Source organism: Cupressus sempervirens, chromosome 9 (assembly GCF_028749045.1).
Source record: "Cupressus sempervirens isolate cs-2001-9-10 chromosome 9, ASM2874904v1, whole genome shotgun sequence".
NCBI classification, from domain to species: Eukaryota; Viridiplantae; Streptophyta; class Pinopsida; order Cupressales; family Cupressaceae; genus Cupressus; species Cupressus sempervirens.
Genome location: NC_143126.1, coordinates 10,788,744 through 10,860,832, shown reverse-complemented (window position 1 = coordinate 10,860,832; position 72,089 = coordinate 10,788,744). Strand labels below are relative to the sequence as shown.

Genomic DNA, 72,089 nt, shown 5'->3' with positions numbered 1-72,089 from the left:
AGATAATGAGTAGAAAACTTTAGAAAATCTTAAACTTTGTTTAACTAGGTACATGTATGTTTCATTTTTGTAGTTTTTAATTGTTGTATTATATGAACTTTAGAATTTATTTAAAAACATTTAGGTGCATTTTTATTTCTCAAACACATGTACTCACTTTAACAGTACACTTTCCCCTTGTCTCTCTATTGAACACACATACACATGCAAGTTGACATGCACACACTATCTATCTCTTTCCCCATTAAGAAACTCTTCCCCCCACTCTATCACTCATACTCCTTTAATCAAGGCTCTCTCTCTATCTCTCTCTCCTACTTCCTTTCTCCTTAAGACTCTCTTTATGTACTTCTCAACCCCCTTCTTATTTTCTCAACTGCCCACCCCTATAAGAGTCTCTCTCTCTCTCAAAATTATATATATATATATATAACCTCTTCCCCTTTCTCATTCTCATTCTTATAGCCATCAAATAAAATTGTACATGTATTTTAGATTTAAATTTAGTTTATAGTTAATGGTATAGTTTTATATCAAATTTGTTTTTATTTTGCATCTACACATTATTTTTTAACATTTAACACATGTTACCCCTAGATTCCCACACACTATGAGAATGACATACCCAAGGGCCTATTAGGCAATTGTAATTAACAAATGCAACATTTGTCTAATACTAGAATCTGTTAGATGTTGGATTTGTTAATCTAGAATTTGGTTTTGGGAATATGATTCAGCCCATTTGGTTCACCTAAAATTTGACAGGGAAAATGTTTTTCCTATGTTTGGTTGTACAAAACTGGAATTGGAATAAGATTAATTTTTTATTTTGTTAATTTGTTTTGAAATAAAGTCCTCTTCACCTAGGATATGGAGGACTCTATCTAGGTCAAAATCTATAATTTTAGCCTCAAAATCTTTATCTGACAAGATGTTATTGGATTTCATATCCCTGTGCATTATTGGAGGTGTGGAATCATGATGCATATGGCTCAATCCACACATTGCACCCATTGCAATCATATAGAGTATTGGCCAAGGCAACCCCATTTATGATTGCCCTAAGAAACCCACTCAACAACCAAACCTTTCTCTTTTCCCTTTTCTATAAACCCTTCTGATAATGTGTATTTAATGCCAGAGGTAACAATATTAGGAAAAAACACCCAAATAAAAGGTTTCTTGCTATGTAGAAAACCCATGGCTATTTTATGAACTTTTTCTTTAGAGACACACGTGTAGCTTCCAAAGGAGACGTACATAATAGAGTGTTTAGGCTTGTTATCAATCCAACCCCTACAATATGACTCATCCCACATGCTTGTTCCTAAGTCATGGCTCTCATGTTGAAATAAAGGACCCATTATATAGAAAGGAACTCCCAACTACACTTGCAATTCTTTGACTATTCACATCTTCTCATCCACTATGTTTGAAATAATCCAATATAATATGTGGGAACACTGTAAGGCATTGTGTATAATTTGGTGCATTGATGTTGATATATTTTTCTCTTGCAAATAAGAAGGAAGGTTTGTTAATTTCAAATTTGAAGCTCTAGGAATGTACTTTATTAGCCCGCCCTCTACAACACAATGTCCACTATTAATGAGTTTTAAATTATTCAAATCTTTAAAAAGAATCATAGTACTCTAACCCATGTTCTTGTAAGAAAAGGATAATACATATATGTTACTCTTACTTGTTTGAAGAATACATCCCGAGCATCACATCAAATTCTAACCTCCACATAGTTTGTAGTGCCTCTCATGTTTACAGTATAAACCTTGTTATATTTTGATTCGAGAGATACTTGTTACTCTTATTATTTGTACTCTAAGATGACTTGAGGGTCGAATGTTATACCTGGATTTCAGTATCATAGATGCTATATTGCTATGTTGTTCAATTTATCATATTTGCATGCTGATGCCATTTTGAGATGACATTAGGTCTATGATGATGTCTGGTTATCTGGAATTTTGGACATATCTCTGATTCTATTATGTGATGGATTTTATGCTATAGTTATTTACTTCATTCTATCTCATTATGCTTTGTGCTAATGCGAGTGATGTAAATGGATTATTTAGGTATAGCTGAATAAATGTTTAAATTAATCATTTAATGTATTTATTGCTTTGACTATGATATTATCTGCAATTGCCCTTGATCGTGTGTGTTAGTTGTAGGAATTATATCCCTAGCAGTGACACATGGAGTTAGTGATTCAACTATTCATATTTTACCAATGTCGTCCCTGTATGGTTGACGTATCCTTATTTAATTCTTTAAATTAAACCTTCTGATGACTAGTAAATCCGAACTCATTTGCATTATGTGAGTAGACCAATGAGTGTGTCTGTGCATTTAGAGATTCACATTGTTGCGAAAGTTGTTAAGGAATTTTTTGTGATTTTGGGTTTTTAGGCTTTAAATTCTATTGAATTTAATTTTTTGCGACTTTGCATTACATGAATTCATATTTCTAGGAATTGTCTATTTTCGTTTGGGTAGATTCAGAGTCTAGCTAGTGTAACTGGCTATTTGCCCTCGATTATTCACTCAAAAAGTGAATAAGTATGAAAAGAGGAATTTAATTCCTCACTTCTCACTTTTGCAAAACATAAATTTGAGAGCTTTTTTTCTAGAATCCTCTTCTGGAGGATCACGTTTCTGTTCATTGTGAGAGTTGTGGGCGTAAGATCTTTGCGAGGTCAATCTCGTTGGATCTGACTCAGGTAGACCTTGTTTTGCCAAGATTCTCAATAGCTTCAGTGGGTGATTGATTTTACTATGTTGTTTACTATTTCAACCCCTTTTGTTGTCAGGTAGGGCTCTCTCGTTTTCTTACTTTAGCCCAGATTTTGTATCTGTTTTAAGTAGCCATTTGTCTGGAGGTTGAGAACTATTGTTCCCCTCCATTTTTATTTTTGTTGCTTTTGCTCTATTGGGTGGGTATGAAAATTTTCCTTGATTTTGGGATGAGGGTTTGGGGTTTCATGTCGTTATGTTGGTCGTTTCTGCATACAGTGTTTGAACCCAAATTTTATTGATTTTTGAGACTTTTGTTCCTTAAGACCAAATGGGTTTTAATTTCAATGTTTTTCAGTTTTTGGGGTTTACCTCATTTTGCGTGTCACCCTATTTTCTTCGATTTTCTTGGCATGATGTTGATCGTGGACCTAGATCATCTGTTCAGATGTCAGTCAGACCATTGTTGCACTTTTATGTTGTATTTGGATGCATGTTGTATCTGTCCTCTCGAGCTATTTTGGTTGAGTGACATTTTACTCATGTTCTCATCCAATCCTTATCTTATGATCTTCATGATGGTGGTGCACCACACATGAGTATGTGTGTGTACATTGTTGGGTGACTTACGAAGTTCGATCTCTTGTTTGTACTTTGGTGGAGTTATGATAATTTGGGGGTTGGGTTGGGAATATGCATGCCTATGGGCACTCATCATTGGATGAGCATGAGTAGGGTAGGATAGCACATGGAGGGGCTTCTATCTTGCAACTTGGTGTTTATGGCACCATAGGGTTGGTAGAGGAAGTTTTAAGTAAGTGGTAACTAAATAAAATACTGGGTGGTAATAAAACATGAGATAATAAAAATGCTTCAATGTGAGAGCCTTCCATTGGGAAGTTGAGTCTACATAGTTCCAAGCTTGGGCTTTTAGATGCCAAGTGACTCTCCATGATATCAGTTTGTATATAGTAGCCCATTGAGTGTCTGACCAAGACCTGTAGTTTATGCATTGTCTCTAATCTTGGTTTCAATCATCATATTGTCTAGCACGAGTGTTAGCCATGAGTGTTTTCTTTATGTGTGTTTGTGGTTGGATCATTATCTCCATTAGCACGACGAGAGTGGACCTACGAGTTCCATGTGGTTGGGAGGCATAGCTACCTTCACCACTATTGGGGACCGGTGTACAGAGACAATTCTTTATTCTAGTGCAACCATTGCTTTTGTTTCACTTGGTACTACAGGTTATGGAGTATGTTATCTTGTGATTTATGCTCTCATTGGAATGCTTGGACATCATGTTAGGTGATGCTAGTTTAATTGTCATATTATGATATTTAGCATATGTTAGATGATGAATTTGATTTGTAGGATTATCTTATGCTTTACTTCTAGCATGTTAGATTTCCTTATTCTTATGTTGTTGTACATTTTAGTAGTAACGTCCTCATAAGATAGCTCTGACAATCTGGTCGGTAGTTTGGGATGTTACGTGCAGGGGATGGCTAGGACCCTCGAGATCTCATGATGCTATTATGGTTGGGAGGAAACACACACTTAGTTTGGTTGTTCAGTTTATTACGATGTTGTTTCAATACATTGCGATGTTGCTTTCAGTTCTTTACCTTCACTGCTATGATAGATGGTTAGATGTAGTTTTCGTTGTGTAACTGTTGTTTCAAGTGTCTTTGCCTTGATTGTGGATCTGGTACTCCCAGTGTGGAGGTTTGATTTCCCGTTTTATCCCTTTTTTTGGTCCTTAGAGTAGTTCTTGCTTTCTTTGGGTGACCATGCATCAGCATTGGGCAATACATTAAAGTATCACACACTCGAAGGAGAAGAATCATGCGATATTGGAAAGTGTCGCACACCCTTGTAAACTCTATCGTGCAACACTCTATTGTTTTGCATGCCTCTTGAAGAGAGGTCATATTGTAAGAATTTTCCTAAGGGAAAAATTCACCCAGGAACTAAGAACTCAAACACAAGCACACAATAGACCAAAGAGATAGAGAGAGAATGATCAGAATGACAATGTATTCAATATGCCATGCAATGTAAAAGCACACTAGGAGTGCCTATATATAAAGGCCTCTGAGATACATCTAGAATGCCTCATAATTAGCACCATGATGTGTCATACAACCAAGCACATGTCCATCAGATATGGGTTATCCTCCATTAAGCACGAAAGTAAGTGTGGTGATGAGAGGATAAGCGTGCAAGGGTCTGACACGCAAAACAGCGTTGTAGACACCATGTGCTAAAGTACTCCTATGTTGTCAACATGACAACTCAAAAGGTGTACAAACTCCTAAGTGCCTCACAAAAAAAATAAAAATAATAATGCAAAATAATTAAATAATGCATTAAACCTAAGTAAACTTAAGTAAGTGTAAATAGTAAAGTACGTATTTACACCAACACCCCCCCTTAAGTGCAACTTAGGGGAATGCCCTTAAGCTTACGAACTAGGATGAAGATGAATAATGGGTGTTGGGTGATGCGACGCGCTCCCCTGCCCACAGGTGGTTAATTATGTGGTGTTCCATGTTCACTAACAGTCATGGCTTTTGGTGCAATGGTAAATGGGCCTAACAAGTGGTATCAGAGCGAGGTTGTCTTTCAGTTATCCTCTGCAGGAAAGTCTCATGGTTAAGTGGGAGTCTCACGGTTGAGTGGGAGCGATGGCAGATGAGGGTAAGCTGAGGGTTGATAGGTTTAATGGGCAAAACTTCTAGTTATGGAAGATGCAAATGGAAGACTATCTATATCAGAAGGATTTATGGAAGCCGTTGGAAGGCAAAGCTAAGAATCAGGGAACTATGTCAGAGGCTGAATGGGATCTTTTGGACAGAAAGGCACTCGGAAGCATTCGGTTATGCTTGGCACCATCAGTGGCATTTAATATTACAAAAGCAAAGACGACAGAAGATTTGATGAAAACCCTAGCAACACTGTATGAAAAGCCCTCCGCTTCAAACAAGGTATTTCTCATGAAGCGTTTATTTAATATGAAAATGGCAGTAGGTGGATCTATTGCATATCATTTAAATGAGTTTAATACTATTACTAGTCAGTTATCTTCTGTGGGTATCAATTTTGATGAAGAAATTAGGGCTCTCTTGATTTTGTGTTCTTTGCTTGAAAGCTGGAATGGCTTGGTAATGGCGGTGAGTAATTTTGTTCCTGGATCTAGTACCCTAAAATATGATGATGTGACTGATGTTATTTTAAGTGAGGAAACTCGTAGAAAATCCTTAGGTGGATCTACATCAGGAAGTGCTTTGAATGCACAAAGTAGGGGCTGAACAACTGAGAGAGGAAATAACTCTAGAAATCGTGGGAAATCAAGAGGAAAGTCAAAGGGGAGGAGTTCTCAATCGAGAGGACCAAATGATTGCTGGTACTATGGGAAACCAGGGCACAAAAAGAAAGATTTCTGGAATCGAAAGAAAAATGAAGGAGATAAATCAGATGGAGACAAGGAGGCAAATGTGGTAAGTAACAAATCCGAAGAGGATGCTTTGCTTCTGTCTTTAGAGAGTATTGATGATTCATGGGTTTTAGATTCTGGTGCTTCATTTCATGCTACACCTCATAGAGGTTATTTCATTGATTATGTCCAAGGGGATTTTGGGCTTGTTTATTTGGGGGATAATGAACCCTGTCAGATTGTTGGAAAGGGAAAAATTAAGATTAAGTTGCAGAATGAGAATCATTGGCTACTACACGAGGTAAGACATGTTCCAAGGCTGAGTAGAAATTTAATTTCAGTCGGGCAACTCGGTGATGAGGGTTGTGTAGTTACTTTTAATGATAAAAATTGGAAGGTTTCAAAAGGTTCCCTTGTAGTAGCAAAAGGTGTGAAAGTAGGCACCTTATATCTTTGTACAGGTCATATTGTTCCTTCTACTTTGATTGTTTCAGAGAAAAATGAATGTTCAAGAACAATTGTTGCAGTTGAGCTGGGAGAACAAATAGCTGCTGTAGATTCTGATACAGCGTTGTGGCACAATAGACTTGGGCACATGAGTGAGAAAGGTATGAAAGTATTTCATTCAAAGAAAGTTTTACTAGGTCTGAAATGTGTGAATATGGATTTTTGTGAAAGTTGTGTGTATGGAAAACAAAAGAGAGTGAATTTTGTAAAGACAGGGAAGGAAAACAAAAAGGAGAAATTAGAGCTTGTGCATACAGATGTATGGGGACTAGCTCAGGTATCTTCCCTTGGTGGCTCTCATTATTATGTTACATTTATTGATGATGCAACTAGAAAAGTATGGGTTTATTTCCTTAGACATAAATATGATGTATTTCAAACTTTTAAGAAATGGAAATGCTTGGTTGAAAATGAGACTGGTAAGAAATTAAGATGTCTCAGATCTGATAATGGTGGTGAGTATTGCAGTCATGAATTTGAAGATTATTGCTCCACTAATGGTATTCGTAGACAGAAAATTGTTCCAAGGACTCCATAGGAAAATGGAGTGGCTGAATGCATGAACAGGACTATAATGGAGCGCTCAAGGAGCATGAGGTTGCATGTTGGGTTGCCCTTACACATGTGGATGAAGGCTGTCAATACTGCAGTATATTTGATTAATAGAGGTCCCTCTACTCCTTTGGGTTGTGGTATTCCAGAGGAAGCATGGACTGGTAAGAAGGTGAGTTATTCTTTTCTCAAGACCTTCGGTTGTAAAGCTTTTGCTCATATAGACTCTGAAAATAGAACCAAGCTAGAAGCTAAATCAAAGAAATGTGTCTTTGTTGGATATGGCATTAATGAATTTGGTTATAGGCTTTGGGATTTTGAAAATCTTAAAATTGTTAGAAGTCGGGATGTCATATTCAATGAGAAAGTGTTGTACAAAGATCTATTGCAGCAACATGAGAAGAAAGAAGATGATTATGTAGTGCTAGATGATACTCCAAAATTTGATGTTCCAGCCATTCCTCATGATGTGCAACAACTGCAACAACAAATACCACACACACCAGTAAATGTTAGACGGTCAACGAGGCAAATTAGACCTCCACAAAGGTTTTCTCCCTCTTTGTATTCTATTTTACTTACTGATGCTGGTGAACCTAAAAGTAATGATGAAGCTGTGCAGGTGGATACTAAGATTCAGTGGGAGTCTACAATGAAAGATGAAATGGACTCTTTGCTAAAAAATAAGACATGGGATTTGTGCAAGTTGCCTGCAGGTAAAAAGGCTTTACAGAATAAGTGGGTTTACAGGTTGAAAGAAGAGGAAGGAGGTAAGAAAAGATTTAAGGCCAGGTTAGTTGTAAAAGGATTTGCACAGAAAAAGGGAATTGATTTTGATGAGATATTTTCTCCTATTGTTAAAATGACTTCTATCTGTACTGTTTTAAGTCTTGTGGCTATTGTAGATTTGCATTTAGAGTAGTTGGATGTTAAAACAACCTTTCTTCATGGTGATTTGGATGAAGAAATATATATGGCTCAACTACAGGGTTTTGAGGTCAAAGGTAAGGAGAACTTAGTGTGCAAATTGAAGAAAAGTTTATATGGCTTGAAGCAAGCACCTCGGAAATGGTATCTAAAATTTGACAGTTTTATGCATGAACATGGATATAACAGGTGTCATTCAGATTACTGTGTTTATTTTAAGAGGTTGGATGATGATAGCTACATTATTTTATGTTTATATGTTGATGATATGCTTGTAGTTGAGTCTAACATGGATCATATTAAGGGGCAAAAACGCTAGTTAGCACATACATTTGCTATGAAGGATTTGGGGGCAGAAAAAAAAATCCTTGGTATAAAGATTTGCAGAGATAGGAAGAACAAAACCTTGACGCTATCTCAGGCTGATTATGTTGAGAAGGTGTTGCAACGTTTCTCTATGGAGAATGCTAAAGTTGTCAACACACCTTTACCTGGTCATTTGAAATTGACTAAGGAGATGTGTCCCAAGACACAGGAAGAGGAGGATAAGATGTCCAAGGTACCCTATGCTTCAGCTGTAGGAAGCTTGATGTATGCTATGGTATGCACTAGGCCAGAGATTGCACATGCAGTGGGAGTCGTTAGCAGGTGTATGAGTCATCCAGGATTTGAGCATTGGAATGTTGTTAAGTGGATTCTTCGATATTTGAGAGGAACATCCAATAAGTGTTTACACTTTGGGGGCTCTACTACTGATTTATAGGGCTATGTTGACTCAGATTTGGCAGGGAATATTGATACTAGGCGGAGTACTACAAGTTATGTCTTTACTGTTGGTGGGGCAGCTGTGAGCTGGGTTTCTAGGTTACAAAAGATTAACGCTCTATCCACTACAGAGGCAGAGTATGTTGCTGCTACAGAGGCAGCCAAGGAGATGATATGGCTTCAGTTCTTCTTGGAAGAATTGGGACATCTTCAGAAGGATAATTATTTGTTCACAGATAGTCAGAGTGCCATTCATCTTGCTAAGAATTCAGCTTTGCATTCTAAGACCAAACACATACAGTTGTGGTACCATTTCATTCGGTCAATTTTGGAGGATGGGCAGTCAAAGCTGGAGAAGATACATACCAATGACAATCTAGTAGATATGTTAACAAAGGTTGTAACAAGGGAGAAGCTGAACTCCTCTTCAACTTCGGTTGGTCTTTTAGACTGACCATGAATAAAAGAACAGTAGAGTCTAGGGTGGTTTGATCCAGTGGGAGCCCCATGTGGTAGTGGTATTGGTACAAGATCAGTCTCCGAGTGGGAGATTGTTGTTTAGTGTGGAGCTTGATCAGTCCCCAAGTGGGAGATTGTTAGATTATGGTGACTGATCAGGAAAGTACTGTACATACTTCATAATTTTTTTTTGGGCCGTGGCCGACATGGTAGCCGACATATTATGGCTGACATATGGCCGACACGTTATAACCCTAAAGCGATTTAATATTTGTATAAAAGGGCTTAGGGTTAGGTATTTTCATTATGTTGTGATGCGAAATTGCTTCTTGCGGCGGTATTGAGCTATAAGGGATTACGGATTGTAATCAGGTTGTAATCATTGGATTGTAATAAGATCGAACTTGTTGTTTGGTGGATGTAGCCCAGGGATTGGGTGAACCATGTTAAATCTTGGTGCCTTGTGTTCATTTCTGTGTGATCTATTATTTTTTGTTATTGGTTATATTTGCATGTAGTTTTTTATTTTTGTCTGTGGTTTATCCCAACAATTGGTATCAGAGCCTGGTTTTGGCCTGGTCATGGGTTCAAATCTCCCCGGTGCCTTCCCGACCCACGTAAGCACCTGGTATGCGTGTCAAGGGGGAGATTTTTGGGTGATGCGACGTGCTCCCCTGCCCACAGGTGGTTAATTATGTGGTGTTCCATGTTCACTAACAGTCATGGCTTTTGGTGCAACGGTAAATGGGCCCAACAAGGGGTCCCAGCTACTAGGCCATATTAGGTACCCATGTACATAATGAAAATGCAATCTCCCATAAAGCGAGGAAAGAGGGAAAACCTCATGGGAAAAACCCTCCTCCAAAAAGAGAGATTAATATGGATGCATCGATGGATGGAGTAATCAAAACCCCCCCCTTTATGACATACATCTAGTATATACATAAGAGAATAAAAGAAGGAAGAGAGATAGAATAGGCTCCCCCCCCCCCCCCCCCCCCCACCCCCCAAAAGAAGAATGCCAACAAGTGAAAGCTGCTCCGATGAAGAAGCTGGTCTAAGAATGCAGAATGGTGTTCCTCCCCTTAAGAAAGAAACAATGGGAAAGGTACACTCCTGAAGATGTATAGTGGCCCTGAAACCTGCTCAAGTATCCCTATACTAATGTTGATGTTCACCCCTTCCAACTATGGTGAAAAGAACGAATGCAGATCAGTCGTCTATTAAACTTGTTCCACTGAACCATCTGTCTCCTCAACTGACAAAGAGACCTCCACTAATTGTTGTTCATAAGGATCCACAATCATGCCAACCTGTGAAGATTGATCATGTAGAGAATGGACATGAGGGTCAGAGTGAGCCCTCGCAACAACTGTAGAAGAATCATCATCAATGAGAAGATGTAAGTCCTCAAGTCTATCTCCCAAGTCAACTAAAGTTGGAGCTAGAAGACAAGATGTACCATGTTGTGTTGGACCTTTCACTGTGGCAATATAAGCATGTAGATTGGACTGATGTGACCTCTCACTACAACTTTCGATAGAACCCCACGTGTCTGAACTTGTTGAAGCACTATCACTAGTGTCACTATCAGTTTCCACTATGTATGATGTGCAGAGAGGAGTAGAGGATAAGCTCGGTGAACTTTCCTCAAAGTGAACATCCTTCTCCACAAAAATCTCATGTGTCTCTGGATCCATTAGTCTGTAAGCCTTCACATTGTCTTCATAACCGATAAAGGTACAAGGCCTAGGTGTCGGTGCCTTGCAACTCCTGGAAGAAAGGTTTGCCCATGCTGGACAATCGAAGACTCTAAGGTGACTCACAACTGGTTTTCTACTGCACCATGCCTCAAAAGGAGTCTTGCCATCTAAGGCTGGATGAGGAAACCTATTAAGTACATGAGTAGCACTACTAATGGCTTCAGCTTCAAGTGTAGGATCAAGAGACTTAGCCTTAATCATGCAACTTGCCATGGTCTTGAGAGTCCTAATCCTCATAGCTGCAACATCTGTCTTGTGCGGACTGAATGCTGGTGAGTTCTGAAGATCAATCCCCTCAATTCTGCAAAAGTTCTTAAGTCTTCTATCTACATATTTGTTCTCATTGTCCACCCTTAGTACTTTGATGGCTTTCCTTGACTTGTGTTCAACACGAGTCTTGAAGTTTTGAAGCTTATGAACTACTTTATTCTTGTGACGAAGGAAGAAGACCCAAGTGAATCTCGAAAAGTCATCAACAAATGTGAGTATGTAGTAGCCTTGGCTAACTGAAGTCACTGCAAAGAGTCTTGCTAATACCATGTGAACTAGCTGAAGAATAACTGGAGCTCGAGAAGACTTCCCTTTATCATACTTCTCATTGAGATTCATATCGACTAAACAAGATGAACACTCTCCCTTAGAAAAGCTGATATTAGGTAGACCTTTGACCATATGTTTAGAGCAAAGTTGCGGAAGAGAGCGGAAGTCAAGGTGACCAAACCGCTCATGCCATAAGTTGATTTTTGAAGTAGAGTGAGTTAACAAGGCTTGAGAAGGACTCTTAGGCACAAAGTAGGAGAAGGAATAAAGCCTCTTGTCATTATTGACTTTCCCCACTGCTACCAATGAATCATCTCTAAGACTTCGCACCATCACTAAATCTGGAAGGAACTCAACCTTATGACCATCTCCAAGGTGAGTGATTTGGTAAACTGATAGGAGATTGGGACTTAGATTTCGAACGTAGAGAACATCTTTGAATTCCCCATCTTCCATTTCCACATGTCCTTTCCCTTCAACTTCCATCTTAGTATCATCTCCCATGAAGATGTGTGGTACCTTTGACTGCTTCAATGAAGATAAATCTTCCTTTGAAGAACCCATGTGGTAGGAGGCACCTGAGTCAAGTATCCATTTCGAAGAACTTGTGTTTGCCACAAGTGCTTTACCTTTACCCTTCAAAGAGGTTGGAGTAGAATCCTTGGAAGTACCTGGCACTTGAATCTTGTTCTTCTTGAGCAGATTTTCTAACTCATCGATTCTTTTTGTCTTGCAATGATGCTCGTCATGATTTGGCTTTTTGCAATATGCACAAAAGAGTTTTTCATTACTTCCCTTCTTGTTTGAAGGAGAACTGCCTTGTTGAGAGGAGTCATGTTGTGTCTCAGATTGTGTTTTCTGCTTCCACTGCTTCTTGTTGTTGTTGCTTTTCCCCCCTTGACTTGTTTTGGGATCGTCACTAGCCACCAAGGCTTTTGTCTTAGATGACTTGAGAAGTCCAAAATCCACCAAGTGAGATTGTTCAACAATCAACATGTCTACAAATCCATCAAAGGAAGGCTTTTGGTAAGCAGATCCCATGGTTAACCTGTGAGTATTAAAACTTGAAACAAAGTTAGCGTACTCAGAAGGTAGCCTTTTCAGGATATGATGAATCAACCTATCACCTTTCATGGGATTTCCACAATCTTTCAGAAGTGCTCTATACTCATTGACTTTGACAATGTAATCCTAAATTGTGTCATAATTCTTAGGATCCAAGAGAAGTAGATCATCCTCAATCTGAAATCCCTTTTCTTCATCCACTTTACCATAGAACTATTCAAGTTTATCCCAAGCTTCTTTAGATTCTGAACAACTTTTAATGTGAAAGAGAAGATCCCCATGTACACAACTCTTGATAACACCTAAAGCCTGTCGGTCTTGATTTTGCCAATCAATGAGTTCTTTGGCATCAGTAGGTTTTGTAATTGTACCATCAACATAAAGACTATATCCTTTTTCCATTAATCTACTCCATGCAATATCTTTCCATGTAGAATAGTTGCATGAAGTTAAAGGAGGACATTTAAAACCCATGATGCAGAAATGAAAAGAGCACAAGAAAGAGACACAAAAAACACAGTACACACCCCCCCTTTTCACTCAATCAAAAGACCACCCCCCCAAAAAAAAATGTTGTTGGCACTTTATAAGTAGTGCGTTTACAATGGGCTACTTGTCAAAATGAACAAAGTGGAATTTCTGATTTTGCTTTTACAACTGCCTTATAAAGCTAAAATTTGTCACTTAAGCGCTGTAGCTTAGTTTTACAACAATTTTGAAAAAGAACGAAATCTTTACAATGCCAAAGAAGGCCTAATTCTGAAAGTGAGAAATTGGTCCACACAACCCTAGAATCTGACTTCAGATCTGGAAAGTAGACGAAAAAATACACACTTTCAAAAAAAATGAAACCTAAAAAAGTGACTAGATGTGCCCGTACGGAGCTTCTGAAGTTGCAAAATGCAGGATTATGCAGGTACAATCGCCAAAAGATGCAAATTCTGCAAAATCTGTGCACCAAAACCAAAAAACAACACCACCATTGGAAAATTCAAGAAAATTTACCCAATTTAAAAAAAAATTGCACCTGAATCGGAGTTTGGATGTCCAAGTTATCGGCTCACAAAGTTAGGCTACCAAACTGAAAAGCAATCTGGAGAGGGGTCTAGAAGGAAAACTGCGAGTCTAAATTTGACGGTCAAACTGTCGTCACAACAGTTGAAAAATGCCTAGAAATGACAGTTAAATGGCTGTCAATTTTAAACCACTAAAATAATGATGTCATAAAAAAGAAAGTCGCCCTGTGATGTGGTTGGATGACTGGATGTTGACTAGGTTTCGTACTATACAAAAATTACACGTGTCTCGTACGAAAATTGTGCCAAGTCAAAATCGGGTTCCATGGGTGATGTGGCAGTCCTGGGTGATGATGTGGCAAACGACCTGCGTGTAGGCTGACTAGGTGCTGCGTTGGCAAGTGTGAACACGTGGCTCTGAGGTATTACAGAGTTGTCACAAATGCAGGGCGAAAAACACAAAGATTTGCCAAAAGTTATTAAAAACAAAGTCGCCGTGAGTATAATGCGAGCCCAGAATATTCTGTGGGCGGGAGGGTAAACAGGCTGCCAGAAATAATGGCTCTTCGCGTTACCGAAAAAGTGCAACAGTCACCGAAAATTGTGAACTCGTGGGCAAGAGTAATGCAGAATGCGCCAGAGGATGAATAACTTGCTCATAATGCCGGGAGAAGATGATGCCACGTGTTTGCAGATGCAGAATCCAAACTCGTCAGGAAGGATAAATGTTGTGCCCGGATCAAAGAACACAAACGTCAAAATTATAGTCATGTCACCAGGGTTTCAACAAATGGCGCAAGCGCCATAAATCTGCGCAGGAGGTGTCGAAAAGACCACATGTCATTGCCGCTCCATAGGAGGTCGGTAAAACTGCGCGGGCCGAGATGAGAAGCTCGAAGCCGGAGGATATACTATCACGGGGCCAAAAAATTCTCTACTATTGCCGAAAGTCCAGGCAAGAGATGCAAAAGACGGCGTCGAAAAAAGAACAGCGTTCACCGAAATTCGTGGATCATCGTCGAAAATGACAAAGGCCACGCAAGTGCCACAGAGTTTTAAATGGCATCAGGATTATAACTATGACCGTCAGTTTTGCAATGAGTCGCCGGGAAATGGTTTTCTTTGCGCTGGTTTATGTGGGGATTTATCCCACATGTATTGTGTGAGTGCCTTGTGCATTGTTCAAAAGCTTAAATGCTGCCTACAGTAATTGAAAGAGCCACGGGTGGTATGGTCTTGGCTTGGGCCGCCAGCGAAGTATGAAGTCGAATTTGTATGCCGAATCTGAGGTACGACTCTGTGAGCTGTATAGGCCTGATTTTAGGTATGGCTGCTCTGCAATTAAAACCTCAAATATATCCTGCAACAAATAAAATATCCTCCAAAAATGGCAAATCCAAGGTGTCATACCCGGGTCTACTAAAAAAATTTCTTCGAATTTTCGCAAACAACTAATGGAAAATAAATGTAGAGAAATGAAAAAATTGCAAATCCGAAATTAATCAAATAAATCCACAAAAAATGATCATACCCATACTGCAAATTGGGGCCTCTGGGTTCTGATTTGCAAATTTTTTTGCCTCACGGTCAACTTTGGGCCAAGATAGTCAAGTTTATAGTCGATTTTCATCAGTTCAGCATTTCAGACGCAATGGCAAGGTCAGATCTAGCTCTGGACACTCCCAATTTCGACAACACTCTGGATTCGGGCTGAGGTGATGAAGCAAGCAAGAGGTCTCGAACGGCTTGTGATGAGAAAATCTCCAAGTTGCTCCGATACCATGTAAGAATTTGCCTAAGGGCAAAATTCACCCAGGAACTAAGAACTCAAACACAAGCACACAGTAGACCAAAGAGAGAGAGAGTATGATCAGAATGACAATGTATTCAATATGCCATGCAATGCAAAAGTACACTAGGAGTGCCTGTATATAAAGGCTTCTGAGATACATCTAGAATGCCTCATAATCAACACCATGATGTGTCATACAACCAAGCACATGTCCACCAGATATGGGTTATCCTCCATTAAGCACGAAAGTAAGTGCGGTGATGAGAGGATAAGCCTACAAGGGTGTGACATGCAAAACAGTGTTGTAGACACCATGTGCTAAAATAGAGTTGCGTACTCCTGTGTTGTCAACATGACAACTCAAAAGGTGTGCAAACTCCTAAGTGTCCCACAAATAAAAATAATAAAATAATGCAAAATAATTAAATAATGCATTAAACCTAAGTAAACTTAAGTAAGTGTAAATAGTAAAGTACGCATTTACACCAACACATATGATACTTATGAAGTATCACATGCCTTCACAAGAAGTGTCATCCAAACCTTGATTGTATCGCATGCCTTCATTAGAAAGGTCATACGATACTGGAAAGTATCACACAATGTAGATTTAAAGTATCACTTGGGTTTTGGAAAAACCTATCCAAGCGAACAATGGGCACTTTTTAGTTTGACCGGAAGTTTTCTTGATGTGTTTTGGATACCCTTTATAGCATTCTCGAATACATTGGAATTGCATGTCGAATTCAATATGTTTTCAGATTCATATTTGTTTGCGTCCTTTCATGGTTGGTCATTTTGGTCAGTAGTGGCATTTAGAGATCCGTTGGCGTTTGGATGTTTGTTTAGTCTTTTGTTGTGATCTTTGTGATCCTTGTATGTTGTATGTCATGTGCATCCATAGTTATTACATTTTTTTTATCTTGGCTTATATTCATCCTTGTTTTCAAGGATCTTCGGGCAGGGCATTACATAGTCTGACAAATGTATGACAAATTTAATTTCCTAAGCACTAGACCTAAAATATTTATGAAATATAGATTACAAAAAATGAGAATTAGAATTGGCAATTCCACCTCCTGAGGTGGAATCAACAAATCCTTATTTTGGGTCAAAATGGGACAACAATTTACCCAAATGCCAATTCTAGTTTGGCACATTTAAATTGCGGATTAGAAATCTTAGGAATTAGCAAATACCAATTATGATTTAATTCAAACAAACAAATAAGCCGTTAGGGTGAGACACTCGAGGTTCAAGTGTGGTGAGAGCATTTTATGTCCCAAATTATACCATATTTTTAGCCTTTGTATAGGCCTTCACACTCATCTCAATCCCCATTTTATATTCCATTTTCTCCTTATATGTTGCATGTGATCTAATATTTATGAGTAATATTTAATCTAGTTATTAGATAGAATATGTGAATAAATAGATGAAATTGTATTTATCTAACATGTTGATATTACGTTATGGTTCCTCCTATCACCTGCTATGCATCTTCTTGTAGCTATTTCACCAATATAAAGCTCCGTCAACTTTGAAATAGATACATTTTCTGCACATATCATCCATCCTACGTGAATACGTGGAGAGGACATTGAAGACTAATGCAGGATGTATTTTCTAGCTACGTAGGTTTTTATGAAAACATATTACTACAATACTTATTACATTTGCGTGGAATAATAATGGGGAAACATTCTATCCCAACGAAACCATCACCTTCCCCATTTCTCAAAAGTTATAACAGATTTCTTTCTTCTCTATGGACAGTGATGGAGTGCTTATATGGATTATTCCATTATTTAGTTTACTAGTTGTATATATAACCTTCGTGTTTGGCTGCTATGAGAAATTGACAAGAAATATCTCATAATTAAGACTTGTTATATACAACAGCTTAGGCAGAGAGTTTGGATGAATAAGTCTCTAATAAAAAATATATTACTATGTATGATTGAAATAGTTTAAGAGAAAAACATTTGAATTTCATCACTTAGCAAACTGAGGAGGAAGGGCCCACTCTGCAGAATGCTGGTGATATTTGTAATATAATTATGGTGTACATAATTCACAATTCAACATTTTAGTATGGTTTGTATTTATGGTTTCATATGAGTACGCATTCAATCCAATTAATGTTTTAATTGAGAAAGACGGTGAAATGGTTTACAAAGTTTGTATTCAAATTTCTGAAGTAATTCATATTGCGAATTTTTGCTCTTGAACCCATACATGAAATTATCCGTATTAATGTGTAGATTATTAATAGATTCTTGTCATATTTTTAGAAATTCATGTCAGATTTCTATTTAGCAAATTATTGTATTGTATTGTTTTCTCATGCATGATGTTTGTTTGTTTGTTTGTTCTAGATTAGTTTTTATTGGATTTGTGAATTGTTGAATTTGTTATTATCATTATTTTTAATGTTTATTTCTATTTATAATGTTCCTATCACCAGGAAGTGACAGTTCTTGTCATTGGTTTTTTTTTGGTTTTTCATAGATTTGCTTCATGTGTTGTAGCTATGTTCATAATCCCTCATCTCACAATTATCACCCCTTGATGACATACTGCTCGGACACCTTTCACAAGCTTACGCTCTCAGATTGACACATATAGACTAGCCAAACTTCATCATAAATCATTAATTCTTTCTTATTATTTGCCCCAGTGTTGGCCTGCCAAAGTGCCTCAATTAATGTACCTTAGCATCGGGAACTTCGTGTTCTTGATATTGGTAGCATATGTTAGTTTTTTGATCTGGAGATGGGTGGATTGAAAGATGCCATTTGTATATCACATAAGGGTTTGCATAGAGATATTTGCACCAATATACTAGCCAATATTGAGGTTTTGACCATGCTCATGAGATTGGATACTTCATTTTCCTTGTAGACCAAATATTCTATTTTTTAAGAGTTGAGAGCTGATGTGTCCTTGGACATGATCCAAAGTCACATCTCTAAGGACATCATCTAATGAGAGGCATTTCCATTTGCATCATCTTAAATTGGAAGAACTTTAATTTAATGATAGTTTAGCACCAATTTTACAGGATTTCATCATAATTTGCATTCTCCCATTTCTTCTTATCTCTTTTTATTCCTCTTAGATGGAATTGGGGTAGGATCTAATAAATTCTCCTTGGTATTCCTATTCTGTGGTGCAAAGCTCGAGGTAGGACCTATCCACATATGCATAACATTGTTATTTTTCAAATAATACAATCAATTATTTTACATTTTGAAGGTTCTATACTAAGGAATTGAACCTCACTAGGCATTTCTATGTAGCTTATAATATGATCAAAATGAAGACAAATCTTTTTTTCTCCTGTGGACAATATACAAATCATTATCAAATGTATGATTCACAAATTCTTAATTTAAGTGAATGAAGTTGTATTTTAAAAGAAAAAATACATTTAAAAATAAATGGCCGAAGCACAATGCTTCTACTTTTAATTTCGCAGTATATCTTTCATCACAAGCAACAATCTTTGAAATTCTTCAAGATTTTTTTTTTAGTTTTGTATTTTAAGCACGAAATCAATTGCAAATGTCATATGTCATAAACAATATGCATAAAATGGGTGTCCTCTCAAGAAGGCCCAATGCTTTACTTATATGAGGATCATCTGTATGTAGTAAACACAAATTTTTTAATGTATTCCCACTCGAGATAGGTTCTTGCGACTACTACACATGAGACATGGGTCAATGAGCTTGATTTAAAAACTACACAGTTGAATCTTGACAATAATATCTGAATAGTAACATCAGTTCGTTCAATTGATATTTTTTCATCTCATTTTTTTATATTTCAATAGAAATTTATTTTGAATTCTAGGTTTGAATTCTAAAGGATGTCATAAGTTTGTAAAGTTGCAAGATGTACTAATGATATGATGAAACAAGAATGATTTCAATACAATAAAGTGCATAGGAAAATATTAAGGTTGACATTTATTGTCCTTTTGACTTGATGGCATGAGATCTTCTACATGCTTACTATAGTTAGTGTTATAAGGAGATAAATTTAATCATGATTTGATCAATGTCTTGAGTCAACTCTTTTTTTGATGGATAATAGGCCAAAGCCAAGGATAATAATTATTAGTTGTTATGATTAATTATTATTGCTAGTTAAGCTCAAGTAAATTCAAATCCATGACCTTTTAGATAAGAGGCTCACAATTTACCATCGTGTTGTAGACTCTTGCCTATCTTGAGCCAACTTATTTGATGACAATGGATATAATATCCTTATTAAAGTCCTCAACTTGCACTTTTTAGGTCACCTATTTTGCTACGTACAAATTGCTTTATGTCAACCTTGGGGAGATGAAGGATACATTTGTAGTATATAACATCTTTCATTGCATTCCCTAAAATGGTTATCTTGTGCAATGTTACATCATATAAGCTTTTGTGATGATCTACTCACCATACATTTGGTTCTACTTCAAGGGGTAATATGTTATAAAATGAGGCCAACAAATGTCATTGATGAGGCATAACATATGCAATAACATAAATATTTGTACGACGTTAAAAAAAGTCCATAATGATGTTGACAGATGCAATAATAAGCCAACACCATAATAAACTACTAATATAGACCAAACATACCCTCAAATGTTGTTGGAAGTAACTATTTTATAATTGTTTACAAACAACACAATCATCTATATCTCTCTTACCATTGTAATAACTTGATTTAGACATAATAGCTAAATGTATTTTATTTCATGTTTAGATATATCTAACAACTTAAGATTTATGAATTTGAAAGATAAAATTGAAAGATGAATTTATAATTTTTAAAACTACAAATTCTCGATTTCAAAGATAGACCAAACATACCCTCAAATGTTGTCGGAAGTAACTATTTTATATTGTTTAGAAACATCACAATCATCTATATCTCTCTTACCATTGTAATAACTTGATTTAGACATAATAGCTAAACATATTTTAATTTATTTTTAGATATAACTAATACCTTAAGATTTTTTAGTTTGAAAGATACAATTAAAAGATGAATTTGTAATTTTTAAAACTACAAATTCTTGATTTCAAAGATATATCATGGCACTGTTACAAAACTAAACACAATACGCTATGATTATTTGTTATTTAAGTGAGGATATAAGATCATTAATTTCTAGAGATTTCTCTAAAGATAGCTATGCTATTTCAAGATAATAATAATAAAAAATAAATAAATACTAGATAGAGATAGACATGAAATCCAACTTCTTATAGATAAATATTTATGATTTATTTTTCCCGTTTTAATCTAGGAGGACCCATCAAGATTTTTATTTTGTATTCTTATATTCCTTTACAACGAGGGAGGGCCCCCTTAGATTTTTTAAATTAGGGCCAGTACACCGTCTCCCGTTAACATTCATGTGAAGGCATAGTCTTTAAGGCCGGCCATTGGCACTTGCATTGGGAGGACAGGGATTGCCGGTATAGGTTACCGGAAACCGGAAGACCTTGGTCATCGCTTCATTTTTCACTTCTCCTCCTTCCCACATACCCTATTTCATTCTCTCAGCGTTTTGGGGTATTCAGCTGAAGTGGGTAAATTGTCCCAGGCATTGTATCAGCAAAAGCTTCTTCATCCAGGTAAAATTATTGAAGAAAAAACTATTGTTACCCACTTTCTTCTGTTCTGTTTGTACATTAATACTACTGTAAGGCAATATATTCTCAGGCTCACGTTCCTTTTTGTTTTGAGTATCAACTGTATTTTATCTGCCCAGTTGGTTTTGTGTTGAAGGGATTTATTAGATAATCTCTTCCGAAATTGATTTTCAAAGTCTGCAAATGTAAAAAACAACATTTTGGCAAATGTAAAAAACAACATTTTTTCTTCATGAGGCATGGAAGTTCTGGCCCTCAAAATTTGTGATTTTTTTCCCTTACAGCGTTTTCTTAGCTTACATAAGAAAACTGTGTTTTCTTGTTTTAGGATTTACAGCCCGTCTTTCGCTTAGAAATTATTTAGCGTATAGGTTTATAGTGCGAATGCATCTCAGTGAAGTGAAACTAAAATGTGCGCGAGCTGGGTAGTTTGTTTGATCTGAAATTCGTAAGTTGGGGTTAGGTACGTTTTTTTGTGTGGCTAAAAGTTCTTCATGTCCTGGTATCGGTGCTGTATTTTTAGATTGATAATTTACTGTATTGGTTTATTTTTGAGAAAGTATTACAAGTAAATGAAAAGAACTATCAAGCTGCTATGCAATATCCTTGATCTGAATTTCGCATAGCCGTTTTATTTTTATTTTTCTGGCTAATAGTTTTGAGACTTTCAAAATCACGTTGGTGCTGGGTTATAAAGGCAATGATTTGCACATTTCAGGTTCAGCTCTCTTTCGTGGGTTATCGTATTGTTGTTGTAGGATGTGGTTCTGAAAATGATTTTGAGTCTTGGGTCAATGATAATTTATTGTGTTGTTAGGATAGTGGGTAAAGAGAAATTAAAACGTCATTATTTCTGTTTTGACATTTAGATTGCATGATTTATTGCGTGTCTTCATTTTGGGAATGCATGACAGTGAAAGCAAATGATATTACAGGTTGCTGCAGTATGTTTCTTTTCAAATCTCATTTGTTTGATTTAAAAAATTGCTTTCCTTATTCAAACTTTTCTTTTTATATTTATGGCTGGTGGATTGTGCATTCAGTAATCTTCATGTTTTAGATTCAAAGTTTAGTCTTTTCCACGTTTTCCGTTGTGGTTGCAGGGTTTTCCGGGTTGCTGTCATAATGTATCATACTTTTTTTTTGTCAGTTCATATTGTGAATGTGTTACAATGAAGTGAAATACAGTTTTTATGATTGTCTTTATTAGTTTGTTCAAGATTTTTATTCAATAAAATTCAATTTTTTTGGACACGTCAGAGATGGTTGCCTCTGTTTTGAAATGTATGAATGTTGTTTTCGTTTAGAGCATAGTTTTTTTATAGGTTTTTTCAAAGCTTGTTTTTGACATTCTTTTTTTTCAGACTTGGCCATGTTGATGGCAATTTTGCAAATCTGCTAAAACTTGTGAGTATTGGTTTTTAAACTCAGCTGAGTATGCAAATCATGGCTGTCAAACTTGGCTGGGGTAGGTAGCCGAGTCTGCAGACTCGGTGGAGTTTGACCTGGATTTGGATTTGTGTATGCTTCCCGAGTTTCAATACTGTTCGGAGAGTCTACCTTGTTATTTCATTCTGTAAGTGCATGAAAACAAAGTAAAATAAAATATCATGGTGCATATTCATCATGCTTTAGTTGAATTTCGTATGTGTTAAATTTTAAAAGTTTGGACTGTAGTTCTAAAACTTGGGGAGGTTGTCACATGAGGCTGGGAGAACTTGTAAGTTATTTGGCTGAGGTATAGCTCAGTGGCTACCTGGGAGATGAACCTGTTTAAAAAACTTGTGAATTTCAGATGGAGTCATCAAATGATATTTGGTTGGATGTTTGAAGACAGAAATTGATAAAAATATTAAAAATGATCCCACGAGGAAAATTGTTTCTCATGTTTGCTGGGAGCTGCTGCCCTGGGCTACCCTTTCTCCAATTTAAAAGAGCAAAAAACCAAAAAATATGTTTGGGGATGTGCCAGAAATAAAAAAGATTATTTCTTCTTATTTATTTGGTTTGAAATAATAAAAGCAGACTTTTCTCCTATTTTAAAAATTTGATGTATTAGCTTTTCTCAGCAGTTTTATGTTTCCTATTTAAATTTGTGAGCAATTGATTTCCATTGTACTTTTTATTTACTGAGTCAATCTCAATCCCCAATAATGCCTAGTCAAAATGGACTCAGATATTCTTTAAATATAAGTTGCTGATTTGGACTGCCTATTGGAATCGGGTACTTTCTGGAAACTATACTGAATTGGACAGGGTTAGATTTATTTATAATATAAAATGTTTTCAGTTTTTTGCTAATCCCAACTTATCTCCCTTCAATGTACAATTTTGACATGATTGTGAGCAATGTTTAAAATTGTATTCACTATTCTGAGTGGCAGAAATCCTAACTTGTTTACATATCAACCATATACTGGTAAAAAATGTTTCCCTACGATTTTTGTGTAGTTTGCTAATAATGATAGATATTCTGTCATTCACACTCCTAAAGTTTGTTTGTTTTGTTATAGTTTGCTTATTTATTAGTATAGTATGACATATGATTGATCATGTTGTTACTCGGTTGGTCTTCTAAATGCTAGTTTAAAACATACAGTTCACTGATATTGTGTCTATATATTTGTAGATCTTTCACAAATTTTGATGCAAGATTTTATGTTGTGAAATGGTGGAGTAACAACTAGTCTTATGTGCATTTATGCCTTGACCCATCTTTTAGTGTCCAAATTGTTTTGAGTAAGGTGTTGGGCATTTAGTCATGGGCAATGCACAGGTTTTGAATCTACATGCCCATTATGGTTTCTTTTAAGCCATGATGGTCTTAGACCTACTGTGACAATGTCCAACTCTAAGCTCACTTTCACAATTGCCTGCTCTTGCTTGCTTAAAGATCTCATGGTAGATTTGTGGAAACATCATCTAGATGGTGGTGTGACAACTATTGTTATGCCACCTTTTTACTCTAAATTACATTCTACACTTATCTATGGGTTTGTGCTGGTTATAACTTAACCAGTCAGGATTAAGCAATCAAGATTAAGCAAAAACAAACAATATGAAAATAGCAACACATAACATAGTATTTATCTCGTGGAAGCCCGACTAGTGTAAAAACCATGGTTTGTGAGTCGATCCTCACAAAGGTTGCACTCTTTTGAAGTGTGCTTGGTCAAGAGCTTATCCCTTTTAGAAGATTATAAAGACATTGTTAGGTGTCACCCAGTTAAGGGATTTTGATAAGACTTGTTAAAGTCTTGCCTTGTTATGAGCAACCTGGTTAAAGGACTTTAGAACACAAGTTAATGTGCCTCGTTACAGGATTTGTACAAAGAACCTATTAGGGTCCACCCTCAACGAGATTTACATTTGCAAAGATTAGTAATCAACATGAAATGATCTAACAAGTAGCTACTACATTTAGCTTGAAAATAGATCCTTCTTTAGCTCCCTTGACTAGTCTAGAACTATGCTCTCCCTTTTCTTGGCTTTGCAACTTCAGGACTTGATCACTTGTGCGCTTGGCTCTCCTTGCTTTTGCACATGATAACCCTGTGCTGGTCAGGCTTGCTAGCTTCTCCTCAGCACTACAACTCTTCGAAGGTGACTTCACTCTTGTCACACTCCTTCACACCTTTAGATTCCACTTAGCTCTACTCTTTCTGACTCTATAGCTAATCACTCGACAATCTAACCTTTCCTCTTTCAACCTTGCCTCCTTTCATACATTCTTCCAACTTTGCTAACTTGAACTTTGATTTCTTATCCATACTACTAGCTCGACTATCTGTTGCAGTAGTGCACCACCCTAGTCATATGGAGCATGCTTGTATAGGAGCCACATGTGTCATGTGTCCTCAATGACTGTTCTAGTTAGAAAGAATTCAAATTTGAATTCTTTCAACTGTTCCTTGATCTATTCCCTCATCACCATTAAATGCAACATTGAGTGCACTTCTACCCTCTATACGAATAGGTAGTCATGAGTATCTTGCTCCATGCTCACCTTGGTGACTTGGCCAAACCATTTCACTGGTTTATCTGCTTTCCCTTCCACTTGGCATTCTTCTGCTCATGCGAACTTCACTTAACATACTTTGTCTAAGTGGATCACCTTTGTCATCCCCTTTGCTGGGCTTGCACTCCTCTTCTCTGATCACCCCTGTGGACTATAGTAGCACATCGATGTGCTTTGTTGGTCCTTCCTCTCCACTAGTCTTGGTTTCTTTGTAAGTGTTGACATCAATGACAACATCTTTGATAACTAAGTCTACCAGTTTGTCCATGAGCAATGGCATCATTGATGACAAAGAATATTGTTCTTAGTAATATCTTCTTCAACTTCACATTTCTTCATTGCTAGGTAGATTTTACTACCTATATTGTTTTATTTGAGAGATTATGTGGATTCTAAAGCAGGCAAGTTTCTCTGGTAAATCATATAATAGAGAAAATCTAAGAGTCATTTATATCATAGAATTCTATTAAACTTTATATGCTAAATATTATTATGAAACTAAACTTAAGGAGCCTTAAGATGAGCTATAGTTAGTATTTTCTTAGCATTTATATTCTAAACAATTGTAAATTTTACTTTGATTTGTTGATATGGGTGATGAGAAATAAACATGGTAGTACCTATCTATGAAAACAGCAAGTAGATTCTTCAGAATCTCTTCTTCCAAATTCCTAGTTGCTTATGTGGATTACTTATTTTGCATGAAGACTAAACTTAAAACTCAAGTTTGAAGAAGCTTGGGATGTGGTTTGTGGAACCACATCACACCATAAGATAGATGCTAATGAGTAGAAAAGATTTGATAATGGCTGGGTTCTCTTCTTTTTAGCATTTCTTCATCATGGAGCAAACAAATATGCCCATCCTAACTCCATATAATTACTTTGAGTGGAAATCACGCATGACAATTCACTTAAGGAAAGCTGGATTAAATAGGATAACTATGGGACTTGAAATTGAACTTGCTAAAGATGAAGACAAGCCTAAGTGGTTTAACAAATGTGATGAGGCATTTGGAACATTGTGTTTATCTGTTTCTCTTGACTTGCTATTTCACATTGAGTCTTTGGATACACCAAATGAAGTATGGACAAAGCTAGAAACACTATTTGGCACACAAGATTCAATGAGGGGTCATATGTTGGAAAATGAATTAATTAGTTTGAGTCCAGGCAATTTCAACACAATCTAAGATTTCTTCACCAAATTGAAATCACTAAAGTTGTAGTTAAAACAATGTGGAATTGAAAAGAAAGATGAACAATTGATTCTTAGTATTCTCTCTACGCTAAGTTCAGAATATTCTGTGTTTGTCTCTACCTTCTATGCTACTAAGGTTGCATTTGGTACTCAATTCACCATGCCATCTTTAGATGATTTTGCTGTCAATCTCACTCGAGAACAGGACAAGCTAATCCAGATGGGCACTCTTACGTCCTCGAAGTCACATGCCTTGGCTGCCAACCAAGGCACAAAAGAACAACAAGGACAAAGTAGTAACAACAATAGTAAGGACAAGAAACAAAAGAATAGCGAGGAGAAGAAGGATCAGATATCGATTTCTTCAAAAGCAACTATTGATACACCATCTTCCAAGGGCGATAAGCCTAAGAAAGAAAAGGTCAAATGTGCTTATTGTGAAAGACCTGGTCATGATGAACATAAATGTTTGCAGAAACAACTTGATCACTTGACATACATTCTTGAGAAGAATAATATCAGTGTTCCTGAGTCTATCAAACAAAGTTCTAATGAAGGGTCTAACAAAGAAAAAGAAAACAGCAAAGGGAAAGGAAAGGGCAAGGCCCTTTTTGCAGTTGCTTCCTCACCATCCACTTGGGTTCTTGATTCGGGTGCTTCACACCACATGGCTTCATCTAAGGAAGAACTTGCATCCTTGGAGCCGTGTACTATGCCGTCTATTTTGATGGGTGATAACACTCCTGTTGAGGTGTGTGGGAGAGGGTCTGTTGATGTGGGGGTTGGCACATTCCATGATGTTCCTTGTGTACCCTCATTGTCAACTAATCTCCTATCGGTATACTAGATCACTCACACAAGTTTAGGCAAGCAGGTTGAGTTCACTCCTAGTTCAGTGGAGATATGTGAGTTGCACAATGATTCTATAGTTGCAGTTGGGAGAGTAGATCATCAGTCACGACTCTATATGTTTTCTCACTTTGTTCCTGATCCTCTTTTGACTATTTTTCTCACTCACTCTAATGATGTGAGCAGATTATGGCATGAGCGGTTTGGCCATCTTAACTTCCACTACTTGCATCAGCTTAACCAACAGAGCATGGTCACAGGGTTGCCTTTTACTTTGATATTGGAGTCACTTGGAATACATGATAGATCTTCTAATGGGTCAGATTCACTTGAGCAGTCTTCTACCTCCACTTCTGATGCAGAGAGTGATTCAGAGGATTCACCTCCTTCCTCTCCTAGTCATCATTCACAGGTTGATGATTCTCCTCTAGATTCTCCATCTTTTGGTCCACTTTGGGCTAGATAGACCTTGTAGTTTGCAGGTGATTGGGTTGGGGATCCATTAGACACCAAGCAGACTCGTTCACAATTCCAGGATGCTCTGCATATCTTCATTGCTACTACCTCAAATCCACAGTCCTTTCATGAGGCTTCTGATATTTCTGAGTGGGATATAGCTATGCAGGAAGAGTATAGTTCCTTGATGAGGAACCACACTTGGGATCTTGTCCCTTTTCCTAAGGAAAGAAAACTTGTTCGATGTAAGTGGATCTACCGGACAAAATTTGCAAGCTTTGTTGGGGGTGCGGATGCTTCATCTTTTGGGGGGGCCTCTTCCTCTCACTTGGAGTCCTAATTTTCTTTGGGGAGTCTCTTTTCTCTCTCTTTTGGGGGAATTTTATGTACATGGGTACCTCATCAGGCTTGACTTGTCGGGACCCATTTTTACATCCACCTAAGCTTCGCTTATGGGGGGTATTAGTGTAGTTTTTTATTTTTCCTATTTTGCTAGGTTTTTCCTACACTTTTAATAATCTCGCTTAGGTTAATAAAGCATGTCTTATTAGTTGAATGGTTGTGAGGTGTCACCTTCCTACATGTGAGCATCAATTAGCTATCTTGGGAAGATACTTTGCTATCTTTAGTCCGATAGATGGTTGCTCCTCATTGGTTGGTGTTGCCACCTCCTCCCTCTTCCTAGCCTATATAAGCATGCTACCTGGCTTGTATTTGTATCTCTTGTTTTTGCATCCTCTTAATGCTATTTTGCTTCCAGCATTTGCATTACTCTCTTGGAGACTAACTCTATGATGCTATTTTGATTTTGTATCATTTGCATTCATAGTTTAGATATTTATTCTTTGCACTAGTTTTTTGGGTTATTAATCTTTTCAGATTCTAAGAAAGAAGGCAAACAAGCCATGATGGGAGCAAAAGGATTGAGAGAAATAGCAAAGTAATGTTGTTGCAACTAAAGATTCTTTAGACGAGGAATATGCACTTTCAACTCACACTTCAAAAGATGGTTCACAATTAACTTCTAAATGGTATGCAATTTCAAGTGCTACAAAGGACATGATTGTACAAAACGAGTGTCTTCTCACATTGGAACCTCAGGAACAACCACACTTGCAGACGATACCACTCATGATATCAAAGGTATTAGTGAGATCTCTTTATAGTTTGATCTACATTGTTTTAGGCTTATTGGAGTTTTATATGTTTTAGGCCTTATAGAAAACTTGCTTTTTTTTTTTATCACTTTCTTGATCATAACCTTAGAATTGAATTTGATACAAATTAGGAGGATAAAAATTTCTCTCTTATCAAAGATAATTGAAAAATGCAAGGATTGTTGCTAGTGCTATTGATATCACTTGAATGTACAGGCTTGATACAATTGCTAATCATCAAACCTTAGTGACTAAGGGCAATGATTTTGCTTTGACATTTTAGATTTGGTCATTTGAGCAATAGTTGCTAAAACATAGTCGAAAGGACATGGTCAGAGGATGGAGAAGTCAAGTGTTGTTTGTTCTAAGTGTCTTGTTAGAAAATAACATAGAGCACGCTTTTTATCCTAGTGGGCATCCTGCAAGTCACCCATTGTAGTTGGTGGTTATTGATCTATGTGGCCTTATGATACCTACTAAAAGAATTCATGTAGTTTCAACCTTTTATTGATGATCACACTTGAAAAATAAGGGTATATTATTTGCAGCACAAAGATGAGGCCTTTCTTCTACTTCAAAGAGTTTTGCACTCTTGTGGAGAAAGACAAATCATTGCTTTCATGTCCTTTGCTCAGATTAAGGAGGGGGCTACACTAGCACAAAATTCTTCACATAGTTAAAGAAAATGGAGTTCGACGTTAATTGGCTGCAACATACACACCTTAACAAAATAGTATTGTTGAATATATAAATCACATCATTATAGAGATGGTACAAAGTATGTTGAAATATTGTCAAATGGAGCATTTATATTGGCCCAAAGTTGTCCACACAACAATTTATCTTTTGACTTGTGAACCATCCAAAGCCCTTGATGGCATCACTTGATGAATCTTAGACTGGGCTAGAGCTTTTTTCTCTCTCATCTTTGTGTGTTTGGATGCAGTACCTATATGCAGTTGTCCACACAACAATTTATCTATTGACTTGTGAACCATCCAAAGCCCTTGATTGCATCACTTGATGAATCTTAGACTGGGGTAGAGCTTTTCTCTCTCTCATCTTTGTGTGTGTGGATGCATTACCTATATGCATATTCTAAAGAAAAAGAAAAAGACTAGATGGAAATTCAATGCAATGTATTCCTCTATGATATAGTAATGAATCCAATGCATATTGCGTTGTGGACCCCAACAATTTTTTTTATTTTAGTAGGATATGTAATTTACTATTTTTTGATGGAAGAATTATAAGATCTATGAGATTCTTGCAATCCATAGGTTCAATATAAATTCTTTTGGACTTGATAATATGGGAGTTTTTTTTGTCAGTGTTTTTCATCACACTTTGTGATCATCTATCATGATGCACAAGAAGGCTGATGTATGTTCTCCCAGATCATGGCTTGCTTTAGATAGTCCTCTTATAATCAACATGGATGGAATAAAAGATGAGAATGTTAGTGGTCAATTAACCCCACCAATGTCGCAAAACCATAACCGAAGTGGAATACTAGTACCTTTCGAGATGCACAATTGGAGGAAGTTCTAGACTCTTCCACTTTAGGTCTAAGGACTCGACACATGACTTGCAATGAGGTCAAATAAGTCTTGATGACTTTTTTGATAATTTTGAGCCATTGGCATTTAGTGTTCAAGAAGCACAAGATCAAAGCCTTGGAAAGAGGCTGTGATTGCTCTAATTAAAAACAACACTTGGAATCTTGTAGATCTACCACCTAGTAAGAAAGTAATTTGTTGTAAATGGACATTCAAGACTAAGTATAAAGAAAATGGTAGTATGGATGAACTTAAAGTTGGACTTGTAGCCAAGGGTTATGCCCAAAAAGAAGGGTTTCTCTAATTAAAAACAACACTTGGACTCTTGTAGATCTACCACCTAGTAAGAAAGTAATTTTTTGTAAATGGACATTGAAGACTAAGTATAAAGAAAATGGTAGTATGGATGAACATAAAGTTGGACTTATAGCCAAGGGTTATGTCCAAAAAGAAGGGGTTAACTATGAGGAAAGATTTGCTCCCACTATGAAAAGTTAAGACCGTAGAATGAGATTTTTGCTTTTGCTTGCATTTTGGTTGGAAGTTATACCAAATGGATATAAAAGTGCACTTCTCATAGACAATAAGGAAGAGATCTATATGACCCAACAAGGGATACGTTGCACCTAGTAATGATGAAAAGGTATACAACTAGTCAAATCCCTATATGATCTCAAACAAGCTCTTAGAGCTTGGTATATTAAAATTGATGAACATCCTGCTACAAATTGGTTTCATAGGCATCCAAATAATCCCATTCTCTACCTCAAAGATCAAGAGGGGAATATTGTGATCATTAATGTATATGTTGATGACTTGGTTATCACATGAAATTTAGAAGCAATGATTATCACATGAAATTTAGAAGCAATGATTAGAGGTATGACAAAGTAATCACCATATCTTTATATTGCAAAGAAATATGTGAATACATTACTTGAGAAGTTTAGAATGATGGATTCCAAACCTATGTCTATTCCTATGGAATCAATTTCTGAATATCGACATTTGATTCATCTCCTTAGGTGAATGCAACTTTCTATCTACAAATGATTGGAGGTTTGATTTACTTCACTTAAATGAGACTAGATCTTGATTTTTTTATTATCTAATAAGATTCAAGCGAGTACCAACAATGTTAGAGAAGATGAGCATGAATGAGCAAGCCAACCAGTAAGGGCCTAAGCATAGGGCTCAAATCAATGCATAAGCTACTCTAAAAGGGGCACATAGCTTGCGAGACACCAACCCATTGAGGACTTGGCACATGTATGATCACTTGTGAAATCATTGGCATGTTCTCCTTAATGGTTCACAACCCATGAGCACATTGGATCAATGAAGGCACAAACCTATGATCAGAGTATAGCCTAACATGGTTTTAAATCTTGTAGTAACATCAACCATGAACCTTGGTAACACATAGCTCGAGCCTTGCTTTGGAAATTGGAGATATGAACCTGTAAGGTCACAACAAGGGAACCTCATTCCTTGCATGAGCACACAACCACGTAGGCTTGTGGGAATGGTAGCGTAGTTGAGGTCCTAAGTTTGCAAGCAAATCAACTTAATGAGGGTCGAGACACGTTTGAAACCCACACATATGATAGTCTTATAGGGGCATATAGCTTGCAAGACACCAATCCATTGTGGACATAGCACATGTATAGCTTGTGAAATCATTGACATGTTCTCCACAAAGGTTCACAACTTGTGAATACACTAGATGAACAAAGGCACATACTTATGGTCATAGCAACCCAACATGGGTTTGAATGTTGGCACAACAATAATGCCACAACTTACCCATTACATTGTTTGGTGAACTGCAATATAATAATATAATTACACAATTGAATTTATATTTATTAAGCTACAATAAGAATGATTGTTTCATATGATTTTTTGATTGGGAAACACATGTATGAGTGTGGATCCTATATATCAAAGCATAAAGATTTTCATCAGGTTTTATTTTCGAAAATGCCAAAAAGAACTCCAACTCTACATTATTCTTTTCTGCTCTTCATTTCAAAAAATATGTCACAGTATACATACATACTACAATAATGATGTAAAGTTATTTTATTTGATCTCTTTTGGTTTTTTTGTTGCCTGTCTATGGTGTTGCCATTATTGCTCAATCAAAGGGCTCTACAATTTCAATCATTTTTGGCTCTTGCAACATGTCCCTCACAAATTGTAACCTAGCCAATGCTTGCTAACTTTGATCGTCATAAAATTTGATTTGCACAAAATAAATGGTTATAGAGAAAGGTGGAATCTATAGTAAGCTCGAGTCCAATTGTCTCCTCAAGCCTGCGAGCTTGCTCTTGACTTTTTTGTTGCTATGAGAACTTTCATTCTATGCTGCCATTTATCCTAGATACATTGTTATTGCCTACCCAGTGTCTTCCTATTGAACCTAACTCCAAGATTCAGGCAAAAAGCATTAACACTATGTCAACCTTTCTATTATCTTTGTATTCTAGGTTTAAATATTTGTTGCCATGCATCATCTTGACTATTTGCATCTTCATGGAGTAGTGCCTTTTGAACATGTCGTGTGCTTGTTTATTTGTCACCTACCTTTTGAAGGTGATTTGCTTATCCCCAACAAGCAGGTCAAAGTTTCCTTCCATTGCTACAATTAGCTCCTATTTTATCATCCATGACCAACATAATGTTGAGTTATATTCACATTCTCCCATTTGATATCGTAACTGTTGCAATACTCCATTGAGTTGTACTCCTTTCATTCTCTTGTGCTAGCTTTCAAATTAAGTGCATTGAACCCCATTTGTATTGAGACCATCATTAGCTTGCCAATACTTGTGTTGTATATCATCCCAAATCACCTTCTTGGTCCTAGCCATCCCAACTTGCTGTCCATCTCGATACCCTATTTGCTACTTCATTACCTTCTCTAAAAATGGGCAGGTTTACATTATACAAATGTTTCCTAGAATTCTTGAATACACACTAAAACTTATTTGATATCCAATTTGGCATTATGCTATTTTTTACTGCAGGGATGATGATTTGATTGATTCCATCAAATTTCACCACTTGTAATTTGCTCGTTATTGTTGAAGTGCACATTGTTGCTTGAGCCTCTGGTTCATTACTCTTTCCTTTGACCAACTTTTTAGAATTGAAAGACCCTAAATTGCCATTTCAACCTCTTAGAACATGTCTGGCCCTTATTGGTTTGATGTTTCTAGTAGACGCACCATCAAAATTGACCTTCATCTAGCCTTATTTGTCAGGGTTCATCTATTGTACTGTTGATCTATCTGTTTTACCTAGACTAGCCCCATCATACCCAATGATTGAATTGTCTCATAACTATTAATAAGTAATAAATGTATATATAACAATTTATTTTGTATTTATTATTTTGAAATCTTGTAGTTTAATTAAATTTAAAACTTAATGTATTTTTTAACTTTCTTTTTGGATCAGCGATATAGAGATCTTCTAGTAATTTGAAAAAGAAATTGACATGCTATACAAAATTGACATTGTTCAATTTAGTATTCTCCCATGGAAGACTACTAAACCTTTGTAGCTACATCCTATAGATACTAAACTGTAAGCCCCAATTACTCGATTAACCATGTTGCCAAAATTGCAAAATGGGATTCAAATCTTACACACATTGCTGGAAAACCAGATAAGCCCATACATCATAAAATTTGGGCAACCATATTAATATTCATCCACCTAAATAACCAAGCTAGCAATACTACTATCAATAACAAATCCCAAGCATTATTAATCTAATTGCCTCTGCAACTTCATCATGTCATTTTTGCTTTTTGATTCAAAATAAGCACATTGCCCTCATGTCAAGGCGCCTCATCTTTGGCCTCCTTGCCCTCGATGACTTCTTTGTGTGCTAGTTCTCTTCTTCTTTCCCTTGACTTTTTCTCTTCTTAATGCCCTTGTGTTGCATTTGCCAATTTTAAAAATACCAACAATTTCTCCCACCCTCCATGGGCCTTTGCCTTTCTCTTCTCCTTCATTGTTGTGGTGCTCCAAACCAAAAAGGGTTTGAAGCAGCTCGTTCCTATCACTGCCCTCCATGGATTGACCCCTGCTATCAATCTAGTCCCTGGTTCAACCATTCCAATAATAGAAAGCATCCTGCCCGCCCATTGTGGTTTCATACACTGCTTCATGCACCTAAAACCTCCTTTCTAGAACCCAATCACAATGACCATGCAAGATAAATAGAAGATATGTTCTAATTTGTCTTTGGTTGAGGACCATGCTTCAGAAATTTCTCTCCAAGCACAATCTCACACTGCTTCATGCACCTAAAACCTCCTTTCTAGAACCCAATCACAATGACCATGCAAGATAAATAGAAGATATGTTCTAATTTGTCTTTGGTTGAGGACCGTGCTTTAGAAATTCCTCTCCAAGCACAATCTCCACAAAATTATGATCTCTATATTGGCTAGTAGTTAATAACATATATAAATTTATAACATAATATAATATAATGTATTTTCTTTTTGATGGAGGGTTTAGACCTACGAGGCATGAAGCTTGCGAGCTACCAACTAGCGAAGGCCACCACAAAATAGTTTTAGGAACCCAATACGGGCCCACACATGCTTGAAACCTCTTCGGCTTAGAGCCAAGGATTGAGGGGCATCCATGCCTTCAAAATCACCCAGGGCACAATCCCGACTTAATCCCTTATGGTGTCAGAGCCTTGCACTCAACATGACTTGATCCCTGGTGGGCTCTTTGTGAGCCATCCAACTTCACCGGTAGACCAGGGGCCCATTGACATAATATAATATATTGATCTTATGTATGTAACTAGTTTAATAATTAATAATTAATGCTCTAATATATAAGTTATATCATATCAATTTAATTTTGAATAATATATTATATAGTGATTTTTTTTTTTTTGTATGGATGTGAGAAACGTACCTAAGCATTAATTTTTTTGCTGTATTGGTTTATCACACTCAAATGTTTGTACCTGATTTGGCAACTTAGTTTACATTATTATTATTTTTAATGCATTTCAAGCACTTTCAAAGTTTATTTTTGCCTATTTTAATTTGGGGCTGCCAAGTTTTATGCCAGTCCCATGTTTATGTGACATTTGGACCTTGTCTTGGGAGAGTGAGAATATGGTGTGTTTGTAGATATTGTCAATCCGTAACAGTTAATGAAATAAAATATCTGGACACTGGATTTGTATGTTCGTTTTGAATTTTATATAATGGTGTCTAAATTTATGGTGCTTTTGTGTGCATAAAGTGGTTATTTATTTTTCAGGTATGAATTGTTTTAGGTTAGAATGAATGGATGAAAGATTTTATTAATGTCTGCGAGGCCAAAGCAGCATATGGGACCACCTAGAAAAAACATTGCCCTAGAAATAGTGTTTAAGAACTTTCTGCCTTTTGAAACTGCTTCTTTAAGTCCACTCTTTGACAATGAATGTTGATCAGTAAGTTTGCTGTCCTGTATAGCTGTGTTTCCTCAAAAAGAGTACCTAAATTGCCTTCTTCTAGAATATTCCAAGGTGGAGCGGATGTATTGTATGCTGTGCATTCCATGAGAAAATGTCGCTCTCTCTCCACTACTCCTGTGTTGCAAAATAAACATATTCTCTCCTCCCACTCTTCCTTTGGTATCATCCAAGAACTCTGATATTGGTTCGTTCTGGGAATGCAAGACAATGAGGTGCAATGAAATATTTGTTTACTCTCTAGTAAGAATTTATTAGTTCAAATAATGAAAATGCGTTAGCTGGAGGTGAAATTGAATATCTTAGTAATAGTTACAGTATTGATCCGTATTTTATGTACGAGGTTTTAAATTATTTTCTTGATAGAAGAAGGTTTGTTTTGTGGATTGGGTAGGTTGGAGAGTCTAAAAAAATTGAAGATTTGTTGTGAGTCGCGACATTTTAGTTTTTTCTTGGGTCAGCAAGGATTTATTTTTTAGTTCATATAATGAAAATGCATTAGAATGAGATGAAACTAAATATCTTGGAAATAGTTATTTTGTTGATATGTTTTTATGTATGCTGGTTTTAAATTATTTTCGCGATGGCTGAAGGTTTTTTTGCTGTTTTTGTTGGGTTGTTTTGGGTTTACAGATAAGTTACTCTGTTAGTCTCTATTGTGAATGCTTGACAATGAAGTCCAGATGAAATATCTGGACATGGCTCAATATAATTGATCTAGATTTCAGATATTGTCTTAAATTTAGTTTAGTGGGATTACTGTGCTGGGATTAGGGATGCTTCAATTTAAAAAGATAATATGTCAACAATTTGGATGCCCCAAACTCATGTCACAGAGTTTGTTGGATATATCTTAGAAATGGAAATTTGTTGAATTATTGAGAAAACCCTAAAATTCGTTCAAACTTGTCATTAGATTGCTCATGTACATTTTGCAAAAGGCAAATATTGAGGGATGTGCCAGTAATGCAGCAGGTGTTGGATAGTTTTCAAGGTGTCTGAAGTCATTGGGTTTCCAGATTTGCAGGCCACAAAAAGTCAGAGAAGGCGGGTTGTAGGAATGAATTATGCCCAAGCATATTGGGATATGCATTTGAGGATAGATTAATAGTTTGGTGGGATTGATGATTAGTTTTTGATGTTGCAATGCATGAAATGGATTTTTGATGGGATATAATTTGTGAAGGGATTTTTGATGGGATGTGTTGGTGATGATTATAGGTTCATGTTAGGAATCATTGGGGGGATTCCAAATATATTGAGCAGTTTCATTGCTATAGCATTGGTTGCAATTTATGGGTATAGGGACTAGGATGATGATGTGCCAAATACATGAGGGACTGATATGTAAGTAGACATATGACCTAGTGCTCTATCATATGGAAGATCATGATGGAGTTGGCACATGATGTGTCCCAATGATTGACTCATAAATGGAAGTGACAAAAGAACCACAACAAAGAGGCATAAATGATGTTATTGTTGCTGATGTGGGAATTATATGCCTTGAGAACGACGTGAGGATTGAGGTTAAAATATCCCAATAATGGTCTAATATTTTGAGTAGAACTAAGTAGGATGAGTTTTGTTTGTGTTTTGGCTTTATTATTTTGTGACTGGCATCATTGGGATGCTTATGCTAGACTTTGCTATGGTTTTGGAGTGTATTCACATGAATGAGTTGCTTTAGGTATCATACTTTTGAATTACTTTTGTGTGATCATCTCTAGGGCTGCTATGTCAAGGGGTAACCAATGATAGGTAAAAAATTATTTCGAGTAAGAATTGGATTTTTCTAAATACATTGAAATATGCAAAGAGTAGAGACAAAAACATGTTGCTTATTGAATATAAGGACGTGTTAACCCCATGGAGACATAGAGGGCAAATGAAAATAAGTTTAGGGCATGATACATAATGGCTTCATCTTTTTTTTTTTTGTTTATCTTCAACTCCTTTAGGGGAGAGGATTAGTAGTTGTGAGGGCTAACTTTGTCAACGTGTAGCTGCTACATGGGATATCGTAAGATCTTCATTTTTTTATAGAAATGTAAAATTGACATTGAACTACCTACAACTAAGGTTTGAAGTTGTGACTCATCACACACCTCGATAAAATAGTGCACCTAGTGAGATGTGTCCAAAAATGACTTTTTAAACAGTCGACCAAAGTTTACTCTAAAAATATCTAATAATTGAATTTAAAATTATCATTTGTTGTTAATAGAATATTGTATAACTATACGAAATGTAACATATATGCAACTTAAATGGACCAAATATAACACAAAAGGACAAATACTTCAACAATTTTTTTTATTTGTTGTTATAAAAATAACACATTATTATATAAAATATAATCTATAACGAGCACAAAGGGACCATTAGTTGAACGCTAAAAGTTTTTGACAATGTCACACATTTCATAAGAAAATACAAGGCATTTATTAGTATTCACCTTTTATATTTGTGATGAGACATATTATTGATATGATTTACTATATGCATATACATTGCTACCCCAACAGTTGTACACATAGGAATACTATGTAACAATTAATCATAAATATTAGTTATATATAACTTTTATATATAACACAAAAGGACAAATACTTCAACAATTTTTTTTATTTGTTGTTATAAAAATAACACATTATTATATAAAATATAATCTATAACGAGCACAAAGGGACCATTAGTTGAACGCTAAAAGTTTTTGACAATGTCTCACATTTCATAAGAAAATACAAGGCATTTATTAGTATTCACCTTTTATATTTGTGATGAGACATATTATTGATATGATTTACTATATGCATATACATTGCTACCCCAACAGTTGTACACATAGGAATAGTATTTGTACACTAAGATATCAATGTTTATTTAATTGAGCATATTATGTTTTGAGTGACACACATATATGAAATAGCTATGATATTTTATTTGAGATAAAAAGTTATTTTATTTCACTCATTAATGAATTCATATATTTATTTTTTCTATAGCATTTATAAGTTTTCATGTGTTCAAGTATTGGTATATGTTTTATCAACATTTGGATTGTTTTATATTTACAAATAGATCAATTAATTACAATATATAGTAAAAATGTGTTGGAAGATTGGACTCTATGTTCACGATAGGGTGATCAACTATTGGATCTCGCTCAACTATTGGGTCCTCTTCCCAAATAGAGGTCACAACTATAGTTGCTAGAAGATTGGGAATGGTTCAACTCTTAGAGATGAGTACGATGCAAACCTTGCCACTTGAAAAAAAGAGAGGTGTACTTCAATATGTCATTTGTAAAAATTGCTAAAAGTAAAAAATTATTGTATCTACAATAGTAAATATTAAATAAGCATCAAGTTCAACTCTAAAGTCACATTAAAAATTTAAACAAAAAATATGAATTACTACAATTGAACTACACCTCTAAAACAGTAAACACAACCTAAAAATTTTAAATTTTAAAATCTTGAAAGTATTTGTAAATACATATAGTTTGATTAGTAAAGTTGGTTTAGGGGAGACATACCTAATATACTAAAATGCAAAATGCAAAATAGCATTTTTAGTTCTCATCAACATCCCCACTACCTTGATGATGGAACAAACTCAAAGGCTTGTAAATTGTGGATTGATAAGCTGCCTGTTGTCATTGTTGGCGATTATCCCAAGTCAACTATTGAATGGTCCACAAACTTTTTTGAACCTCTGTGTTAGTGTGGCTTGATAACCAATTGCTTATGCATGAGTAGCCAATTTGGCTTCCTATTCATCTCTGATAAAATCATTGCGAACATAAAGACATCTATGGTTGCCTTGTGATGTAAGAGAGAGAAACCTTGGCCAACAGTATCTTGATGACTTATATTACAATCCTTGAACTTGTTAAAAGCTTTGGATCAAACAACTTCCTTTTCAAAGCTATTTCGGCACTTCTTTGCCAGAAGACAAATGGCAGTATCCATCTTGAAAGAGAGGAGATGAAAAGCCAATGCTGATGGAAGTATATTCAATCATTAGACAACTCAGGGGTGTCGAAACATAATTTCATTCCCATCACATGCTTCAATAGAGAGAAATTAAAATAAGTAGGACAAATAACACCAAATGACATGATTAATTGTGGACAATTCATTTCGCTTCCAGTGAAGGATGAAAGATCAAGGTTAATATTCTACCACTCACTAATAGAGCTTGCATGCTAATAATCTCGAGATATTTACTAGTTTGTTAGTGTAGACCCTTAAATTTGAATAACCATTCTCAATTAAATTTAGCTTTCTTACTCGCATTATCCATCAACTAGTTACATTATTATTTTATTAGTTAATGTTAACCTTGTAGCCAAACTAATCTAATTAGTTAGTTGCAGGCCAATTAATTAATAGTAATCAATAATCATTTAACCTAAGAGACAATATTTAGGACTAGGCTTGACTACCAATGTGCTCCCAATTATTCAATATATATTTTAATTTGGTGTGATATTTTAAATCATCTTTGTGTTGGATTTGGATTTGTTCGATTGCTATTGATATTTAGTGTCACATGTTTTATTTTATTAATGGTGGGCTTGAATGCATACACAGCCACACACACACACACACACATATATATTTGTGTGAGTTGTACCATTTAATTTTAAATTATATCGAATAACAATTTACTAATGGTACTGTTATACCATTTTGGCTGATTGCATCTTATAACAATACCATTAATAAATTGCAATTTAATATAATAAATACACAAATTATTTAAGGGCTTCATTAAGGCTCATCTCCGCTTAAATCGTGGTTTGTGTATGTGTGTGTGTATATATATATATATATAGTTGTACCATGATAAAATAATAAAAAATATATTATTTTTTGTGTTTTAACATACATTTTGTCTTCATGGGCTATGGGTCCTCCTAGGTCCAAGCAGGGTCCACGCTATAGACTGTGTCTCCTTGTGGGTTTGCATATGATGCCTGCCACAAGGACCTGCAGTTGTGGCGCGGATAGATTGGACCTAGACCTGGACCTGGACCTAGACCCTGACCCATATCCAGTTGGTAGGGTCCAAACCTTGCAACCTAGCATATAATTAATTAATCCACTTTCTTCTATAAATTGGAATAAACATACTTATATGTTTTAATTAATTCATTTAACTCAGTTTCCTCCACTTGGAATTGAATAATCTTATTTAGCTGTATTTGAGCAACATGGCTCCTAACAAGCCCACTTGCATATACTTACTGTGCATTTGATTAAATACCCTCATTGCTTAACTAACCCTCCGCTTATTCTCTCCTCCCATCACATCTAAACTTTCCACTTTACCCATTAATTAAGCCTAATCCCATCTCAAAAAGAATAACCACCAAAGTCAACCATGGTCCTTGTCAACCTTAAATGTACACCACAATGTGTAAGAGCCAACATGGGCTTCTTACATGTTTATCCCTTCCAGAATAAAATATTCCTTTTTGCCACTTCTCCAAAGTCCCTAAAGAATCCTTAACTTTGTACTTTGGGGTGTAAGACAAGAATTGGCTTTATACAAATCTCCTTCACCCCTAAGGTCTTTTCACGCTCAGTGATCATGGCTTTTGTTGCTATGCTATGCGTGTGAGAAAGGCACAATCCATGTGCTGCTCTTGCTGTCTATCTTGGCCTTTTATGAGCTTGTCGTTTCAACCATCCATTTATCTCTCTACAACTCTATAAATTGAGGCTCAACCTCTCACATATCATCCACTATCTTGTGCAAAGTTATAATGCCCCTTTTATTCCAAGGCAACTGCAATCTTACCCATCGAAGCTTGAGCATTTTTGAGCACACATAATCAACTAGCATTTGACAAATTTACACAACAAAGGGAGCTATTCTTGGGTTGTTTGCAAATCTTTAAGGGTTTTATGCTTTCTTTATGTCTTATCTTGATTTTGCTTTGATATTGTAGTTTGAATGTTTTAAGCTATTAATTGCATTCTATCTTGAACTCGCACTTTCCTTCACACAATTAGTGATATGATTCTCTTCTTTGACCACGATGCTAATTCAAAAGTCCTTGAAGGTGTCGACGAGAGTAAGGCATTGAGCTTCCAATATATGGGTTTTGATTCCTATCCAGGACATTGACTATGATGCAGGAGCATCCAGAGGTATAAGGGCAATCCTGTGTCACCAAAAAAAAAAAAGTACTTAGATTTAGTTTCTGTTTCATGTGTTTTTATTTTTGGACACCCATTTGGGTCAAATAAAGGTTCCAACTCTCACAGTTCAACTATCAGTGTGCTAGAAAATCCCGAAAAAATAGGAGCATGCAATTTGGCCATCATTTTGGTGACCTCGAAGGTGTGAATTGGCTAGATGAATGTAATTGTGATTTAGAGCATTCTAGAAAAAGAATCAGGTCAAAAGGCCCCACGGTTTGAAAATTATTGCAGTTTTTCGGGTTTTGGAGACCTCCTAAGAATGCTTCAAAGTCAGGTTAGGGGCATTAAATGACCTCAAAAAGGGCCGAAAAATGGGGGACGAGCGAAGCTGGTCCATAGGGCTATAGAGCGCTTCGAGAGCTTTCTGGAAATGTAAACGGTTCGTCAATCGGAGCTACGGTTCAAAAGTTATGCCTCCCGGAAGTTCGGTTACCATTTCTGGATTCTTCTAGATTTGCACCGACTTCTAACGCAGCTTCTGGAACCTTCTATTTGGTCGGTGGATGCCTACTAGCACTTTCTAGAATGTACTCCTAGTCCTTAACCCTCCGGGGTCTATTTAAGGAGATTTATGGCATTGTAAAAGGCAGTTTGGAGTGGAGTTTGAGAGGAGGTACTGAAAGGAGAAATTATCTCCAGATTTATGCTATTGTAAGCCCTTAGGGCATGTCTTGAAGTTTATTTTCTCTGTACTATTTGTACTAGCTTATTTTCTCAGTTAATACAATTTCCCTTTTCTGTTGTGTCCATTCTGTTCTTGGGTTGTGTCACCATCAGCCTACCATAAACAAGTCTCCCTGTGGGTATTCTTTATTTACAAGGTTTTATGTATATGAAGGCAACAGAGGGCAGCATGGAATCGTCATGATTGTGCTTAGCCTTAGAGGTAGAAAACTCCACGTGGCATGCTCTTTTAATGGCAGCAGTAAGAGTAGGAGGATCAAAGGATTTTAACCAGCCACTAGTCAACCTTCCACCAAACGGACAACCAATCTATATGCTTTGAAATGTCAGTTTCTGAAATTCAGACACATGTGCATACAGAACCTACTCGCTTCAAATTAGTCTACTCACAGTAATGTAATTTTGGATCTTTCTTATCAAATCTGTTAATCAATCGTTCTTTGAAGACAGCATATGATGTGATGTGAGCAAGTGGCAAGGTGTCCAATCCATGGTACCACCACTCATTTGCTTTGCCATCCAAGTGAAGAGTAGCATACTTGATTGTTACCACTTCCATCATTGGACTTAGTTGAAAGTAGGTGTCGAACTTCGGTACCCAAGACTGTGCAGTGCATCGGCTAGGTCCACTAAAGTTTGGAATGGACAACTTGCCCACCTATTTTGGCAAATCTGTTTTATTATCTTAGCCTTTCTCATTCCTGGGCCTTTTCTTGTATTTGATGGTGCAAAAATCTGCCAAAGACTTTGCTGCATTCATCATCAAGTGATTTGTACTCTCTTCGGTAGTTCTCAAAGGTTTCACCACCTTCCTGTTGCTATGCTCTGGTATGTGGCTCTGCCAAAAATGTGAGCATTGTCTGGTAGTTGCTCTGTTTTCTTTCCTGGAAGATTGACTTCCTTCCCCTTGCTAATTCTTAGCACTTTGTTCTCTGTTCACTTCTTTCTCTGTTATTGGTATCCATAGATTCACTGTTTGTTATATTGTTTCAACTATTTAGCTATATCACTTTGCATGGCCAAAAGACTAGCATATGGCTGTGGATGGTCATCACCCATTTCACCCACTGGATCAGATTTGGATTGTGCTTGTGCTTGCTGCCTTTGTCTTTGATAGATGATGTATGCAGGCTCTTCTCAGCTCATAAATACTATTCCCAACTCATAAATACTAAACCCAACAGGTTGGAAGGGTCCATTTCAATAAATTTTTAAAGTACAGTGGGCAATAAACTTAATGCTCAGGTTCACAAATAATGTATGCAGTCAAAATGATATTGCCTTTTAAACATCATTAATCGATTGCTTAAAGCAAAAGTTACATGTAGAATTTATTTCAAGATTCTTAAGAGTATTATCTGCACACAAGGCATGTATATATTTGTGCACCTTACCATCCATGTGCAAGATTGATGGCTACCATCATAGAAGACTCCAAATTTTTTGTATCCACCCACAATTTTCCTCCCCAGCAAGGTCCACGGCCTCTGCTATTTGCCCCTCCATATAGCAATTGATTTCCATGTACTTTAGAATAAGGCCGGGGCTCAAGGAAGCAAAAACTTCTGTTAAAGAGCCCAAATCAAAATAAAGGAGCCATGCCAAGAATAGAGCTTCTACCTCGGGGAAGCCTTGCTCCAACGTATTTGAAGTGTACTGAGATGTGAAGGGCCACACAGAGAAGAAAATGCATAACATCTTACCATGATAAAGTTCCTTGTCATCGAACTCTTGCCATAGTCTTGATTCTTTAGCACTTTTTTATGCCTACTTAAAGGTTTCACAGGTTGCCCTTTTAATTTATTGCCAAGTGTGCAATACACCCAACAGTTATTAAAATATAACTGCCCCCTTTCTAAAGGCCGTGCCAATATTAATCCATCGAAAAATATGAAGTCAAGTCTCACTCACATACCAAATATTAGACATCCTGGCATAAACAAAATAGGGTGCTTTTCCAATATGTCATGCTAAACTTGAAAGTATAAGCTTCCAAAGTAGAAGCAAAAATTAATATTGAATTGATGAGAATAAGTATGGTTGCTGTGGCTAACCACAAAAATCTCACTATTTTGATTATTTTCGGAGAGATGGCTGTTCAACTGCCATAATAATCTCTTCTGGTAAAATATCAATATTGTATTTCTGAATCAATCACCAAACTTCTGGAAATTTGTCCCCAAAGGAGACATTACAACTTTGACCCAAATTCAAATGCTGATTGAACCCTGCCTTGGGAAAGAGTTGGGTTGTATAATCCTTATCAATCTGCTGAAGGTTTATGTCCTTAGAGATCAGACACTGTCATTGCCTCATGCAAATTTATTAAATCTCATACACTGTCATTGCCTTGTACATTTTAAAATTTTTTCAAATCAATTCTCGCCTTATTATGGTTTGTAAGCCTCCTTATAAAGACCCCCAACCACTATCTAGAAGGTCAGGACACATTTATTATTTCCATCAGTTGGAGATTTTCATTAGATAAGGTGACTATTTTATTATTTTCATTTTTAAATTAAATTAACAAATTACGAGCCATCCTTTGAATAATATTGATTATTGGACAACTTAATCATTTAATTTAATAAAGCCACTTTACCAAAAGTTTAATAGCTCGAGTAGAGCTTAGGGTAGGATTAAGTTATTGCATGGTTGATAGTGGAAGCAAACATACATCATTGTTTGATTTCATTTGCTCATTTTGTTGTAAATTATCAAGATCACAAGTTTTGTTGTCAATTTTTCAAGACTTCACAACTTTTGTTGCCAGAGACAGATTTATATCCCTGTGTTGGAACCTATTGTACCAGAAGCAAGAAACATGACGTCAACTACACAACAATTTTATCACACGATCGAATTCAAGAAAAAGATAAATATAAATAACTAATTGATAAAAAATGGAAAAAGCAATGTAAAACTTAAAAAATGTTTGACTAGTAATAAGGAGTGCCCATGATGTGTTTGCCTCAACCGATGATTTGAAGTGGGAGCTGTCATGAAGCGAGATATGTAACTCACTGCAAAGATGAGGTTAGGTCTAGTGGTGGTGAGATATATCAAAATGCCCACTAGTTGTGTGTATGTGAATTCATTCTCAACAGGAGAACCAGATTTGGCTGATAACTTGAGACCAAACTCCGTAGGTGTAGACCAAACTTCGTAGGTGTAGATTTAGGTTTACAATCTTGCATTTTGAGTGTGTCTAGAAGAGCCCATACATACGTTGTTAGAAATACTCCTCTGGAAACCCTAATCTATGAGGTAATTATCAATTTTCGTGTACCATGCCCCAAGAGCATGTTTGAAGCTATAGAGTGCTTTCACCATTTTGAGTACCTAGTGTTCTTTATTGGCAACCTTGAATTTAAGAGGTTGCGTCATGTACAGTTTTTGAACCTCACCATTGAGGAGCACACTCTTGACACCCATTTGATGGACCTTCCAATCACACCAAGCTGCCATGACAAGGACTAATATGATGGTGCTCATCTTTGCAATGGGAGAAGAGATCGCTTAATAGTCAATTCCTTCTCACTGAGAGAAGCCTTTGGCAACAAGACGAGCCTTGTACTTGTCTAAAGTGCCATCAACTTTATTTGACTTTGTAGATCCATTTGCAGCCGGTGGGTTTCTTTGCTGAAGGAAGATCTGGTAGAAACCAAGTGTTATTTTTCAATAGGCTACGATGCTTAGTTTTTGTAGCTTCTTCCCATTCAGGTGTTCCTTTTACCTTTGTGTATGTCTGAGGTTACACACACTGTGAAGTTTGGCCATGAGAGCAAAATTTACAGATTTAAAAGGTTTGCTTTTTTTTCTTTTTCGAGTAGTTCTACCCTCGATGAGCTCCATCACCATGAAGATCACCAATCATCTTAGCTCATCATGTAGGCCGAAGAGTAGAAGTGCTAGCAAGAGGTGCAAGGAGATCATCATCATCGAACAGATTGTAAAATGAATCTTGAGCAAAATCAGGTAGTTTGGTTGCATGTCCAGGTGAGCTTCCAGGAGAGGGAATTGAGGAAACATAGGAACAGGATTAGCTGGAGCCTTCTCAGCTGAAGCCCTCCCATCAGGTTGACCTAATGGGAAAGAGTATCGAAGTCTTGAGTTTGGAGGGACCGATCCTGTGAATTACTAGAGGAGAGAGCTGGAATGACCCTGGTTCCTTATCGAAACTACATCACAACTGAAGATGAGACGATTAGTCTCGATGTCAACTAGGCAGTAGGCTTCTTGTTTATCACTGTAGCCAGTGAACATGAGTTTCTGGCCCCTGGCATCCAACTTGTTGCGTTTATCATTAGGCAGTAGCGGGGCCAAAAAACTGAGATGACTGATTCTGGGCTTATGGCCTGACCAAGCCTCTTCTGGAATCTGCTTCCTGGCAGCTATTGTTGGAGAACGGTTGAGAAGATAGACGACAGCGTGGACAACTTCAGCCCAAAATTGCTTTGGAACCTGCTTGTGTTGAAGCATGGAGTGGGCCATTTCAATGATCATGCAATTTTGACGCTCAATGACACCGTTTTGCTGAGGAAGTAGAGGGTTGTTAATTGACGCTTTATGCCATGTTGATTACAGAAATGGCAGAAGGCAGATGAACATAACTCTCCCCCATTGTCAATTTTAGGAGTAATAATATGTTGACTAGACTCTTTTTCTACAAATATTTGAACTTTAGATATACAATGAACAGCTCTAATTTTTGATGAAGGAAATACATCCACTCTGTACAAGTGAAATCATCAACAAAAAGTGAAAAAATATCTAGATCCAGTAACAGAGGGAGTAGCCATAGGTCCAGAAACATAAACGTGGTTAAGTTGTAATACAATACCTTAAAAATTCTCCAGGTGTCACCATTTGAACAGTGAGTGTGATTTTGCTTCCTAGCTCAGCTTGCTCAGCAAACTCCAAGATTCTGGATCTGAATCTTTGGCAGTCTAGTGATCTGAATCTTTGGCAGTCTAGTGACAAGATCTTCTCGAACAAGCCGAGAAAGATAGTGCACTTTCAAGTGCCCAAATCGCTGATGCCAGAGCGTAGTAATAAAGGAGCGATGGGCTGCCATAGAATCCATAGAGTCAACAAATCTGAAGAGACCATGATCTTCAGCACCAACACCAATTCTGGACCTCTCCTGATCATTGATACTAGATTGATTGGAATTAGGTTACATTAAACCGAGGAGAATGTCTCAAACTTTGACTGATGGAGAGAAGCTTGAGTTCCATGCCTGGAACAGAGTACACATTTAGGAAGATCAATTTCCTTCCTCTAGACTGAATCTGGATATTACCTTTTTGGGCAATGGTGAACTCTTCTCCTCCAAAGATCATTGAACTTGAGAATGGCTGGAAGTCCGTGATCCAATTCCGATGATGAGTAAAGTGGTGTAGGCATCTGAGTTATTATATGAGGCAGATAATTTTACACATCTGCATATTTTTTAACCATGATGGTATAAAAGATAGATTCACTTGGCTCAATGTGCTTGTGCCATGTGCTTGAGGCTGCGAACTAGATTGCTTGGCTTGAGCGGCTAATTGTTTCCGACTCTCAAACATCATATGACCAAACTTATGACAGTAGTTGCACTGATCATTTTTGTTCTTTGGGTCTTCTAATGACCGCTTCATTAACCGCTTCATTACTGAGAAGACTGAGAAAACTGATAGTGGCCTATGGATTTAGCTGAGAAAGCTAGAGTGCTAGAAGATGAGCTGGTACCACTGCCAAATTGGTTTTTCCAACGTTCTATAGTAGAAGCATTATATAGAGATCAAAAAATGAGATATCAGAATGAATGGAAGCAATGTTGAGAGTTTCAACAAAGTGCTTATAGGAAGATGGGACTCTTCAAAGTGATTACCACCATGCTGTCTATGATTTTGCGTCCAATGGCTTCCAATTGATCATGGATATCCTTGATTTTATTGGGATGCTCCTGTAGGGATACTTGATCATCCATCATGATGGAGAAGAGCATGTTTTTCAGAAAGAATGCATGACTTTTGTTCAATGTTTCATGCAAGCCTTTCAGATGGCTCCAAATTTTTGTAGTTGTTTGACAGGAAGGAACCTGTGGGAGCTGATTATCAGTGGCAGAAAGTTTGATGTGCACGAAAGCTTATTGATTCTGCTCATCAAATTTATCCTGTTTTGTGTCTGCTTCCTCGGGAAGCTTAGTTTGTGCCCATCACAATTTAGTCAAGACACCTATACTCAAAAACTGTCATCACGTGCTGCTTCCAAGTATTATTGTTCTTGCCATTGATTTTTTGACTGTTGTCCGACATAACGTTGGTCAAAGATGTTATTGCACATTTTGAGACATGGAAAAACAAGAAAGTTAGATGACTGAATGAACAAATTTGAATGTGCAGAGGCAGATAGAGGCACCTATTTTTAATGTGAATCTGCTGGCCCAAAATTTGAGGAACAGAAACTGTAACACCCAGAAAATTCGGAAGACAAAGCAATTAAGGCCTCAGAAATCCACCAAGAATTAGTTAACGAAATAAGTTTAGGCAGGAAAGGAATTCAAGGCACACAATATGAGACACCTAGAAACATCTTAAAGCAACCCAGTTAAGGCCTTGAAAAACCCTTCTAAGAATTTGGACCATTGCCAAAGGAAGGAGCTATCCAATGTCTGAAAAAAATGGCGAATGTCTGAAAGAAGGAAAAACGGAGGTTGCAGAAATGCTAGACATTTTTATTTTTGTTTTCTGTGGCTGGATCTGAGTTCATATGAACTGTAAACACCCTTCGGAAGGGCCAGAGTTATTAAAAAAACAGAGTTTTGAAGAAAAGGCCAAAATAAACTGTCCTGTCGTAAGTTGCAGAGGACGTGCTTTTGTTTTTAGAAAACAAAGAATGAACCCTGCAGCAGTAGAGTCACGTCGTATGATAGAGATGGGCCATGAGCTGAAGAAAAATGTGACTCAGATACAAGAGAAAATGGTCAGAAAATGCAAAATACTGAATTCGACCCAGAAAAAAATGCAGGTAAATTGATGATGTTGAGTCACCAAAGTAGCAACGCATGTAGCTATGAATTGCAGACAATTCCTACCCTTGAAATTTTTTTAGTTTGGCAAAAAATTAGACAATTTTATTTCTCAAAAAACTGAAAATTTTCATTAGAAAAACAGAACTTTGTATTTTGGCTCTGATACCATATTAGACAGGCATTTGGTAAAATTTTGGATGAATTATTGACAAAGAATGAATTGTTCTTATAGAGCATGGTTACCGGGAGACCCGTCTCCCCCCTAAAAGTCGCGTCTCGGAGACTTTTCGCATCTCTGGAGACCTCAAAAAAGGTCGGAGACTTCATGACGAAGTCCCCTGAAGCCTCCCCGTCTCCTAAACCAAAAAGTGAAGTCTCCCCGAAGTCTCCTGATAAAATATAAATGTAAAATATAATATTAAATAATTTTATATATTTTAGCGCTCATTTTAATGTTTTTAATGCAAAAATTAAGACCACTGACAATTTAAATGATTAAATCATTTAAAATATTTTATATAATAAATTAATAACTTTAAAAACATTAGAAACACTTTAGAAAAATAATTTTTATTCGACAATTTAAATGATTAAATCATTTAAAATATTTTTGGAGAGATGATTTTTTGGAGAGCATGATAGCTGAAGACCTTGAGATGGATGATCACAACCTTGTGGAGTAGATGATAGTACCATCGACATACTAATACTAGATATATTTCTGTTTTTTGTTTATTGTACAAAGTGTTCATTTTTGTTTGCATATCGGCAATTCAGCATCAAACTATACTTTTTTGAATTTAAAATTTGAATATGTAACGATAATCTCAGCGATTATCAATCTGATATGATGGTGATCATATGCAATATTTGAAAAACAAATATGTCTATGAGATACAATATTCTGATCATGTGAATTTTGAAATCTTTGACTCTGAGTCTATTTTAATTTTTAATGTGACATTACTATTATTATTTACTTTAGTTTTAATTTTTAATGTGACATTACTATTATTATTTACTTTAGTCTTACAGTATTACTATTTTCAAATTTTGTATTTACTTTTAGTTTTATACTCTTTAAACTATTAAAAAATAAATAAATAAAAATTTGCCGTCTCCAAGTACCCCCATCTCCTATTTGAAAAATTGTCGTACTGGTACCAGTACCAGTACCGGAGACCTCGAAGTCTCCCTGTCTCCCAGTGACCTTGTAATATAGAGTTAACAATCGAGATGTTTCTGAGTAGAAACATACAAATAATGGAAATAATATGTTATACATGATTAACTGCTTGGATTTCCTGTAGAAAATACTGATTTTTTATATTGGATATATGATTTGTTTTTTGAGACCTAGAAAGAATTTAATGTTTTTCAATTTAATGCTTATAATTTTTTTTCTCCCTTTTAGTTTCGTTCATCTATTCTTTAAAGAGCAGCAGCTTAGATATACTGTGCTGGCATCAGACATTTCAACATTCTCAAATCTACTGAATTGTTATCGATCTAATTTCTGTTAAAGTAGACCAGATTGCCAAATTATGCAAATTATAGGAATTCAAGCAACCTGTCTGTTAGAAGCAGCTATCGTGACAAAAGTATGTCACTTGTGAAATTGGGCAAGGAAAGTACTGGTATTATGTGTCATTGCATACAGTTGTGAGACAAGTGAACAATCACCCTTTTTTACAAGCCTGCAAGTATTCACCCTACATTGTAATCCCTTGTTTTATTGGTGCCTGTGTTTTTGGTATCTCGTTTCTATTTGTTAGGGAATTCTGCTATTGCCACAGTCAAACTTGGTCTCTCAAAATGTGTGGGCTAGTAGTTGAGCTCTTATTCTTATCAACATAAAAAGATTAGGTATTTGACGATTTGTTTCCTTTTTGGATTAAATCATTACAAGTCTATTGTTTCTCTGTTGTATCTTTGAGGAAGTTAATTTGACTTGGATGAAACTCTATATTTTCTTCACCCCTATATTGTTAGCTTGTGTTGCTCCGAGTATCATTGGTTAGTTCATTCAACAGAATTCAATAATACTATCCTCTGAGGTCAATACTTGGCCATTCGACACTGCTGAGTTATAGAGTTTCCCCCATAGAATAGGTGCTTTTTCAGAATGTGGGTAAGGAGAGGGCCCAGCATTCCTGTTTCTAATTGGAGCTGTTATGAATTGAGGTACAGGCTCAATAGGATTAGCGAGGGATGGAACTTGGGGCATTTGATTGGCAATCTGAACTATTTTTCTGCTTTGCCTTTTTACATGCTTATCTGTATCAATAGCACAAGCCCTCAATGGATTGATCCCGGCATGTTATGCTGCTTGGGATGTATTATAAGAGTGTTAAAAATTAGAATGCTCAATTGAATGTTTTTACAAAGTCACCATGCGTGTTAGGATGCTTGATATGCATTTTGAAATTACATAACTTTATCTGCTTGGTGCTATATGGTGACTCTGCGGTAATACCATACTATGACCTCTATACTCGTCATGAAATGGGAAACTTTTTGTTTGATTTCAGATTCAGAAGGATGAAGGAAACAAAGGCAAAAAAAGGATCTGCAGCTGCAGAGACCAAGAATAAAAAGGCAGCCGAGAAGTATGTCCAATCATCATGTTAAATAATTTTAGTTCCAAATATCACTTAAATTTCTATTTCAACTCGTCCTTGCCCTCAATGAGTTGTAGATTATATCCTTTCGATATCTCTGTCCTGGGACTAAATTTAAATGGTATACATCTTTGAAATTTTCAGAAAGAAGTCACTTAGTGTGAAAGAGACAAATTCAAAGAAGAAGCCAGCAAAGGCCAAGAAGGACCCAAACCAACCTAAGAGGGCTCCAACTGCTTTTTTTGTCTTCTTGTAAGTAGCTTTAACTAGCATCTCTGAAATCTGTTAGTTCTGTCAAATTTTGGTCTTGATTACCTTGTTGGTCTGTTAATGTGTAGAGAGGAGTTTCGAAAAACCTTTAAAGCAGAGAATCCAAATGTGAAAGGAGTAACAGCAGTAAGTGAGAAGAGTATATCTTTCTTTGCAACTCACAGTGTACTTGCTTCTATTAAATATCTATTTATTTGCCAGTTTGTATCTATCTAGGTTCTGAGATTAGTTCTAATCTTTCAGGTTGGCAAAGCATGTGGTGAAAAATGGAAGGAAATGTCTGAAAAGGTTTGTAGATTTTTATTTAGCACTTGGTTGAATGATATTGATGCGTTTTCATGCATATAAGATCTCATTGGGGATGGTTGCAGGAAAAGGCGCCTTATATTCAAAAAGCTGCACGTTTGAAGGCTGAGTATGAGATATCGATGACAAAATACAAGAAAAAAAAAGTCAGTCACTGAGGTTTTTTGATTTCATTCATAAAGTGCACTGTATTGGCTAATAGGTTTATAATTTCTGTAATGCATTGTCTTTTTCCTGTGAATCTTCACTTCAGGATGCAGATGAAGTTGTTGCACAAGAGGAATCTGAGAAGTCCAAGTCAGAGATAAATGATGATGAAGATGAAGAAGGAAGTGAAGAGGTAGATATTCATGCCAGTTTGGATTCTAGTACAGTCGATCAAAGTTATTTCTCCTTTTCTTCCAGGGTAAAATCTTCGTAACTGAATGCTTACACTGGTATTGTGCAGGAGGATGAGGAAGAGGAAGATGATGAATGATCACATTGAAGTGTAGTGGAGATATTGGCAGCGAGAAGATTTTTCATTGACTGTTCTCTTGCCAAATCTGACTTCATGACAATAGCTAAAGTTGTTCTGTATAGCAAGTAATTTAAGAAGTTGTTGGGCCATTGTAGTTTGACTAGATAGCTGTAAAGTAAAATCCATCAATATTTATTGATATAAACACATGAAGTTTTTGGAGCGTAGTCTATATCATAAATGGCTTTGATATTTGAATTGTTGATTTTAATTAATATTAATCACTTGCAAGCACTTTATATATGATTTTGGAGGCAGTTAAACATGTTTTTGTGCATGGAAGTACCCACCTTCTGTCAACATTTCGCCTTGCCTTCAAGAAATTTGAGAAATATTGATTTTGCTTTGTGGGCTTCCAAATTTGTTTGGGTATGGAATGAAATGTTCAAGGTATATGGGGATGTCAGATGTGAATGAACTGCCCATTGTTTGTAGCGTTTAGGTGCCTTAAATACCTGCTGTAGGCTGCAAACAAACATTATTAGCTCAACAACCCATTGCTGCTGTAGGTTGTGGTAGAACAAATTCACTTGTCTGAAAGCTGATGATCGTGGTTTGCATAATTTAATTTACTTGCTAGCGTTTATTACCCATAAGGTGTAATCAAGTCAACTTATGAGTAGATGGACATTTCTCAAATTTAAGATCTAAAGATGCTGTAGTGCAGTGTTCTTGATAAAATGGGTATATAATGATGTCTGTGACTGCGCTTTTTAATTAAAATAACTGTAACTAATGGATAATGTAAGCAGTTCTTAATATCGGAGAGTTAAGTTGTGGAAATTGTTGGCATTTTTGCCTGTTTTAAGAAAATTGCTTTTTGAAATTTAGTTAATGGTGTGTAATATTGGAGAGTTTGGCCTCTTGGTGGTCTCGAGTTTGAAACAGAGTCAGTGTGTGTCATCTCACAGATGGTTTTTAATTTATCTCCAAATAAGCAATTGACTAGCTAAAGAAAAGATGATTTGTCACATTTATATGAGCTCTGAGTGAATGAATTTGATTTTATTGGAAATAATGTCGTCATTCAATGAGCCATTTGAGGAGGGACGACCTAACAAAACTGTGGGTTTAAGATCCACATTAGAAGACCCTACAATGAAAAGAACTTGAAAATTGTTATTAAAATTGCTGTCTCATAAACTGGTAGTCTCGCGGACAGCATTAAAACTGATTATTTGATTGATTCAGTAAAGGATTGTAAATGAAATTTGAAGTCAAAGGAAAACAAAAGCTAACCATACTTTTGAAACAAGCAAATAATTAATGCTGTTAGATTTAGTCTCAAGTATTATAGCAAATAATGAAGAGAGCATTGGCATCAATGTGGAAAAGCAAATATTTATAAAATAAGAACTTTCTTAGGCGTGAACCGATTTAATGGTTTCTACTAGATTGTGTAGTTTATGTTCAAAATTTGATTAAGCTCTATTGTGAAGCCTAGTGATTTTTAAGTACATTGTTTTTTATGGCTCTTATGAATAACATGTTAAATAGGTTGACATTGAGAAAACTGGTTTATTTTTTAAATGGTATTCAACCCAATACTACTACATAACTTTAAGGAGAGTATGTTTCAATCTTCGAACTTCTTGAAGCCCCCACATTTATAGAGAATATTATGTTGTCTAGATAGATGAAAAAATGTGAGTATCTAATTTCAAATTTAGCAAACAAAATATTGCACAAATATAAAAGCTTTTTCAATTATTAATTTTTAAATTAAAAAAAGGTTAAAAATACCAAATAGATACAAAGTGGTAGAGATAGTACTATAGAACCATGTTCCTCTCCTCTATCCTCGTACTAATCTAACGAGAAGAGGCAATTGCCCCTCCTATTTTTCAATCTTGAATTTGATTTGAAGCTGATTTGGTGAAACAATTTGTAACATTACACCTCTTGCAAGGGATGTGAGTAAAAGTAACAAATTACAATGAGCTACTCAACTTTTGCAACATTTACAAAACAAGTTAATAACACTTGATTGATCAAGCTTGCGTGCTGCCTACGATGCCAAATGCCTTGTTGGTGTGGGAGTTTGTGATTGGTTTTGTTGCATCAACATCTTTGCGGGCCTTTTCCTTGGACGGGGATGGTGTAGGGTTTGGCTCGGTGGCTCCTTGTGCCTCTTCTGCTCCAAGCTCCTCCCGCAACATTGCCCTAGACGGATACCCTATCTTCTGACACCCTTGCCTTTGGGGTTGGTCTTAGCAGTTCCTTTGCGGCTATCCTTGCTAGGGCGGCTATTGCTCAATCTAGTGTTGCTATGGGTAGATCTGCCATTTCTTACCCCGATGTAGCTATTTATGAGACTGGAATTGGTGGTGGCTTTGGCGGTCATACTGTGCACTCGGGGCTCGATGTTGTTGTGCCTACTGCCGTTGGCAACCTGATTATGCTTGATTTAGGGCTGAAATTGTTGAGGAGACATCCACTTATGTGGCGGACTTCTTGTCTAGGGCAGATATTTTTCGTTTCAAGGGTTTTTGGCCCTCTTTGTCGGATCTGCACGCCTAGATCACCTGTGTGTGGGAGCCCCTCATTTCATAAACAACCCAAATTTACCTTGTAGTTAGGGGTTTTTTAATAGTGAAATTCACTACCATTGAAGATAGAAACAACATTCTGTGTTGTGGTTTCTCATGGGGGGAGAAGTTCCTTTTGATGGCTAAACCTTGGTATAAGGATTTTGACACGTCGACATAATCCTTCAATAAAATCTCGATGTGGGTTAGACTGCCGAATCTTTCCCTTCACCTTTGGTTGGATTCTGTCCTTGAGGCGGTGGGGGAGGCCCTTGGGGATTTTTTATTGGTCGATATGACGTATGCTCACATTGTGGTGGAGATTGACGTCTCCAAAGGAATCCTTGAAAAGATTATGTTGGTCACCTCTCTTGGCTCATGGATTCAGCTTCTTGACTATGAGGGTATCCCCTTCTGATGCAGGAAATACCACAAGATTGGACACCTAGCTGCCCGATGCTCCTTTGATTCTAGATCGAAGAAGTCACCTACTTGGTGGAAAGGGGTTTTAGATGATCACTACACGGTTCAGCAAGCCCCCTTTGGTGGGGATAGTGGCTCACCTTGGGAAACTATGGTTGCCCAACAGTGGTGCTCTCTCCTGTTCTTCCCCCTTCAGAATATGTCACTGGTGCTTCGACTATAGACCCTCTTGTGGCTCTGCCTCTGAATGTTGTTGCTGTACCTTCTTCTGATGTGGCCCGGGACTCTCCCTAGGCCGCGAGGGTTTTGGGGGCTGTTTGTGGTGCAGATGACTTCGCGTGGTAGAAGGCTGCTGGTTTGATGGGGAATGGTTGGACACCTGTTAAAGGTAAAAAGGTCAAGCCCACCAACCCAATTTTGTATATGGCCTTATGTTCTCAAAAGAAGGGATTGAAAAGGAAATTTTGAGTCCCTGTCCCGTTTTGGCTCCTGGCTTTTTTGGCCTACTGTACTTTGTAGTTGTTCATGGTTTGGGAATTATTGTCTACCTTTTATAAGCTATGGGGTTTTAGGTGCTCGATCAAAACCTGTTTTTTGTGGCTGAGGTATACTATGTTACCTTTGTTGCCACCATGGTCACCTGGTTCTTTGGTGACCTGTTCCACCTATGGGCTATAGTTTTGTTTGGTTTGGGCTTCATTGAATTTTTTTTTTGATTTGTTAAAGGGTTTCAGGCTCCCTTCAAAACTTGTTTTCCTTAATAAAAAACTAGGGAAACCCATCTAATCACTAAGGCTAAAGATCAACTAACTACTCCAAGTTGTTGTCTAGATACAAAGTCATAAACTTGTGAGAATTAGACTCGCAAATAGTCTTGTGCCAACCAAGTGCAAATTAATGCTCAACATTATACAAAATGGGAAGATCGTGTATTAAGTTATTTGTATGAAAGCTCTTAAAAAAAAGAAACAAGAAAGTGAACATCACTAGAGCTATCTCAACCAACTCTACCAATGCCAGTAGGTCAATGATTCTCTTGAGAGGAGCCATCTATGTTAATTTTAAAGATTCTCTCTACTACAACTACCTTGCTCAAAATTTACTCGAGCACCTAGTAGGAAATTAAGATTGCTAATAACAACCCTAGGATCTACAACTCCTATCAAATCATACCTAAGCCATAACACTGTCACAAGAATAATTTTCTAAATAACATCCTCTCCAGCCAAACATACCAAATGATCCAAGAGCCCATGCAATTTCAAGAGAGAGTTTTGCAAGTGCATGACCTTAATGAGCCCAAAATTGAGACATGCCAATAAGTCAACTCATTAGAAGTGTCAAATCTCCTTGGTGAAGGAGTATTGAAAAAAAAGATGAGAAACAAATTTCTCACTATTACAGCCTAAAACACGTTAACAGGGCATGAAAACCCTGCTTGCATATACTATCGCAAATAAAATATTGATTGTGAACTACTGACCACATGAAAAAGTTGTATTTGGGTCAATAAAACTTATTCCAAACCTGTTTCCATTAAGGTGCCTCAATACCTATAAACAACTCTCTATTAATATCCAACTGCCTAAGAGAAATGAAGTACACACCAGACAAATCACTACCCTAGATTAGGACATTTGGTCCCATCAAGGAGTTGCACTCTTGGGAAGCCATAATTTGAGTAACTCGTTTCTAAACCACTTGTTGGTCATTCAAAATAATCCTTCCATCTAAAACCAATAACCAAGCCCAAGTTTGAACAATCTTATAATGAAAAGCCTTATCCCAACTAACTACTATAAAACAATCATAGAGAGCTTGCAATTGTGGATACATGGGAAAATGGGGGGATTACCATCCCAAGGGTTTGTTTGCAAGAGAGCCTTAGAACCCTTGTTGTAGATCCAAAAAGGACCTCTTTAACCAAGCTAGAGAGCCCTTAAGGATAGTGAGAAACATCCAAATAATCAACTCCTTGTAAATACTTATGCTTGAGAATGCAAGCTCTTGGTATATTCATGAGTGCACAAAAGGGCATCGAAATTCTTAATATGATTGCTCATAACAACCCTAGGATCTACAACTCCTATCAAATCATACTTAAGCCATAACATTGTCACAACGAGAATGAATAATTTTCTACAATAACATCCTCTCTAGCCAAACATGCCAAATGATAAAAGAACCAAAAGCCCATGCAATTTGAAGAGAAAAGAGTTTTGGCAGGTGCATGATCTTAATGAGCCCAAAATTGAGACAAAGAAGAGACATACCAATAAGTCTAACTCACTAGAAGTGTTAGATCTCCTTGGTGAAGGAGTATTGAAAGAAAATATGAGAAACAAATTTCTCACTATTATAACATAAGACACATTGACATGCCATGAAAACCCTGCATGCATATATTATCCCAAGTAAAACATTGATTGTGAACCACCAACCACATGAAAAAGTTGTATTTGTGCCAAAAAAACTTATTCCAAACTTGCTTCCATAAAGGCGCCTCAATACCTCCAAAAAACTCGCCTCAATACCTCCAAAAAACTATCTATTAAGATCCAAGAGCCCAAGAGAAATGAAGTATGCACTAGATAGATAACTACCCTAGATTAAGACATTTGGTTCCATCAAGGAGCTACACTCTGAAGAAGCCATACTAGGAGTCAACTCATTTCTAAACCACTTGTTGGTCATTCACAAGAATCCTTCCATCTAAAACCAATAGCCAAGCCTAACTCCAAGTAATCTTAAAATGAAAAGCCTTATTACAACTAGCTACTATAAAACAATCATGGAGAGCTTGCAAATGTGAATACATGAAAAAAATGGGGGGATTACCATCCCAAGGTTTTGTTCAAAAGAGAGATTTAGAGCCCTTGTTGTAGATCCAAAAAATATTCCTTCTAACCAAGCTAGAGAGTTCTTAAGGATAGTGAGAAACAACCAAATAATCAACTCCTTGCAAATACTTATGCTTGAGAATGTAAGTTCTTGGCATATTTGTGAGAGTGCGCAGAAGGGCACCAAAATTCTTAGGAAAATAGAGTAGAAAAATACTGGATAGCCTCACAAGAGAAAGCTTGAAGGGAAAATACTTGAATTTCTTACGACTTAACAAAAGAGGATATATAAATTTTATGCCAACGAGCTTGCATTGATTTTTGGACAAGGTTGTATTCCTATCCCCTTCTAAAATTAGTCAACCTTGGCCTTTTTCTTCAAAAGAAATCTCCTCCTGAAGTTATCATTCCTCCATTTCTTTGACAACTTGGGATTCTTATCTAGCCCAAATTCTCTAAAAAAGCAAGATTTTGGATTTGATGAGTGGTAACAAGTGTGCTTGAAGCTTTTTATTCATAGCATAAAGGGTTATCAGAGAAGCACCTATTCCATTTCTCGAGTTGTCATTTAATAGATTATAATTTCTTAGCAAAAGAGTACATATCAATACCATAGGCAACACCATCATCTCTCTAGTCAACCACTAACTCATGGAGGGAAAGATGCCAAAGCCACAAAAATTAGAACTTGAAAGGAGGATTTTTAGGATGTAACAAAAGTAGCTAAAAATTTTATAGGCTAGTTATTAGGTCCCCTCTAATCAAGAATTTCAAAAGTGGAACTCAAGCTTCCACCAACCCAAAAACAAAAAAAAAATGAGAAATCTAATTGTTTAGAAATATAATCTTCTACACCACTTCTATTGTTCCAAGTAAATATCTCATTAGATTGTTTGATATATGTTGGTCTAATTAATTAATTATAACTACAATTAAGTTTATTTAGGATAATGCATTTACATATTAGTTATCATGTAGACACATAAGAGTTTGCATTTCATTTTAGCACATGGTGTATGAGAAATTTCCATTAGGTAGAGTTGGTTGCTGTCTCATTCCACTTTATGTGTGATATCCATCTTTAGTGCTTCTATCACATTATAATCCTATCATTGTTGCACATGCTTTGGTGTGCAATGGATGATGAACCACTTTAGTGGACATGTGATTCCACCTTGCATGACTAATAGGTAATCATTTGTATATCGCTTAGTTATCATGCATTGCCTATATATTCAAGCATACCTATATGTAAATCAATGGACATTATTTATGTATTATTGATCATCATTCAATCTAGTCAATTGAGGATCATATCACTTATCTATCTCTCTTGTGTTATCGATCAAGCTTCTAGATCTTGACATTTTCATTCTATGCCTTAGCCAATTTCTTACATGGTATCAAATTCATAGGGGTGTCATTGTATATCTATTGGAGAGCTATTTGCTTCACTTTTTTCAATGATTTTGGACTATAAATTTTCTTATATTCGAAAAAAGTCTAATTTAAAGCTTTTTTTTTCACAAATCGAACTTGGGAAACTTGATTTGCAAATTCAATAATATTTTTTAGATTTTTTTCAATTAATTTTCAGATCTGGAATTAATTTCATAAATTTTCTACAAATTGAAACGAGAAATAAATTTTCTATAACACGAGAGAAATCCAATCGAGTGACAAAAAAATTATAAGCATCGTTTGCATTACCCAACAATTGAGCCAAAGTTTGCAATTCTCTTGTGGTGGATTGAATTTAAACATTGGCAAAATTGATTATTTAACTGATGTGGGACTAATTATTTTGGATTGAGCAACTCATAATAAGGCCTTGGCTCATCGAGACGAGCTCCCAGCTTATTACCTCTTGCCTCCAATAACGACATTGAACTGATAACCACTGCACATCCCCTTCCAAATTGTCTGCTGCACGAAAAACATCATCCTAAGCAAGTGCTTCGTCATCCAAACATTATACTTCTACATCACATCACCTGACATTGCATTCCATGATGTCCACACAAATATTGCGTGCATCTCAACCATTTGACATTTACATATCATTGAGAGCCAACATTAACCATTGTCGTCGTGACATTACCACTTTGCCACATTGGAAATCTAGCATTCAACACTGAGCTCCATTGATGATGATCTGCTTGCGATTTACTTGCTCGCCATAGTAAATCATGTCCTTCGCACAAACATTCTAGTTGTACAAGCGATGGTCTTGTTTAGACATCCAACCAGCCATATCCACATACCCAATCAACTAGAGATTACCAGTTGGTAGCAAACTTTTACGAGTGCATACCAATCCCTTTTCAACGGCTAGTCTTAAAGATCACACACTAAGGAATAAAATAAGTTTGAAAAAATAAGTCAATTTTGACTATTTAACACTTTTAGCTTAGAAGTCAAGCTTTAGTGTGTGATGTTTAAGTTGTTCACTTTTGAAGGGATGAAGGATAATTTTTTGACTCACCATTTTGGTTGTTTAAATTTGACACTTGTTTGGATGTCAAAGGAGCAATTTTTTATTTTCTTTGACAACATATGGCTTTCAATTTTGAGCCTATGGTAGTAACATCTTTTTGTTGTGTAAAATTTGATGATTATTTTTAGCCTTTTTGAACTATCTTGATGGTTGCTTTGACCATCAAATTTAGGCTATTAGTTTTGCTTACATCACCAGGTTTTGAAAATTTAGACCCCTCACCATTTGCACTTTTGATTTGGTTGTTAGACTTTTAGCGACCATAAATTGGCCATTTGAGCTCCATTTTGAGTGTATCTTTTATTATTTTTGCTAGCCCTCTAAAGTTTTCATTGGTGTTGCTATTTTCTGGTTTTGGTGGATGAATTTTGCAAAAAAAATGCATATTTTGGTGATTGTACCTATCTAGTTCTTGATTTCACAACTTCAGAGGGTTCATTTGAATTCATATGGACACATTTTGAGGTGCAATTTTTTTTGAAGGTGCATTATTTTTGGAGAACTATATAGATTTTCTACCAAATTATAGATTTATTTGGGTGAAAATATCAATTTCAACATTTGGTTTATTTTGGTGCCTGTGTGATCCTTCTTTTGTTGAGTATATCCTTGAATGATCTTGTGTCTTAGATTGTCGAGTCTATTGTAGTTTCATACTTGTAATCATTAAAACCAGGTGTTCACTTTGGTCCATTTTGGCAAGTGGTAATTGTGTGGGGGGAGGGGGTTGAAATAATTTCTTTATCTCATTTTTTGTGTGTGAGAAGTACATCATGGTTGAATCATGGAATATATAATCCATCCAATAGTTGTAAATTTTACTGGGGATAATTATGCATCATGGGCAATGGGCATGATCACATATTATGGATGGAAAAAATATTACCTCGTCTCTATGGAATTGTTCCTAAGCCAAAGTCCAAGTTGAAAACGTTAGCTTGGAAGGAAAGAAATTGGGATATAATAGGTTTTATTGCTTACAACAACAACATGTCTTCCTTCCCTGAAGTTAAGTCCAAGATTGAAGGTATTGAGTACTTGCGCTCATTTTGAATCATTATTTGGGAACCCTTTGGAGATTGTAATGTTCCTTAATTACTAGTTGATCTAAATGTAAATTTTTTGATTCTGCTTGATTATGTAGATAATATTCCTTATGATGAGCTTACCTTAAAGGATGTTGAACATCTTGCATTCCTTGAGAGCTATGATGATTTAATGGCTCAACATGCTACACCAACTACTACTCTTATTGAGATCACACCTACTGTTGCTCTTGATGATGCTTGTATTCCTACAACTACAATAGGACATTTTGTGTCTTCCTAAAACAATTCCTTGGGATGACTTATTGATAAATATTGGAAGATTATTTGTAGAGTCCTACAATGAAGATTTGGGAGACATCATTGATAATATCCATCTTCTCTTTGTCAAGGATGATCCTTCTTCAGTTGTTGGGAGGGAAGACTCTGGCCCTCATCTTTTTTCACTTGATCCTTCTTTCAAGCTTGACATGATTATGGGTCCTTTGATACAACATTTAGATAAAATCTCTTTATCTTCATAGAATACATTTGAGTCTTTAGAGATTGACATTCACGAGTCTCAAACTTAACTTGTGATGTCACATTACATGGTCCAGGTTGATCATACTCATGTGTAAGAGATTCTTATTTAGTTTTTTGAGACATCATACATTTTGAGGAATCTTCCTAGAATTTGGGGAGTATTCATAGACATGCCTAAGATATTATTTCTTTGTAAGGGGGGGAACATCATTCAATTTCCATGGAGCAATTTTTGCATTTATCCAAATGCATCTAACATTGGTGTATCTTCTACATTTGTGGAGGTGGGGGGGGGGGGGGCGGTGTACTTTGTCTCTCTTTCTTCAGAGCTCTGATCAAAATTCTTACATGGATCAATTACCATTAGTACATTTCTTGCCACCTTCTATTGGTATGTTCTTGATTGGTTCATGTCATCTTCATCAACCATAGACATGGGAAAAAATGAGCACAATTTAGAGATATCATTTGGATTTCCCTTCCTTCTTCCTATATACAGAGCCTCCTTGCATCTATACTTGGTCTATCATCTTTCTAAGGGGAGATATGTTGTTTGTATGCATTGGTCTATGTTTTACCTTTAAGCACTAATGATTCTTGCATGAGAATATTTATTATTGGGGAGAGGGGGTTATATCATATCTCCTTGTTTCCTTCCTATGGGGGATATTTTATTGTATATACATGATGTATGTCATAATGGGGAGTCTTGATTACTCCATCCATCCATGCATCTTATTTTTTCATCTCTATTTTTAGGGGAGGGTTTTTCCCATGAGCTTTTCCCTCTTTATCTTCTTTATGAGAGATTGCATTGCATATATTTCTCACTTGCATATTGTACATGGGTTCCTAACATGACTTAGTAGTTGAAACTCATCATGCATTTTCATCTTGCATTGCAAGATTAAGTGAATTCCCCTAAGTTGCACTTAACAAGGAGGGAGGTGTTGGTGTAATTAATTAATTATTATTGCACTTTAATTAGGTTTATTTAGGATAATGCATTTTCATATTAGTTGTCATGTAGACACATAGAAGTTTGTATTTTATTTTAGCACATGGTGTTGAAGAAATACACATTAGGTGGATCAATTTTTATCTCATTCCACTTTGTGTGAGATCCACCTTTAGTGCTTCTATCACATTATATTACTCTCATTGTTTCCCATACTTTGTTGTACAATAGAGGATGATCCACCTTTGGTGGACCCGTGATTCCACCTTGTGTGACTCATAGGTTGTCATTTGCATATCTCCTAGTTATCCCAAATTTGCCTAAATATTCTAACATATCTGCATTGTAAATCAATGGGCATTATTCATGTAAAATTGATTATTATTGAGTCTAGTCAATTGAGGATCATATTATTTTCTTATCTCTCTTGTGCTATTAATTGAGCTTATAGATCTTGGTATTTGTATTCTTTGTCTTAAGAAATGATTACAATATCAATTAGATTAAAGAAGTCAACATTCTCATGGAAGAGCTCTAAGGAAGGACCCAAACCTGCCAACCCTCCTCTTTTCTCCTCTAAATTAAATACTAAATTAAAATCATCAACACCAAAGTAAGAAAATGAGAACACAATCTAACATACCTTATATGAGAATAAAATAGGGGTTGCCATTAAAATTAATTGGAGCATACACATTAGTAAGAAAAATTATCTCTATTGTCTCAAAACTAGAGATGACCATAGATAGAGATGAGTGACTATAAATCCACCAAAAAGTAATATCCTTATGAGGATCCCAAAAAAATGCAAACCTCTAGAGATCCTCAAATAAAAAATACATTAGCACTATCCATAATGCTAATACTAGAACCACAACAAAATATGGAATGAACTAAAATTTTGTTCTCCTAAATACAAAAGGTAGTTAGAGAGTGAAATGCCACTAACTCATGGATAACCTTTTGTCCATTGATGCTATCCAACCTGCTAATATTCAATGAGAGAATAATCATTGAGGAGAGTGAGAGAAATGAGCATCAATGCAATTAGTAGACTTACATTCCACTAATTCCCCAACTAATTTAACCTTATCTTGATCCTTTTTATGACCACCTTTTGAGAAATTTTCAAAAGAGATTTCTTGAGGGGTCGTTGATGTAGATCCAAATCCTACGAAGACCCTTTTCCTTTACTAGACATTTGTACCTCCTTAGCCAAGTTTTCCAAAATAATATCATCCTATACATCTACAATGTCTCCTGAAGACTCTAGCATAGGACCAGTAAGGGACACTCTCTGCTACTACGTTACACTTTGATTCATTACATTTTTCTCCTATTTCTTATCCTCCAAATCGATACCAATTGCATCGATAGAGACATTAACTGAAACCTTTACTCTAAAGCTAAAGTATCCAATGCCTCAAACATATTAAAGCTCTCGTTAGGATACTTGTCCCTATAGAGCCTCTTTTGACCCCTTCCCCTAGAGTGAGGCGTAACAACTATAAAATCACCATTTAATAAGAACATCCTCTTACATAGGGGATTTCCCTTTCTCCTTTATATTCATCTTTGAGACAGAGGAAGGAGAACCACTAGAACCACTAACTAAACCACCAATACCCTTGTTAACTCGAAGACACTTATGTTGAAGATGTCCATACTTATGACATATTCAAAACAAAAAGAAAGAGATTCATAATCTAACTATTACACCCATGTAGAAGAGCCTAAACAATTTTTCAAAGAATCCGATAATGGATTATTCATATCAATTTCAATGCAAATACGAGAAAAATAAATTAGATTTTCTTATAAAGGGTTTGTTGAGATAACACAACTAGTTTTCCTAGGAATACTACAATTTGTCACAAAATATCTTCTTTGCAAAACTCTAGAGGAAGTTGTGGAAAACTAACCCAAAATGGAACCCTCAAATGTAATTCCTTTTCTACATTGAATCTCACATGCAAAGTTTAAGAAATAATCTTACATGATTTTAAAAATATGCCCCTCCTTGAAAAATATGATTCCAGTTAGACATGCAAGTAAAAACAACCATTAAATAGTTATTCACAACCAAAATTATCTCTATATCTCCTTCAATTTTGTACAAACAAGGAATCCAAACTTCTAATACCAACAAATTTTTTTTAAGCCACATAAATTTGTAGATCAGAGCATGCTTGCTCCAATAAACCACATCTTCCATAACTGATTTAGGAGGAATGGAAAGGATTTATTGATCATTACTCCTTAGAAGACAATGATTCACTTTATTCAACTTAGAGATTGCCTTACATAAAAGGTGTTTGGAGGTAGAGTGCCTCTCTCATTTGATATTTATATGTCATCCTGATGGATGTGACCCTTGATGTTCTTGTTTTTAAAGTTATCATGTTGGGATCAATGAGTGGTCTACACCCTTGAGGTGATTTGATTTATTATGATTGTATCTGTATACTGATTATGCCTTATGTCTAACTTAAGAGACTTATGATGTATTTGATGTGCCAATGGTTACTAGGATTAGTATTGTATCACGATGTTATTTCATGACTACCCTTGAGATATGAACATTGGTTGCACTATGTGATGTATTGGACTACTACACCTAATTTTTTGGTTCTTGTAGCAATGTTGATTGATATGTTTCATCATGTTGTTAGTGGTGTTCTGACCATATCCGTACGATGATGCCTATAATGTTTTTTGGTGTATTTTATATTTGAGGTTATTGATGTTGCTTCAACATGACTGTTTGGGATTTTACAGAGTATTGTACCTTATGTGTTGTTGAGTAATCCAATTATTTATTTCATTAAAAAATGCTTAGAATAATTAGGAAATGAATTATCTATATTCAGTTATGGGATTACGGATTATTTATGCACGTGGAAGATTCTCATTTGGATTCATGATTATTGTGTCTCTATGTTGTGGATATATGTCCTTTAAATTTAGTTGATTTTTATATATGTTCAAAGGGATATAAATTATTATTTTAAATGTTTTAATTTAATCAAATAAAATATCATGTATTATACTGTACTGCACCACTACTATGTGTGGATTGCCCATTGGTGCTAGTACAAAGTTGTAGTCACTTTCTTACGAGATCTACATGGTGACCCATTCTCCTTCACATGATTATGTGTTTGTTTGTGCTTCGACTATTATATATTGAGCATCTACACTTGATGTTTTCTTTTTTACTGAACAAGTACTAGGTACATTTACCCCGAATTCATAATCTGAGTGTGTACCAATATCCCTGATAGTGGGCACTAAGAGATAATGACTTTGATGTTGAGCCAATGTCGCCTCTATATGAGTGACATATATGCATATTTTTTATTATTGACCCTCTGATAATTGGTAAATCCAGATTCGTAATGCATTATGTGATCAGACCCATGAGTGTTTCTATGCATTTAGGGTTCTTCAATTATCGCAAAAAATAATAATTTAATGCTAATTTAATTGATTTGAGAGAATTTTTCTATTTGATTTAATTTATTTTAATTACCAACTAATTTTTTGTAGTTAAATTTGAATTGCCTAGATTGTGTAATTTAATTTGGGAAAGGGAACACATAGACTATTAAGTGGGTTAATAATCTATGTTATAAGTCACTTTGTAAAAGTGCTTATATTATGCCAAAAAGTGATTTTTATCCTCACTTCTTATTTTCATGTTTTGATAATTGGAGGATTTTCCTCCAAACCCTCTTAGAGAAAATTCTCAAGTTGCTCGTTTTGCTTGATCTGGTTACCAGATTTGTGCATGGAGAGGCTTGTTGGGTTCGTGCTGGGATTTCTTCGATTTGACTAAATCTTGATTTATTTTCTCCTCTTTTTGGTTTTACCATCCGTGTGAGGTAGGGAATTATTGTTTATTTGGTTTTACACCATTTAAAGACTTTATTTTCATTGTTGAATGCTTGGGAGTTGAGAACTAGTGTTTCCCTCTATTTTCATGCAATTCTATCACTTGATTGGACATGGATGAGTAATTGTTTGTTTCATGTTTTTTAAAATGAAAGTTTTGGTAACGATATGCTATCGAATTTTTCTTGTATACTCAAAATTTGAATTTTATTTTATTTGTGGGAGTTTGGACATCTTTTAGAAGTGGATTTTTTGATTTCCTTGAATTCTATGATGTTGGAATTTTAGGTGGTTTTGGCATCGCTTTATTTTACATGCCAACTAGTATTTGTCTGCCACCTTGTCGGATTTCTCTTGTGAACTTGGATTGATAATTTTATTAGACCCTTGGTGGACCACATTTTGGAAGTGGGTTTTCACTTTCATTGAAATACGTGAAGTTGGAATTTTGGGTGTTTTTGTCTTTGCCTCATTTTACGTGTCACCCATATTTATTGGGATTTTAGTAGTACATGTTTAGATAATGGAAATGGATTATCTTCCTTGTTTCTATTCATCCTATGGTTTTACTTTGTTGATTTTGGATTCATTGACAAATCTGTATTGCCAAAAAGATACCTCTTTGAGTGAGTTTCCATACTTGATTCATTGGTTTTATCATGACTATTTTGTGGTGTTAGTTATGCCCACCCATGAAAACATGTGTGTGTGTGTGTGTGTGTGTGTGTGTGTGTGTGTGTGTATGATGGGATCTTATGAGACTTAAACTCCCAGATAGAGGCCAATAGAGTGTTTTTTCATTTGGGGGTTGGGTTGGAAAATTGCATTGCCTACAGGCACTCATTATGTAACGAGCATGGGTATATAGGGTAGATGTATAGAGTGACTTCTCATGGTTACCCCTACTTGAAAGTGGCCGACAAGGTAGCATTCAGAGTTCTAATAAGTGATAACCAAATAAATATAAGGGATAATAAAACTTAATGGAAGATAATATTTTTGAACACTTGGCCTCCCAAGGGAGTTGGAACAAAGGTGTGGTGTCTAGCCTACTATGAGAGTTAGAAAAAAGACATAGTGTTTGGCCTCCTGAGGGATTTGGAACAAAGATATGGTATTTGGTCTCATGAGGGAGTTAGAACAAAGCTACATTATGATTCTGACCTCCTATGGGAGTTGAAATAAAGGCTTGATGCTACTAGTGCTACACGAGATACATAATGCCATTCCATTAGAGTCCCTATGTAATGCCTTGCTAGGGAACCCCAAAGGATAAGTCTAAATGTTACTAAGTTTGGTGAGTAATTTATTTTTTGAATTGATTTCACTTACTATATCTTATATGTAATGGTTCTAACAGGTTCAATAATGTCAACTTTAAACAACATTACTTATTTTTCTTTCTAACATTTTATCCTCGCTACTTAATCCATCTATTAGTGTTATGTCTACTTACAATTTGATACATTATCCATACTAATATACATTTACAAATTAGGAACTAAAGTCCTAGTCCTTACAATCAAATGTATCTACTTAACATGCAACACAAATACATAGAATAGATTAAAGCCACCAATCATGCATGTAAACCGAATCACAGATTGTTTCATTTAATAATATTATAAAGAGTACATGGTTCTTTTATTCATCATACATTCATCTAATACAAGGAAATATACAATATCATGGCGTCATCATAGCTTTATTTATCTTTTGAAATAATACAATATGCTCATATTTCCTTTATTTCTCATAGAGATACCCTTTTACATAGCTTTTCATTTCATGATACATATACATATGAGCTTTTATTTTCTTCAAGGGTTTACATTACAATATTAAATAAATTTCTTCCAAGGAAATACATGATATAGACTTCAAGAAATAATCTTCGATCGCTACTCAACAAGGATCCATATAAAACCATCCATGAAAACTCAAACAATACCTCAAAATATTTTGCCACTTGACCACGTACATCCATAAATGGTCCACTCCCCCAAGCTAGGAGATAATACCATGATCAAGATAAATTCAAAGGTAGTCTAAGGCTTATACCAAAAACCAACTACGAGGTAACATAAGGCCACATAAAGCATAATACCCAAAATCAAATCACAAAGCAAATGCACAACTAGAGGCAAAATCACATGTGAGAGGTTTGACCACATCTAGATGAGTTCCATTGTACCTTCCTATATGTTGGGATCCACCCTTGGGCTTAAGACCACCAAGTCGCACTTAACATCTTTTTCTCAAGTATGCCAACTAGGATAAGCATGGTCTAGTAGTGTTGGGATCGACCCCCTGAGCTAGGGACTTACAGGATGTGTAACATGTCCCTACTTTGAGTACTCCAACAAAAAATCCATACTTATCTTTTCTATTGTGAATTCCCAAAACCCCCATAATCCATTAGTTTAATTAATGTTATCACTTATTAACCAACTCTAACACATAGGATCCCCTGGTAGCCACTTTTGGGCCCCAACACCTATGGTGAGCCACTCAACTAGGGTATCTACCTCACTCACAAATCCAAAACCAAAATCATAGAAATGTTTAGGGAAAAACATACCCAGGGTCCCATACCCCTAGTCCCAAATCCTAACTCATACATCAAGAATAATTAGATGAACAACCTTATAGAATCACAAATATATAAACAAATTCCTTTTATAAGGAACTACGAAATATAAAAAGCCTTTGGTGACCAAAACAAAATCATTAGAAATCCAATTCAACCATTCACAAGAAAACTGGCTTAGGGTACATTTCTAGGGCCCCATGTCCCTAGGTCAATCCATTAAACCCTAATTTACTGTATAAGCAATAAGATGTAACAAGCATATATAAAACACTTTATAAGAATCAATATCACATCTTTAGAATGTAAATTCCTTAGAAGTAGATACAAGATCACAAAGCATAAAAATTACAAGTTGAAAAGTTGATTCTTGAAATCTGGCTAAGTCTGAAATTTCTTAAAAACTCAAAATCTAAAATATTTATTTTAACCTTATGGGGTTGACACCTATCTCAAAAGGTGCAGGATGTATAACATAAAGTGTAACCTAAAGTATAAGAAAGGAAAATTAAGCCACTTAAATGTTCATTTTATGCTATACCATGGCACTGAAAAATGACTTTGGAAGTCTAATTTGCAAATTCTTCCTATTGTTGCTCATCCATTTCTTATTCCTTCACATTTGTTTAATAGAGCTGCACTTTTATTTCATACTCCCACACATTTATTATGCATAACTACACATTTGTTAATTTCACCAGATCTGCAATCTATTAAGTAGATATTTGCATATGTTCATTATTGTTGCACTTTTGTTATTTAAAAATGCACTTTTGTTTCTTATTGTTTCACATTTGTTTCCTAATGCTGCACTTCTTTCCTTCTAAGGTTTCTCTTTTAATTAAGGTGATAGACATATTGCGAATGTGCAAAACTGTGCATATTTGTAGTATTCATGCACATCTATTCTAGAAAACTTAAAAATATATAAAAGATGGTGATGAGACCAAAATTTGCCTTTATTTTATGATGTTTAAGATACTTTGTTGATACTCTGTTAAAATATTTGTGGACCTATGTTTACCGAACCTATGATAAACATATGGGGTAGAAACTATGCCATCTTTTGCTAATATTATATACAGTATGCATTATTTCATATAGTTATCAAAATGTGCATTCTTATATTTGAATTTAATTTGATAAATGTTTATTTGCAAA

At 36.1% G+C, this 72,089-nt stretch overlaps 1 protein-coding gene across 3 annotated transcripts; it reads left to right on the top strand.

Annotated features, from left to right (window-relative positions):
- Positions 1-21,168: 21,168 nt before the first annotated feature.
- LOC149537383 (HMG1/2-like protein) lies at positions 21,169-53,873 on the top strand. Of its 3 annotated transcripts, none has more exons than XM_089802881.1 (8): positions 21,169-21,224; positions 52,442-52,519; positions 52,676-52,783; positions 52,870-52,927; positions 53,045-53,089; positions 53,173-53,253; positions 53,361-53,447; positions 53,556-53,873. In XM_089802881.1, exons 2-8 carry the CDS (start codon positions 52,452-52,454, stop codon positions 53,583-53,585), a joined length of 477 nt encoding a protein of 158 aa, XP_089659007.1. In that variant the 5' UTR covers positions 21,169-21,224; positions 52,442-52,451; the 3' UTR covers positions 53,586-53,873. The 3 variants fall into 3 exon arrangements, with proteins under 3 accessions (XP_089659007.1, XP_089659006.1, XP_089659008.1); XM_089802880.1 differs by lacking the exon at positions 21,169-21,224 and adding an exon at positions 21,335-21,479; XM_089802882.1 differs by lacking the exons at positions 21,169-21,224; positions 53,556-53,873 and adding an exon at positions 21,440-21,479 and having other exon boundaries at positions 53,173-53,252; positions 53,361-53,453.
- Positions 53,874-72,089: the final 18,216 nt, after the last annotated feature.

Excerpts from the sequence above, each read along its gene's own strand:
- LOC149537383 (XM_089802880.1), top strand. Across the intron at positions 52,520-52,675 it reads AATAAAAAGGCAGCCGAGAA|AAAGAAGTCACTTAGTGTGA; the intron begins GTATGTCCAATC and ends TGAAATTTTCAG. Across the intron at positions 52,784-52,869 it reads ACTGCTTTTTTTGTCTTCTT|AGAGGAGTTTCGAAAAACCT; the intron begins GTAAGTAGCTTT and ends GTTAATGTGTAG.